The 72,089-nt window shown below is 31.4% G+C and overlaps 6 protein-coding genes across 9 annotated transcripts in view; 3 read left to right on the top strand and 3 right to left on the bottom strand.

Annotated features, from left to right (window-relative positions):
• LOC122608560 overlaps positions 1 to 7,144 on the top strand; it is a 7,731-nt gene extending 587 nt beyond the window's left edge. The window contains exons 2-6 of one of the 3 annotated variants that reach the window (XR_006325253.1): positions 4,318 to 4,411; positions 5,347 to 5,580; positions 5,676 to 5,754; positions 6,226 to 6,287; positions 6,892 to 7,144. Coding sequence is in view for 1 of the 3 variants with exons in the window: in XM_043781655.1 (XP_043637590.1) it covers positions 4,258 to 4,411; positions 5,402 to 5,580; positions 5,676 to 5,754; positions 6,226 to 6,242 (429 nt within the window). In the remaining 2 variants the exon portion in view is untranslated. Of the gene's footprint in view, positions 1 to 3,999; positions 4,412 to 5,346; positions 5,581 to 5,675; positions 5,755 to 6,225; positions 6,288 to 6,891 lie in introns of those variants that run through there. The other 2 variants (XR_006325252.1, XM_043781655.1) reach the window with 2 other exon arrangements.
• Positions 7,145 to 7,916: 772 nt separating this feature from the next.
• LOC122608632 (copper transporter 1-like) lies at positions 7,917 to 8,754 on the bottom strand. The gene has a single exon (XM_043781723.1). The coding sequence runs from the start codon at positions 8,379 to 8,381 to the stop codon at positions 7,959 to 7,961; it is 423 nt and encodes a 140-aa protein (XP_043637658.1). The 5' UTR covers positions 8,382 to 8,754; the 3' UTR covers positions 7,917 to 7,958.
• A 1,261-nt stretch (positions 8,755 to 10,015) lies between these two features.
• Positions 10,016 to 12,196, bottom strand: LOC122608019 (UDP-glycosyltransferase 76H1-like). The gene is made up of 2 exons (XM_043781102.1): positions 11,639 to 12,196; positions 10,016 to 10,931 (listed from the first exon to the last, which is right to left on the bottom strand). The coding sequence occupies exons 1-2, from the start codon at positions 12,114 to 12,116 to the stop codon at positions 10,063 to 10,065; spliced, it is 1,347 nt and encodes a 448-aa protein (XP_043637037.1). The 5' UTR covers positions 12,117 to 12,196; the 3' UTR covers positions 10,016 to 10,062.
• Positions 12,197 to 15,164: 2,968 nt separating this feature from the next.
• Positions 15,165 to 17,356, bottom strand: LOC122609228 (UDP-glucose iridoid glucosyltransferase-like). Its single transcript, XM_043782287.1, has 2 exons — positions 16,867 to 17,356; positions 15,165 to 16,212 (listed from the first exon to the last, which is right to left on the bottom strand). Exons 1-2 carry the CDS (start codon positions 17,354 to 17,356, stop codon positions 15,341 to 15,343), a joined length of 1,362 nt encoding a protein of 453 aa, XP_043638222.1. The 3' UTR covers positions 15,165 to 15,340.
• A 22,883-nt stretch (positions 17,357 to 40,239) lies between these two features.
• On the top strand, positions 40,240 to 45,161 carry LOC122609557. Its single transcript, XM_043782587.1, has 4 exons — positions 40,240 to 40,353; positions 42,195 to 42,266; positions 42,332 to 44,115; positions 44,693 to 45,161. Exons 3-4 carry the CDS (start codon positions 42,334 to 42,336, stop codon positions 44,936 to 44,938), a joined length of 2,028 nt encoding a protein of 675 aa, XP_043638522.1. The 5' UTR covers positions 40,240 to 40,353; positions 42,195 to 42,266; positions 42,332 to 42,333; the 3' UTR covers positions 44,939 to 45,161.
• Positions 45,162 to 67,051: 21,890 nt separating this feature from the next.
• On the top strand, positions 67,052 to 71,707 carry LOC122607544 (serine/threonine-protein kinase BSK5-like). 2 transcript variants are annotated; one of them, XM_043780537.1, is made up of 10 exons: positions 67,052 to 67,248; positions 67,513 to 67,742; positions 68,499 to 68,634; positions 68,707 to 68,840; positions 69,291 to 69,396; positions 69,622 to 69,707; positions 69,788 to 69,976; positions 70,395 to 70,559; positions 70,741 to 70,854; positions 71,299 to 71,707. In XM_043780537.1, exons 1-10 carry the CDS (start codon positions 67,170 to 67,172, stop codon positions 71,539 to 71,541), a joined length of 1,482 nt encoding a protein of 493 aa, XP_043636472.1. In that variant the 5' UTR covers positions 67,052 to 67,169; the 3' UTR covers positions 71,542 to 71,707. The 2 variants fall into 2 exon arrangements, with proteins under 2 accessions (XP_043636472.1, XP_043636473.1); XM_043780538.1 differs by lacking the exons at positions 67,052 to 67,248; positions 67,513 to 67,742 and adding an exon at positions 67,884 to 67,937.
• Positions 71,708 to 72,089: the final 382 nt, after the last annotated feature.

Genomic DNA, 72,089 nt, shown 5'->3' with positions numbered 1-72,089 from the left:
CCTCGGATTTAAAAATTTGTCAAAAGTATATCGAATGACATATCTAATGAAAGAACATTAAATTTTAAGAACACCTATGTAATTTTTATAATTTATCGATATACGGTTTTTGAGATAAAAGATTTTGAATGAATTAGAACAATAAAATGATTTTACGGAGGAGAAAGAAAAATAAGTGGTTGAGATTTGAGCAGACAGAAAAAAAAAGCGATTGAGATATCTTCTAAGGGTATTATGAATAAGTGATAGGGGTATTTTGGGGTTTTCACTTAGTTAAAGTTGAAAAAGTTGAGGGAAAAAATGTTTTATAATGTAGCCGAGATAGAGATTTATATATATTTAGTGTGTATCATGTACTTTCCGGTAGCTGGTTTCTACGCCAAGCAGAGGTGGTACCAAAAGGGGAGGGGCCATTGTCTCCCTTGATATTGAAATTTTACCATGAATTTTTAAAATGTTCGTAATAAATTTTTAAACTTTACCCCTATCTGGATTTGTTTTTCATAAGTTTTTGACTTTGCCCCTTCCTAAAAAAATTTTGGTACCACCTCCAACACAAATTTTTTTTTTTTAATTTGTTCGGGTTAAGTGGGGTTGACAAGTCTAACTAGGATGTATGCGGCCTAACTGCATGGCCATGTCACCTTTTTTGAACCTTTTTTACTTGCTCTTTTAAAATGTTACCCCATGAGATTTAAATCCAAGACCTCACGGTTGACCACTTGGCTATTTTGGTGATGGTTTTGATGAGTATCAATTAGTTTTGTTTATTTGTAAGGATTTTGCTACATTAACAGAAGTAGCATGTCGTACATAAAAATAAATTTTCTAAAATTAATTTTCTCGTAAGATAACATGTGCTTTAAATAATTTTTAATTGCGATGTACAACACTTTACCATAGATCCCTAAGGGCTATGAATAGAAAACTTAGGGGGTGTTTGGTTCGCAGAATTCGTTGGAATTCGAAGGAATTGGAATTTGAATTCCATTCCATATCCTGTTTGGTTGAGAGAATGGAATTCAGATTCCATTCCATGACTTGTTTGGTTCGTAAAGAATTGGAATTGGAATCCTTTGAATTCCACCATATGAAGGAATTCAAGATTCCTTGGCAAATTGGATGAAAAGTTTTGAATTCCAATGGAATTCACAATTTAACACTTTTAAAATTATTATTATGTTTTATTTAATAGATATTATATTTTTCTATTACTATTATTTATAATAATAATAATAAAATAATTATTATTATTAACTATTATTATTATTGTATTAAATTATAATAATAGTTATTATTATTATTTATATTATATAATAATATAAAAATATAATATTATTAATATATAATTGTATTATTATTATTATTATTTATTAATATTATAAAATTAATATATATTATTAATCAGCAATAAGTCAGTATTTTATATAAATTTACTTCTATTTTATAAAAGTTTATTTTTTGTTTATATAAAATAATTAATTAATAAATAGTTATTTATTTTATAAAAATATAATTATAATATTATAATAGTTTTTTTTATTATATATAAAAACTAATAATATTTTATATACATTTAAAAAAACTTAAAAATTTTATGAAAATATATTTATTAATTATTTTTATTATTATTATTTATATTATGAATTCCATTCCATTCTATTTGATTCCGGCCAACCAAACAAATGCAAATTATAATTCCTTCAAATTCCAATTCCATCAAATTTCAATCCATTCAGTTTTCAATTCTTTCAAATTCCAATTCCTTTGACAGATTCAAATTCCTTCAAAAACTTCAAAAACATTCTGTGAACCAAACGTCCCTTTATACTTTTAATGATAGTAATAGTTCTCATTCTTGTATAATGTACTAATAGTGCCCATCAAGGGCGTTTTGAAGCTCTTAGGGCTGCCCATCGCCGGGACTTATCCCTTAGAAGGACAAGTCCCTATTAGCACCACATCAGACAAGACCAAGACTAATCCCATAAAACATCCCCAATGCAAGGACTAGTCTAGGACCCACCATTTATACCACTAATCCCTTACACACTCCACACACACTTAACTATCGAATTCGTCCCTCCATAAACGAGAATTCGTCCCTGCATAGACGAGTGACAAGGATGACTCGTCCCTAGGATAAAGCTAGGTGTAGATTCTTTCCAAATAGCTAGCTCAAAGGACCAAGACTAATCCCATAAAAGATCCCCAATGCAAGGACTAGTCTAGGACCCACCATTTATACCACTAATCCCTTAAACACTCCACACACACTTAACTATCGAATTCGTCCCTGCATAGACGAGTGGCTAAGGATGACTCGTCCCTAGGATAAAGCTAGGTACAGAATTCATTCCAAATAGCTAGCTCGAAGGAGGAGGGGACGCCTAGACTTATAAGCCACCAACTAATCCCATACTTGGCCGATGTGGGATTGTAATATTATGTCATTATGTGCAAGAGTTTTGGAGTAAAGAATGTGTTTGTATCATAAATGTGTTAAAACTCAAAAACATTGATAAATGACCTATATATGGGTACATAAAATTATTGGTAGTTACAAATAGGTTTAAGGTGGTTAATCACTCCAAAATATAGGTACAAATAGGTAGTTAACATTATTGGTAGTTACAAATAGGTTAGAATGGTTCATTAGGTGGTACCACTTTTCAGTGGAACAGAACGTCAAGTGTATTAATATGACTGCTTCACTGACACGTTCTAAGTTTTTGATAACTGGTTCACATTGTTAGATACTCGCACATTTACAATTGATTATTGTAAAGACCATAACTCAACAAAAACCGTATGTTATATGTTTTTTTCTTTCTATTTGGATAATTTGGCTGTGTTTGTTGTCAGTTAGGGCTGAATTGTTTACCAGATGTTAATTCCATCCATGATTGCATGACCAATATTCTTGAAACTGTATATTGGTGGTATTTCTCTTTGGTCTTACTAAATACTAATAATTTGGCTGTGTTTGTGAACTGTTACAGTTCAATATGTGATTCTAGTAATGATGCTTAAAGCATGTATGATAGTAATCAGTTCAAATTTCCCATTTTCAATGGACAGTTACCAGTGCCTTTTGTAATTTCTTTCATTTTGATTCTATGTTTAAGAACTCAAACTGCTTCTATTGATTGTTATGCTGTAGAGGCATCTTAGTTATCAATTTGGACGACGAAGACGATGTATGTTAATTATCATCAATCTGTCGATTGTGGTTGACTTTTGCATACGCAACATTCGATAAAGCCAACTTAGCTATAATAATGTTGATATTTGAGTAATTCCTAATTAGCTCTTTATTGGAACATAATATGGATGAATTGCTGAATTTGATTCTTCCATGTAGAATGGTTCTGAAACTTTGCACCTTCATCGAGCTTGGTGTGTGAGCAGTGATTATCCATAAACGGAAGTTACACATAGTAAAACCAGTGTACTGTTTTAAATTTTGTTTTCCCAGGAAATTTGTTCAGGAAAATGTGGATCACCTTGCGCCCTCCAGTTACCTACATCCATGACTCATGGGTTAATCACCCTGTAGCATACAAAAACTGCCATGCCGCTATGGTTTGCAGTCTACTGCAATATAGGTTGGACTTTTTGTTGCGGCTATGGATACACTGATATGAGTATCTCATAGTTAGAATAGTTATTGAAGAATCTGAAAGTATATGCAAGTATATCTAAAACCACTACTAAAAAGGGAAAACGAATCTTTTTCACCTGTCGTATAACTAGGTTAAGATAAAAGCCTAAGTTATTAATCTTTTGCTTTTTTTCAGTATTCATAGAAGCCTAAATCTTATTAGTGACATTCATTTCTCTATTATGTTGTTTTGTTTCGCTTTGCTTTGACAATCGTGAACTCAAGTTGATTCTGGTTTTTGCAACTTGTAAACTTTCATTATCCTTTTTGGGTACGAGAAATGGACCAAAACTTAATATTATGCAATTCCCAGTCTCTCATCCTTGTCAATTTGTTATCAATAATTTGGCTAGCAATGATGCATAGTATGACGGATATATCTCATGTTGAGTTGGCTGCAAGTGTTTATACAAAGTGGTGATTTGCTGATGTCCTTTTAGTTTGATCTTTCTTGGTTTACTTCTTCCTTTTTTGTATTATGATTATTAGTAGTTGGTTTATGCATATTGCTAATTGGCGTGACTGGAACTCCTTATGGCATTCATCCCAACTTTTTTCATTATCTATTTATTATTGTCAACTTAGCAATCTTGATGCATAACTACACAAAAATTCTGAACTTCAATTTTTATTGCTCAACTGCATTCTTTCAGGTGGCAGGACACACCTGTTGTTTGAGATGCTCACAGCCTATACAATATGAGGCCCTTGATAGCCAGGTCTGGTCCACTGTTCATGGAACTTCAGGTATGAATCATATATTTTCCCCATTTTTCTTTTCGTGGATGCTCTTAATGTTACATGGTTCTCCATGGTTACATGAAAATTGCAAGCTTCATTAGACAATAGATACATAATTTGAGAAAGTCGTTAGCTCTTTGTCAACGTCAAAAATACATCCATGAGAAAACATTAAATTTTGTGTACTGAAATCAATTTTATCACTACTTTAAGAGGTGGAATAACGTTTGGGTAACGAGTAAAGATCAGTCCTTCTATGAGTTCTATATGAGGGTCACAACGGGTTGTGACAGGTTGGCCCAGTTTCTTTTGGATCTGTATATAACTAATCCTTGAAGTATGATTAAACAACTATTATTATATGAAAATAATAATGTAATGTGACTTTTTTATAATAAGACAGTAGTCGTGCAATGCAACGGTATGAGATAGTACTCTTTGTGTTTCTGTAATTCAAAATGAAACTAAAATATTAAATTTCAAAAAGTGGTAAATATATTCGGCTACTGCGTGTGGTGGCATCCGCCACTGATGGCAAATGGCTGTATTGGTGGTGGTGTAAGGCTGAGAGAGGGGGAGAGAGAGGGTAGTGTGACAGTATGTAAAATTGGGTGTGGAAAAGAGGTGATGTGATACTGTAAAAAAGGTGAGGACCTTATGCTTTAGAGTTTAGATAATAGTCTAGATAATTTAGGACATTATAAACATTTCAATACGTTTTTAACAACTGTTGACTTGTTTAATCCTTGGAAGTAATGTCTATCAAACAAAACCCGATTTTACCCTTTTGCATGTAACGGTCGAAATTGCGACCTAAGTAGGGAAGTGTAACTTGAAACTTTTCCAGAAGCAGACATGTTGCCAATTTCATAGGACATGTATATAGTTTATTACATGTGTCGTTGGTCATGATGTAGAGCTAATAGTTGTTTGTTTAGCAGTGTGATTAATATCTCTCCACCCTTTCTTGTTCTTCTGAATTCTAATCTCGAGCAGTAGAGAATGTTGCTAAAAACACTGCAATTGCAAATAGTGGTGTGATGAATACGGACAGAAGGTCCATCCTTCAGGAGAGAATAGAACCATGTCCACTAAGCTCATCAATCTACTATGGTGGACAAGAAGATATGTATATCCATGCTTCCAAGGATCTGACCTCAAAATTATATACTAAAGTTAGTGCAATATACATTTGATTACCTTTAATTAGCTAAGTCGACTTAACAGGTGCACTTTGACTAAATTACCCACATTTGTTCCTTTCCCTTAGTTTTCTGTGGAACAGGATTCTAAAGAGGGGGAGGAGTCCAACCATCTGCAGGGTGCTACTAGAGGAAACTGGTGGCAAGGTCAGTCACTCAGTTCTAAGACTCTTAGAATATCACCATTTGTTCACTATAGAGGTGGCCATATAGGCAGTTTGAGCAAATCTGAAAATGGGTCGGTTTGACCCAAAACACTTTCTATTCATAAGTGCTTGTATGATAGGCAGTTGGTGTATCAGATATGTTTATAGAAAGAATATCGTTACCATAATCTAGTGTTTTTGAGTAAAATCATTTAGGTGGATCTATGCATCTATTAAAAATACGCACACTTTCGATTATTTCCTACATGTCCAACCCGTTTCCTTTTTATCTAGCTTATTTGATTTTACTCGCTTGACTCTTCAGAGATGAGACATTGACTAAAGTGACTCTTTCATAAGTAAAAATTGGGTTGAAATTCCCACCTGAAGTTCACAAAAGATATGTAATTATAAATTAAATTGCTTTATTTGTGTTCAGAAGTTTACATCTTTAAACTCGTATGCACCACAGGATCTCTTTACTATTAAGATGTTGCGCTCTGCTTCCATGATGTCAACGTTGATTTTTCAAAGGTATTCTTTTTAACATTAGATATCTTCGTTAGAATAAATGATCTGTTTTTGCTCGAATAATGTTTAGATATGTATCTGGAGGAGTTTTTTTATATTTATGTTTGAAAAAGCTCTAACCAAACCTGACCGTTTTTCAAGTAGAAAGTCCTAGCCCCAAAATGCTCGAAGAACCTTCAAGAGACCCTTGCCAAACATACCATTATTCAGAAACTAACCTCTTAGATCCGTATCCACCTCAAAAGACACCCTATTACTTGAATTATTTTTTTTTACTTCCGTATTTTTCATTTTGTAGATTCTATTTCAAAAACTTGATGTGATATATGAGTCTTTGGTTGAGCATAATATCATACATACACTTCACAAAAATTCGATAGTAGGGTCAATAGTGGTGAAACAATTTGAATTGTTGGTCACCTGATGGCTAGTTCAGGGGTTCGGCTTTGTCATTGTTGTTCCATCTACCTTTGCTTCCTACTTCTAAGTTTATGACTTTCGAGTTTCTAGCAACTCACTTTTGCTGAAAGTTTTTCCATTTGTCTGAATAATTAGTATATAAAAAGGAAAAACTTTTTTGAATAATCTGGATGTGGTAATCATGCAGGAAAATCCATGGTGACTTGGTAGCAGTTTGAGGTCTGTCTTGGGTATATATAGAAGATGATACAGTAACTAGTTCATCTCCCTTTTTTTCTTTTTATAGTGGTGGCGAGAGCTTGGTTTTATCATAGTTCTCCCTTTTATAGTGCAACAACATATAGACACATGTTTCACTTTTTCGACAGAGAATGATTGTAGACATGTATCTTTGTTTCATGAACTGGGTTGTTATGTTGAAAAATAAGGTTCATTGCTAAGGTTTTGGAAAGGATGAACGGTTACTGGTAGGGGCTTGTAAAGGATGAACGGTTACGGGTAGGGTTGATCCTATCCAGCCTGGGTACAACATGGTATACAAGTGTGTATACCATATATGCAAATGCAAAATATATGTTAGCATACAAATTAAGTGATCCACATACGGGTATATCTATTGGCTTAAACATATAAAAATATATGCCCACCATACAAGAGACCCTTGTGTGTGAATACATGTACTTGTTATGACAACCTTAATTTCTGAGATCAATTTAATCTTCTATCTATACAGGCATACAACAATGAAGCGTCAAAAACTCTAATACTATAATTATTAACATAGAATGAACTACATAGTTTGAGATAAAATTTGTAACATCACTGAATGCAAATGATTTCATCTTGGCAGGTTTTGTTAAAAACTCAAGAACGATTGCTTAAAGTGACTCTTAACAAGTAAACGGAGAGGTCTATCTTTAGGCTATCCAAGGAAATTAAGTTGGGTCTTTTGGTTCTGATGTATGTGGGCACATGATAGATAAATCACTAACTTTAAAGGATCCATCACTAATTAACGCTACCACCTTTTGTCTCTCAAAAAATAAAAAAATTAGTTCAAAAGAGCATGGTTTTCTTCAAAATTATATCACATAGGCATACAAAAATACATGAGTATTGGCAACACCTTTGAACAAGTCAAACTTATTACATTTTCTACAATTACACATCTACTAAAATCAAGTTCTTTTATAATGACATGATTACACATTATTAAAAACAAGGTAAGTATAATTACAAAACCAAAATATAACATTAACAGGCAGTCGAAACCACATCTTGGTGCTCCGACGATCTCATAATCACTCGAAAGAAAAAGAACCCTAGAGCATGTCCCAACACAGCAGTCAAAAACACACCAAAATTAAACGACATCAATGCCAACATCACCATGAACCCGAGCCCCACACGTATAGTGTACACCAACGTTTGAGCCAAAGTCGACGCTACACCATTTGATTTCATCATAACGGCGTTGCAATGTGCAAGCCATTCCACAATGATAGCTAGAAAGAACACAAAAAAGAGTGCTAAAACATACATTCCAGTATTATCAACCCCGGGCCAACCTGTAAATAGGATCAACGCGTCTTTCCCCCAATAAAACGTCATGTGCATCATCATTTTCTTTCGTCGTGGCATTCCCATTGTCGTGTTTCCGCCATTCATCATCATCATTGGTGGTGGAGCCTTGATTATACTATATATATCACTTGTTGATTGTATACTTGTTTGTTATGAATGTTAATTAGTGTATGTTGTTGATGATTAAATAGTGATTAAGGTAAAATGTAGTACGATAATGTATGTAGAAAAGTGTTTGATAGTACGATGTTTGTATTTTATATGTAGTACAAAGGGATTGGATTTGGTCGTTTGGGCCGAAGTTATCTCAACAATATTCCTATATTAAGGCAAAATAAAGTTACAAAACATGTTCAATGCATGTGTGTTGTTAAAAAAAATGAAATATAAAAAATAGCACACAAATAAAATAATTATATATAATGTAACCATAAAAATAGTTACAAAACATGTTCGCTGAAAACCCGATTCCTTCCCAGGCTTTTCTCAAGGAAAAATAATGTAACCATAAATATTATATATAATATATAATCAAAGCTTAGGTAAAATAAAACAATTATATATTAAAGTAAAACAAATAAAATAATAGGTTTTTCTTCAGTGATAATCATCATGCATCATGAAAATCATCATACATTAATTGCTTTGTGAATCTTCTTGCATCAATTTAACCATAATCTAAGGATCAAGATCTTATCTTATTTGTTTTACTTTAATATTTGTTTTACAATTACCCAATCCTTAATTAAATCATATTATCGCCGTTCAAAAAAAATATATATATAATCGTGTTATCAAACTATAACAATCATAAGTTTGCGATTCGTATTGACTCGTTTGAAATTCACACCACGACTCGTAAAAGTCCGGAGAAAAATAAATCACTCAGCGAGATGTCTCGTTTGGACTCGACTCTTACTCGTGACTTGTAAGAGTCTATGCTTATAGTCCATTTTATATAAATTATATTTGTATAAGGCAGCAAGCATGAATATTGACCCAAAGTTTTTTGTCCCACATTGGTGTAGGTAGAAAACTACTTTTGTGTCTTGTCTATATAAATAGGAATTATTGTTAGAGGTTTATGTATTGTGTGAGAAACAGTGGCGGAACCAGGATTTGAAGTGACCCATAGCTAAAAATTTTTTTACCACTGGCCTTGTATTGTCGTAAAATACCGACAAAGGCTAGATTGTAATAATTTTTAGCAATTTTAAGATTTTTTGGGTTGTTTTTAAAAGATTTTTTTTTTTTTTTGCATTTTCCTAGTTTCCATTTCTCATTTAGATGCACAAATATGTATTTATAAGATTTATTGTTAGAAAAATCTTTTTAAAGTTTAGAGTTAGTTACATTGACAGGTTTCCCATATTACTTTGACCCGTAACACTCATAAAGATTACATCACTTTCGAAAACAAATTATACTACGTCGATTTAGCAGACCCATAGCTCGGGGCCCGGGCTACCCCTAATTACAATGTGGTTCCGCCTATGGTGAGAAATTCTTGAGAGGTGAGTTTCTTGTAAGAGTGAACTTTTGTGACGGTTTATAGATTGTTGATAGTGAGCGTCTCCATTCTTGTAATCCAACATTTGTAGTGATTTTTGTGGTAGTGGATTAGACTCATTGAGTCGAACCAAGTAAATATTGTGTCGTTTGCTTTTTTTTTTTTGTTTACTTTATTATTGGTTATTTGCGTGTTGATTTCTTCGTTTGAGGTGATCGATCCCAACAATATGATCATATATTGAAATAGCATGTTTCTCAACAGTCAACATGACAAAATAAAATTCACCAAATCGGCCAATGATTCACGAGAAATACCTCCAATTTCCACTGCTTGTTTAGCCATTTCCTTCATATCATTTACTCTAATTCTGATTTGCTCCCCTTCTTTATCAGCCATAAGTCTTCTAATCATACATTCTACCTCCCCTCTCTCGAAGACCTCCAACTCGAGTCCTATCTTCCACACGTAGCTCACGTAACGCACGTTAACCCATTGGTCCGCGGTAAATGGTTGACATATCATTGGAACCCCTTCTGACATACATTCCAATATCGAGTTCCAACCACAATGACTCCAAAATGCACCAACTGCAAAATGGGCCAACACTTCCTTTTGGGGAGCCCATTTTACAATCAAACCTCGTTCTTTAGTTTCTTCTAGAAATCCCTCTGGCAAAAACTCTAGCCATTCGTGTCCACTTACTGAACCGGGCCGAACAGCCCATAGAAACCGTTGGTTACTATTTGCTAGACCCCATGCCATCTCGGTTAGCACTTTAGCATCCAATGTGACTAAGCTTCCAAAGCTTATGTAAACCACGGATTTTGGAGCTTGTTTATCGAGCCAAGTGATGCAACTGATGTCCTCTTTGAGAAAATTGGTTTGTGGGCTTGGTGTTATTTTGTGCAGTGGCCCGACTGCAAAAACTGGAACCTGGTAGTGTTCTTTGACTTTGGCTAATGACTCATCTTCAAGGGATCTAATGGTGTTCCAGATAACAGCTGAAGGGTGTGCTTGTTTGCTGAATATTACACCGAGTTGTCTCCAATCTTCGATAGAAGATTGCGCAAAGGGTAGATCTTTGTATCTAAGAGGATGGTGATTTGGCACGATGTCCTGCATCACAAAATCTTTGCCACATAGGAACCTAACATAAGTTCATATACTAAAAATTCTTCCAATCAACTGAGATTGAAAAATCAATATGCATCTTAAATTGATGCCCTGTGAAGCCTTAATGTGTTTCTAAAACCAATTATGTACTCTTTTTTTTTTTTTTCTTTTTTAATGGCAAACTATTCCAACCATACTCTTAAATTACCCCGAATGTCTAGGATGGAACCTAGTACATTCAAAATACCCATACACCCCTTTCACCCACCCACAAATGTAAGGAGTGAAACTAAGATGGTAAATGAGCCACCAACCTCGTTGACGCATCCTTACTTTTATATGTAAAACCATGTAATATGTAGAAAACCGGTGATGATATTAGTTTTTGCTATACTAGATACTTACAAAATTGAAAAAGTGATTAAAATAAAATTAATATAACCCATTTTAATTTAGGTTCATTCAGAAAGATTCCATAATATCCTTCTCTTGGACTGTATTAACTTTTAAGTAAATCTAGCTTTGGTGTAAAATTTAGCTGTTAACAAATAAAATTCAGGAGGTGAATTTTTAATATGAAAAGTACAAAAAAATTTTATAGACCTTGGCATTTTCTATTTAAAAAAAGGGGAAAAAGTACAAGCATTCGAAGAGTCAAAAAGACACCCCATTTGTGTGGTGGTGACTAAGTAGTGTTTGTATATGGTTCCAATTAACTAATTACCTTGTTCAAGAAATCTGTTCTGTTGATGGAGCTGCTGCCGAACAAAGAAAGCAGGAAAGTAAGCAGCACTACAACTACGAAAAATGATAGCAGCAAGATTCAACTCGATAGCAACGCTTGCTGCAAAAAACATAAGGTTATCATAGATGACAACTATCCGTTTATTTCCTTCACTTATCAACCGAGTCAAGTGTTCCTTAAATGATGCTCTACACTCGGTATTAATAGTGTTGATGAAATTAGTGAAGCTACCAGAATGATCGATAGCTAATAATGTGTCGAAAAGTGGGAGAAAGGTGAAGTCTGGAGGATGGTTAGATGGGTTAGGAGGGTTTAGTTTTGAATGAGCTACGGCTATGGAAAAGCCTTTTGCATGAAGGGCTGTGGCTAACTGGAGTGTTGGAGTCATGTGACCATGAAATGGCGTTGCGGTTAGCACCACCAATATTGGCAGCCGTTTTCGGTCATGTTCTTCCATTTCGATCTCCCTAAGGTGTTAGTTCTAAAATTATTGTTTAGAATCTTGATTATGAGAAACAACAAGTTTTAAAGTTAAGAGGCCGTGTCTCATTTACCTGTCTTTTTTGAGATGCCTTTCGATATCCACAAGAATGCTAGTATATTAATGGGGATTTGGTTCGGACTAGTTATTAGTAATAAATTAATGCCCATATGCAAAGCACTCCTATAAAATGGTGTGTTTGAAAAAAATATTTATCAAAATGGTGTATTTTTAAAATTATTTATTAAAATGGTGTTTTTTATTTTATTTTTTACACCATTTTGGTAAATAGTTTTAATAATAAATTTGTCTTTACATTAAACTACCGAATACTATAACTTTTCCTTACAACCATATTCTTTGTGGATAGGCTCACTTTGAGGGTAGAGATCTTAAAAATCAATTTTAGAGGTAAAGTTGGAAACCATGACTTTTGGATTAAAATCTAGAGTCAAGATTAAAAAAAATATTTTTAAATCTTAATCTTATATTTTAATTCAAAGATGAAAATAATTCAACTTATGAAGTTATTTTCAATTTTAAAGGATATCAATTCATTTTTTATTCTAACGTATTTGAACATGACACATTAAATACACCTCGATTTGAATCTTGCCAGACGTAATTTCAGCTTCCAATATTAGTTAATCCCTGTTGTCAAGGGAGCCTATTTAAGTTGGATTTTTCCTTGGGTGTATATTCAATTAGGGTGGAGCAAACGACGCTTTAATTGTTTAAAGATAAATGACTTAATTTCATCCTTGAGTGGACTCTCGGCTTTTTTTATGGTAGAAAGTAATACACACCTGACCTCATAAATTTATTTAGACATTGATATGTATCTAATTAAATTTAGATGTGATCTTTTTGACAACTTGATAGACGAAAAGTTCCTGGTACATTTTAAGGTTTATAAAGGCCATGTATCAGCACCAAAATCATTCCTACACTTTCAAGCGATCTTACGTACGAGATTAATTTCTAAACCCGTGTGGCAATTCAAAACCTACCATACTATGAAAGAACTAAATTAAGCTGAAAAGGTAGGAAGATCGGTCAATGTACACTTGCAAGAAGTTTCATTGGAGAAATTATTATCTCATCTATGCTTGATGATGGATACAAAGGAAAATCATTTATACATGATTGTTGGCAGACTCAATACTTTTTCGTGGGCTTTTAATTCGTATAGTAAAAACGTCGTTCATTTCAGGTTGGGCCTATTATCAACCCATTTTCTTCTTTTCCAATGGTCCATAAAATAGTCTGACAACTATTAGAAGTTACAACAGTTCGCAATCGATATTAATATATCGATGCTCGTTATTTAGTTGAGCTTAACCCTTTAATTCTATTTTGTTTTGAACAGATAAAGTTGTGTTTGATGTGTTTTTAGGGAAATGATTAATCTTCCTAACCAAATAGTCTAATAATTCTCCTAACTATGAGATGATGACATGTGGAAAAATTAGGGGACAAGATTAGGAAAGAGAATTAGTGGATACCACATGTCACCTTCAATGTTTTAAGAGGATTATTAGGTTATTTGATTAGGAGGATTTATCATTTTTTCTATATTGTATTTGAATTGTTATCTTTGTAAATTGCAGTGTAAACCTGTATTGTGTTATTGTTTCCAATTGGCGATTTAAAATTTCTTCAGAACATTCATAATTCATTCATTCTTAAAACTTATAACCATGAATTTGAATTTGGAATTTTCGTTAAATCGCCATAAAAAATTTAGTGGGTTGTTTCAATCCATTATCATCCGGCTTTGATATCACTGGTGGTGGGTTGTCTACTTGTCTTCAACCCATTACCATATGGCTTTAATATCTCTTATTTGGAAAAATAATCAAGTAAATCGGAGCTTTCTTGAAGCTTTAAAGGTGGCGTTTGGAATGTGATCGTCTGATCGAAGTGCGTGAAATGGAGGTTGAGAGAATAAGAGATATATCACCAAGCCCATGCGTGGCTCGAGCTTCGCATAATGCCCAATTGGATATCAATGTGGTGTCTTAAATGCTAACTACTATTAAGTTGTTGTTTGAAAAAAAAAAAAAAATCATCAAGCCCATGCGTTTTGAGGGTAACTATATCCATGATGGCGCTTGGGTTTCAATGGACCCGGTGACTGGACCATCCAATTGACAACAATCACTATCAACAAGGTTAAGAATTCATCCATAATCAATGGAACATATGGTGTGTTCAATCATGATAGACAAAGCATTTGGATTTCATGCTCTTATACTAAACAAATGGTTAGCACTACTTTGGGTCATTTCTTGTATATTGACTTTTCTTCTATGTTGTGTCATATCAAACTTCCAAAGTGGATAATCTTTCTTTCTCCTGTATACTAGGAGCTTTTAATAACTTTTCAATTTTTGAAAACATTATAAAAGGGGGCCATATATAAGGAAGAACTCTAAATTTCACTAATTCAAGTATCAATCAATTTTAAGCATTTGATTGATCACTAATCTCTCCATTAATTACATGCTTATTACTTTCTTGGGTGCCTTGTTATCTTTACAAAAAGGGTGTCAATTTTTTCCATCTTAGGACCAATGTGTCAATGTCAAGGACCTAACTATCATGGGTTCAACTTCCGTATAGTACTCTAGAATGGTTGATTAGTGGTCCTTCATAGATCCCTTTCTAGTTTCCTTTCCATTTTAGATACTTACACAATCGAGGTACCATAACATTATTAATCATAACTATTTTGCTTATACATTTAAAAAGCTTTCGACAGAAAATGATTTATGCTAACAATATTCTGATCTAAAATCTAGCTAAAACTTTTATAAGCTGGTAAATCAATTTGTATACCATTTACTGCTATATTTGATGTGGATTTATGTGTTTATCTTTCTTTATGCATTGATTTATTGGAACAGACAGCTAACAAAATCCCCCCAAATTTTAAACAACACATAAATGATACCCCGTGTGCTTTTAAGCTAGCTTTATTATTGTAACTTGTCGATCCAGTAGAAATGATACCCCGAACTCAATCATTTGTCACCTCTCTGATCTATATGTTCAACATCTTTAATATAATTAGATAGAAAGCCTTGGCAGGCATAATACATCTTCGCATAATACATAACTAGATACAAATAATTAGCTAGCCGTCGCATAATATATAAATAGATACATATGACAAGGGTGATCCAAACTGCAATTTTCTAAAATCTTGCCAAGATGAATTCTACCAAGTTATTCAAGGAGTTGAATGAAGACCCTCCTTTGCACAAAGCATATTTGGCCTTTTCTTTCATGCTAATTGCTCTTTGCCTCATTTCTTTCCCTTCATCATCCACCAAAAGCCTTCTAATTGCATTCGCAATCACTTTTCGTTCCAAATTTTCCAATTCCAAGCCCACTTTCCATACATAACACAAATACCTAGAATTTACACATTGGTCCCCCATCCACGGCTGGCATATCATTGGAACCCCTTCAGAAATACTTTCCAAAGTCGAGTTCCAACCACAATGGCTCCAAAACACTCCAACCGCATAATGTGCCAAAACTTCTTTTTGTGGCGCCCATTTTAGCACGAGACCTCTGCCTTTTACTTGTTCCGTAAAACCTTCTGGCAAAAACTCAATCCATTCCGACCCATTAACTGAACCGGGCCTAACAACCCATAGAAATGGTTGTTTACTATTAGCTAGCCCCCAAGCTGTTTCAGCTAACTCACTTTCATTCATAGTGGCTAAACTCCCTAAACTTACATAAATAACCGACTTTGGAGCTTGTTTATCGAGCCATGAGATACAATCGGTGTCCTCTTTGAGAAAACTAGTAGACGGGCCTCTTGCCATTTCATTTAATGGGCCTATCGCAAAAATTGGAATCTTGTAGTGCTGCCGGAGTTTTGTAAGCACTGAATGCTCTAGAAAATCAATAGTGTTCCAAATAATAGCTGAAGGGGCTCTAATATGCTCTGCAAGTGCAAACATTTCCTTTGCAAGTTCTGTAGATGTCTTATTAAATGGTAAATCTTTGTATCTAAGCGGATAGAGCTCGGGCACTAGCTTTTGCAGCATGGAATCTAAGATGTAGACATTTCGGGTTAAGAAAATGTCAAAGCGAATTTATAAGAATAGCGCGTTCTGGGGTGTGAAGTGGGAGAGAAGGGGAAACTTTTTTTAACTATCTACTAAACTTCTAGGGGTTGATGGCATAAAGGATATAGTTATGTATGGTTCAATTAGTTAATTAAGCTCTATATAAGGTAATAATTTTGGATTTTTCTAACTTGTAACACATGTTGAAGTAAATTTATTTACCCAATCTGGTTAAATTTAGATCTCATTGTCTCTTTAAACATGTGCCTAGTTCCCACAAGTTAAATAAAATTCAATAATCTCTTGTTTTTGGTTGTCAGTTTGTCGCATAAAATCTTGAAAATCCCAAAATTTTAATTCAAGGTAAAATATCCGTACTAATTACCATGTCTAGTTGTAATGTTGATTTGGCGAATGCCGTGTGGGTTGCTGACTTGGTGCTTGTAACAAAAAATAAAAATGATCATTATACATAGTAAAAATCAGTATGGATTCCCTAAAGCTTAACATTTCTGAAAGTTTTAAGATTTTATAGATAGAAACAAGACCAAAGTTGTTTTTTTTTTCTTTTTTTCTTTTTTTTTGTGTGTGTAATTAACTATGTATTTCTAAGCAAAAGTGCAAAATCATAAACTAACCTTGCACGGGAAGTTGGCCTTGTGCATGAAGTTTAGGAAGGGCAAGGAAAGCCGGCATATATGATGCGCTAGAACTGCGAAAAACTATGCTAGGAAGATTCAAATTGCTAGCAACTTCTTCTACAAAGTACATGATATTATCATGTATGATTGTGATCCTTTGATTCATTTCATCGTTTGCTTCTTTCCCTTCTTTAATCTTTCGAGTCAAGTGGTCTTGTAGCTGCATTTTGCAGTTATTATTAAGTACTTCACAAAACTTTGTGAAGTTGGCCGAAGCATCGATGGCTAAAAAGTTGTCGAAAAGAGGAAGAAACGTGAACTCGGGGTGGTTTGAAGGGTCAGGAGAATTCAATTTGGTGTGAACTATGGTTATGGAAAAGCCTTTGGAATGAAGAACACTGCCTAGTTGAAGCATGGGAGTCATATGACCTTGAAATGGACTTGCTACTAGCACCAAAGGTTTGCCTCTTGTTCTCCCATCCCCCATATTGCTTGATGATTAAATTTTACCCACTTTGTTGGTTTATATATAAAGAAAGAAAATAGTTAAATACTCTCTTCGTTTTAGATTAAATTTCATGCTACTATTTTTAACTAAACCCCTAAAGGTTGTTGTAAAGCATATATATATTTTTTATTTATATATTGTGAATCTAACCCTTGGATTTCCTAACAACAAGGTATAATATTTAATGCATCGAATTAATATTTAATAAAGTTATATGATATCAAGATAACCAATCATCGATAGATGAATTGATATATGGTGTAGCCTGAGACTAAAAAATCTAGGGTTGAGTAAAATGTTTCCTGGAATAAAGACAAAGGTTTTTCCAATATGAGTTTCCTCTGAAATTGGAGTTGAGTATATGAAAAGACATTTCGCTGAACCCAAATTTACCATTAATACATATATATATATATATGAAAATGATTACTCAACCTAACTTATATGTCTAAAAATCAACCTAAAACCTTAAAATATTAACATGTGGATTTCACTAAATCTCTTTCCTAATCTTGTCCCCTGATTTTTTCACATATCATCATCTTATTATTAGGCATATCTTTAGGCACATCAAATATGTTGATTTATCATTATCCATATATATATATGATATCAAGGTAATTATGAATTTAAGATTTATTAAGATTTATATTTTTTATATTAAAATCATACTTCTGAATTTTATAATCAATATAAAATCAATTAATGCACCTAAATTAAAGTTCTTGTATAGGTCTTTATTTGAAAAAAACACATAAATTTGATATGAAGCAAAAGAACAGATAAATATAAATATATATATATATATATATGTTAGGGGTAAAATAAAACAACCATTAACATAAAACAAATAAGACAAAAGGTAAGCTTGACAGTGTCTTCTATTAATTAATTATGTTTTTAATAATTAAAGGGTAAAGTTGTAAACTTCTCTTTCGTATTACTCCGTAATTCCGTATTATAGTCTGACTACCACAATCAATCTTCACCCTAATTTACCGGCCTCCCACCCCTATTTCTCTTTCTCTTCTCGTGTTTTCAATTCTCTCACGAATTAAGAAGTAACCATCTTCTACTTATGAGCATGAAAAATAGAAAGAAAAAAAAAACATGGAAAATTATTTTTAGGTAGTTATTGAATGAAAACAGGTATATCGTTATTCTATTTATTTCAACTCCATTTATATATGAAGAAGTTTTGAAATTCAACATGTTTTCATAGATTCCATTTTTTTGACAGCGAGTATATGGCTAAGTGTTTTGGGAAAAATCAAAAGATTGAAAGAAATTAAGCAACTTGGGTCGTTGATGTTGTGCATCAGTATTAACATTTAATTAAAGGGATAAAACATGTACATTAGTGTTTAATACATATTATATATGTTTATCTATCATTTCTACAATTTTAAGGTGTTATTCATATAATACTTGTGCATCCCTTTTTACATAATACTCATGCATCAATTTCATTACTCGTGCATCAATTTCATTACTGAAACAATGTGGATCAATGTATACCATGATTTTTGTAAAGTTTGTAAATAAAAAAGATAAGTCTTTATATTTTTTGTGCATCATAATGATTTGTCGTGAATGTTTTTAAAAAAAATATGCATCAATGATATGTGAATGAACTGTTGTGAAAACTATATTGATATCAAGACGATGCATTGTGATTCTCTACGTTAATTATGATGCACAGACTATTAAAATGGTGCATCATGTTTTGTTTAACTGAATAATTATCAATAAATTATATAAATGCATCACAAACTAAAATAAAAATTAATATACATTTAAAAAAATGGTGTTAGATACGAATAACGAATTAAGTTAAGGAACCTAGAAACATGGAAATTAGTTATGGATATTCCATGCCATTGAACTTCCAAAAAATAACAAAAATGCCATCATCAAATTTATTTGTTGATCTAATTTGGATGGAGGGTCTTACGGCTCACATGTTATTTTATGTTTTAGGTTAATACTTATATAACCTATATATATATATAGTCAACAACATAAAAGTAAAGATTAATGTCCTAATCAAGTTGACAATAAAGATTTATGTCCAAATCAAGTGAATGGTATAAGGTCATTGATTAAACTAGCTAGTGGAAAAATGAATGGCGGCAATAATCTTGCAACCTGCCATTACTAAAAAAGAATAATATTTAAATTTGCTAACGTTGAAAAAAATATAAATGAAATAGCATGTTAATCGGTGATACCTATCTAGAAAAATGTTGTGACATGTGATACTTACATGGCTACATGGTAGTTATGGAATTAGTTACAAGAATATTTATTTCAAAAGTGGGTTGGTATTGGACCTTCCACTTCTATCCTCATATATTACCCTCAACCAATTTTTTTTATTTCATTTCACTAGCTAATTAACATGTGTTTAACCCGGACTTATTAATAAAAGTTTTGTAACAACATGTTTTTGTCACTGAAATTGTGACAAAATTGATTGGTAAATTCTTAAATTTCTATGTTATAATTAACTAAAATATTTTATAGTTTTGATAAGCAAAATGTATACAGCTCCCTTAAAAATTTTATATCAAATATACTTAGTGTGCGTAAACAATAAAATAAATATATTATTCATAACCTCAAAATATTATACTTTATGTTTCAACAAAAAAATATTTTTTTTAATTTGCACAATAATTTAAAAACTGTTATGACAAAATTATGTAGATGATGAAAATTTAACATGTATAAGTTATTAGAGTTTTTAAAAAGAAATAATACAAACTTTTTTTAAAAAAATGACATCATAAATAACAAAAATAAAAGTGAAATAAATCATAAATTAAATAATCACATTTTAATTTACATGAGACTTAGGGTAGAAAAGAAATAAATTACAAATCATAATTTAATAAGAAATGATTTAAGCTTTAAATAAAGATGTTGTCATAAATCAAAATAATAAAAAAGAAATAATTAATATAAAAAATTCTAATAATGACAAGTGTATATTGTTTAGAAAATAATGATATCATAAAAATTTTGTTTTATTTATATAAGAGAAGAGAAGTTTTATCTTTTCAATAACATATTTATTATTTTATTTACAACTCATTTTTCATCCATTAATATCTCATATCATATTATATCTCACTTGGAATATATAAAACTCACTAGAAAACAAATTATACCTCAAAAAAAAAAAAAAAACCCTTAATTACCTTTGCCACGCCATGAAAAATAATGTTGGTGACGGCATTCCCTCGTGACAAACTCACATACCACTCATGGTCCATTGGATGGCCCTTAGGTCTATACTTATAATTTTCTTTATTAACTTACATTTTCTAAAAGAGATGACTATATATGCATATGCTTTAGTCGATGCATACGTACATATATTTGTATCCATTTCCATGTATATCTATACTAACATATATCCGTATAATGTAATGGATCAAATACTTCATATTTATTTTAACTTTAATTATTTGTTAGGTTAAAGTTGTCAATGAAGGTATATAACGAATTATAAGGTTGAAAGTAATGATAGTTGACAATTACGTATTTGTGATTAATAGTATAATGAGTGTTTAAAAGTTGAGTGATTGATATTAGTATATTACTGTATAAGTTTTTGGGAATTGACACATCTACAAGTTATCTTGAACGACTATACTGTAAAATAACTAAAGTTGTATTTATTGTATGTAATCAATCATCTTTAAATTAAGTCTAGTGTATGTAAAAAGACATACGTGATAACCATATATAATTGCTGCTTGTTAGTTTTTATTGGTCGGATACAATTTCTTACAATAAACATAATTTAAAGATGATTACATACAATGAACACAACTTTAGTTATTTCACAATATAAACATTCATACAAAGTTTGTTACATTTCAGGATAATTATCCCGTTTAGTTATTGAAAACAGTTGGAAATTTTTTATAAATAGTTTTGTTTTCTTTTGTCAGGTTGAATTCTTATCATTGGCGGGTTATGTTCGTAATTATGTTTGGTTACTAAAATAATACTACTGTTGTAGAAAAAAAGGTTTTGCATATCTGTATAGAGAAAAAATTTTTGTGTATATGTAACTTATATTCAGCTACTATTGTAGAAAAGAAATTTTGTTTTGGTTGATTGTATGTAAGTAACTTGCTAAACTGAACAAATCGTGTAGATAATCTGCTAAATGCTGATGTGGTGGTCTCTTATTGGGCCACATATCAGGTGTTTGATGGTGTCACGCCGATTTCTTACACAATTCGTTCAGTTTTGAGACAAACTTAAATACAATGAACCAAAACAAAATTTCTTTCCTACAACAGTAGCTGAAAACAAATTACATACACAGATTCTTTTCCCAAAAACTTAATTTATCCAAAAAATTACAATTGTAAAGACTATTGGCCAAGATTTCGAAGGATACAACTCTTGATGTTTTAATCATATATAATAGGATTTAAATTTATCGAGAGAAGCTCCTACATCAAATTTTGTTAAATTATACTTGAACAACAGCCTCATCATAAACTGTGTCAAGAACCAAAATTTAATTTTTTTGGCAATTTTCATTCAAAGTTTAGCATCACAAAATGTGTTGAAACCAAAATTTTTTCTTTTTTTTTTTCCATGCAAAGTTTTATATATTCTTACTAAACTCTTCCCACCCCTTTACCAATTTAAATCCTTATCTACATGAAATCCTCTTTCAAAATGAAGAAAGGACATCGAGAGTTGATGTGAAAAAGATGTTTCATGGTACAAATCATTCTATATACTAGGAGAGTGTCCTTTCGAATCATTTCCACATAAAGTGACAATATTTGAGCCTACAATAATACATCATCCTACATTTTGTAGATTTGATCTACCAAAATCCCGTGTTCCTTGATCAAATCAAAACCCCAGCGGCCAGCTATGTCACCACACTCCACATACACAAATTTTCACGTTGCTTTACACCCAAATGTTCTTCACAAAAAAGCAAACAAGCAACTAGTCTATGAGTTGTCATCCCAAACAAGATTCTTCGGGACAAAAGATTTGTCCTCAAGACAAGGAAAAAAGAATAATTAAGACCAAAAATTAAAAAAAATGAGAAAACATGTTTCTTAAAATTAAGCATGAGATTTCAGGAGAGGGTTCTCTGTCTCTCTAGATGACTAATTAGACAATGGAGATAGACAATGCTAGATGAATACACGATTTAAGCCTTTCGGGAGCTTTTTTGGGCATCACAAGTGCACAACAACAACATCAATATCCAATCAGGTCAATAACGAGATATCACGGAGATGATGAGATTTAGATAGTCATACCATGGACAGAAAACTAAACTAGCTAGCTAGCTAGACTCATAAGGATATGACCTCTTTGGTGATTTTTTGCATGAGCTTGTTTCGAAAGGGAACAAAATTGAATGTAATACAAACATCAAAGTTCTACAAATGGATGCAAGAATTAAGTTTATCAAAACCAAAATTTAAGCTTCAAGTCTCTAAATCAATCGATAATGCTTCATGTTTCCATTAACATTATAGCCCCATTTCAAGCTTAGGAATATAAACTTTGCTCTATTTGCGTTACAATTAAAGTGGGTCACAACTTTAGAGACATAAGTTTAAAACGAACCGCACTTCTTATTTCTTTGACGGAAAATATGTCGACCGAGGTGGGTCAGAGAGAGTGCACAACGTGTCATCAAGCCGGACTCATTTTAAGGCGGATGTATGTATACTTAAGGCGGTTATTGGATCCCCGTAAGGGTAAAGTCTACCTATAATATAACTAAAAGAGTACGTTTGGGGTACACTTGACACTCATAATCCCCTCCTTTATTCTACTTTTATTAATCCTTTATTTTTTTATATTTATTTAATAAAAAATGGCCGACATTTAATAAAAAAAATCTTATAAGTCAACACATGTTAACCATTATGTACGACTCTGTGTAGTGAACAACTAAAAAAAATCAAAACATTCGAGATGGTCTTTTTTGATGAATTGTTATGTATTTTTCAATTTATATACTCTACACTTTTTGTTTTCCTTTTTATTTAACTAAAGTTGAAAAAATAAAGTAAACTGGAATCAATCTTTATATGAAATTAATTTTCATATGTTTCTTCTTTATCTTTCATGTTCATTTAATTGTGATATTAGTTATACATTTTTTGTTTCTCTTTTTTTTTTTTTAACTAAAGTTGGAAAAAAAAAGGTAAACTAGAATCAATATTTATATGAAGTTAATTTTCATATGTTTCTTCTTTAATTTTCGTGTTCATTAAGTTGTGATATTGGTCATACACTTTTTGTTTCACAATTATAAGATTTATATAGCCCTAGCAATCCATACCCAAACCTATTTAATTGGGTCTCATTGGGTAATTTATTTTGTTTATTGGGTATTATTGGGCTTTAAGAAAAGGATAAAAGCGGGTCTTGTTTTCAACTCCTAAAACTTACTAATATATTTATGCGGGTCTAACGGGTCTTCAAGGTGAACTAGTTACGTCATCCGGGCTTCACCCTGAGAGACATAACGTTGTTTTCAAAAACCTTATACACGCGGAAGATACACTCGTTTGTTTATTTTGTTTAAATGCATGTCTGAAAATGTATGATCGTGTACAAATGTAAAATATAGTAAACATTTACATGATCAATTCTATAAATAGTTGAAAGAAAAGAATTGTTAATCATATAGCTAATTATATTTGTTTAATTGGGAAAAAAATGTGGCAAAATAGAAAAAAATAAAAATGAAGATGCATTAAAACTATACTATTATATGTGAAATACGAAAAGAAATAGAAAATATCGTACAAATCATTATAGAAATTGTATAAAATAAAAAGACAAATAAACGCGAATAAAGGGTAGAAAGTGAGAGAAGAAATAGAAGAGACATAGAAAAAAATATATTAAAATAATGTAGAAGGCAGGAAAACCGATTCACGGTTTTTAAATCTATATAGAGGTGATCACTCATATTCGTGATACACACTGCTGCTCCAATGCAAAGCCGCCACTTCACCTAACCCACCCTCCCTCAATTTCGATGAGTGAAGCTCAAGTTTAATGGATTTTCTATAAATTAATTAACGTGAGCTATAATGTAACTCTATAATTAATAATTTTTTTTCCAACTAATTATTCTTTGCAATTAATTATTCTTTTCAATTTCGATCAGATTCACTAAAAGAATATTACTACTACTGTTATTTTATTTTTGTTATTTAAAAACATCACTTTATTTAGTATTAGCATTATTTATTTAGTTATTTCTTTTTCTTATTATTACTGTCAATGGCGGAACTAGGATTTTCAGTCTGGGGTCGTCGAATAATTTTAATGATATTAATGTGTGTAAAATTAAACTACAAAATTAAATTACATCAGTCTGGGATGCCAATTACCTTTAAACTAAATAATTTCATAAATATAGTACTAAAAATATAGAGTTTTATAAATATTGTGGGGTTGTCATGACCACTCGTGGTTATCACATAGCTCCGCCACTGATTACTGTATTACTTTAAACAAATGATTATTATTCTTATTTTTATTTAGCTTTGCTATGTTTCCTATTTTTAACTTTGAAAGAAATTTTTAATTTTCAAGCTTTGTCAATTTAATTTTAAATGAAGAAGAAGAAAAAATAATTGCGGGTCGACCCGCGCCCAACCCGCTTTTACCCGTACCCGCTTTCTTGAAAAGACCTGTTTTGACCCGCACCTGTTTTGACCCGTTGCCCAAACCTGCCCAACCCGCCAATTTTGTCATGTATAAGTTTATATATCTTGAGACTACCCGTCCAATAGACGAATCTGAACACTAGTAACAAAGAACATTTTAAAAACTATGTGCGTTGATCCCCTTCTATAAAAACTTAATGAACCTCCTTGGACTTTAAAGTTGAAAAAAAAAAATAAAAAAATTCCAATATCACTTAAATAAGCCCAAAGCCCAAGTTTATTATGATTTCTACCCAATATAACTTACAGCTTATTTTTGTTCCATAGTTCAAATCGTTTTACATTTAAATCCCACTTTTTATTCGTAGGCATTTTTTTAAAACGTAATTATTTGTGACAAATCAACTGGTTTGTAAGGCTGATTAGTCAAATTCGAAGTGATCGACATGGTCGCTCGATAGTATTGTAACCAATTTGACTATGGCTAGTAAGAGCTGCTCTTTAAATAGAATAACGCCATCATCTTCTTTCATTTTCACTTTTGTATGTTAAGGGGAAGTCATGTTTTTGGCGTTTATGGGTGTGTAGTAAAGAGATCCGCATGTCTTGTAAATTTGTTTTGTTTTAATTTAGAAGTTAATAATGAGATCATTAAACATAACTACAAGCACATGATAATTGGTTAAAAGTATGATTATAAAATTAAGATTAAGATACTATGACCAAATAAGTCATTATTTAATTTAACTTGATCATAGTTTTTCTTTAATATATAACCATGATTAAAAAGTTTAGCTAAGTGGAAACAATCTCTTTAATAATTTTTTAATCTTAACCCTTGATTATAATTCAATGGTCAAAAAAATCTTCAACTTTATCCATAAAGTTCGTTTCAATTTTAGAGGATCTCAATCCCATAAGTTCATTTTAATTTTAGAGGATCTCAATCCCATTTAGAGTACTTTAAGATACTAACTTTTTAAAAAGTACTTAATCCATTTAAAATAAACTTTTATTTAATCAATTTACAACTAGTCTTAATTTTTTCGAAAAGCAAAACAATTAAAAATATATGCCGTTCAACGACGGGCTTCAAATGACGGAGACCCGATTTGAAATTCTAGCAGCAGTGTTCTCTTATGGGCTTATGGCCCATATTAGGACTTCAATTTTCATTTAAAAACTGGCCCATTTTGAAGGGTTTTTTTCTTTCGAAGAGATTGGTCAATAGAAAAAGGAGTATAATAACGAGTAAGTGAATAACAGATTTGCATACAACAATAGAAGCATATTGCAAATCGGACTACTTTTTCCGGGTGGGTATGTGTTGAAAAAAACATTGATGTGAAATGCGGAATTGCTTACAAATTGTTTACTAATTAAACGTCTGTCCTTGTTCTTTCTCTAGTTCTTCTTTCCGCATGTCTTGTGAGGGTATAGTGCAGCTTCATTCAAACCGAGTTGTAAAGATTCTTGCGGTGTTGCTTGCTCGCAATTCCCAATAGCAAAGTGTTTTCATGAGAGTCTTTTCAACTAGACAAAGAAAGTGTCCTTAGTCATTGAAAAAGTGGTACCAAATCTCACTAAGGGGTTTTTTTTTATAGAAAGATAGGATTTAAACCAAATTGGTGATTTGGTTTTGGATTATGGTCGGGTGATATCACTAGTAACATTCCTATGGTCTGTCAGTGATCCAAAATAAATGATAACTAAGAAAACTAGACAAATTGTGTTGTGTGAGTTATTTGTGGCTGTAAATCGTAGCCATAACTGGTAAGGCTTATTCTTTTTGCTCTGATTCGCCATTGAACAATTATAATTATTATACCCTTGTGTGATTTTGAGCTCAACAAAGTTTTAATGTACGTTCACAGGTGTAACACCCAACCAGTGGTGGAAACGTGAGATACACCTGAAACGAGCTTGCAAATGGATATTACACAGAGAAACTATATAATGTCAAATTAACAAAACAAGTTGTCATACTTGAGTCAAAATACAAGATACAAATCCCATGAAAGGTAAAACAAACTGAGGCATCGTGCCCGAGTCTAAGATCTAGAATGCAATCAAATGATCCTTAGGTCCATCTATAGGCATCAACTCATAGCTTGCAAGCGATTTTTCATATACCTGAAAAGATACTCAAAAACGTCAATACTAGGTTGGTGAGTTCATAAGATCACATAACATCTTCAGGCGTTCAACGATTTACAACAACAGTTCATACAATATACATACATATATGGGTATGTAAATAATAACGTTCATAATTCGATCATATCATGATCCTAAATTCATAATTCGAACATAACAAGATCATATATGAAAGGACCCGACTTGATAAATCGAAAATACAAGATTTTTTTTTTTTTATAACCCACTGCGCCACAGTGGGTCGAGAACTCCCCACTGCGCCGCAGTGGGAATCCTCGGAACAAAATGGGAAAAGGTCCCACTGTGCCGCAGTGGGTTTGACACTCTCCCACTACGCCGCGGTGAGAGAATCTGAAAACAAGGACGAGGAAAACAACTGCGCCGCAGTGGGTAAAACCACCCCCACTGCGCCGCAGTGGGCTACCTGATCAGCAACCCAATTCCATTTTTGACACTTGAACCATCTTGCAATCCTTACCATGACACAAAGAACTTCAAAGCTACATTCTGAAAGTTTCTAACAACATTATAAACACATTTTGACTTTCACACAACCATATTTAGTTTCCAAACCCATGAACACCACCAAACGGGTCATTTACCCAAATTGACACAATTTTTGACCAAATTTCAACTTCACAACTTCACAAGAAATATGACCATTACACCAAAATGTACCAAGAGCCAAAGGAGAGGGACAACTAGGTATCTACACCAAAAGATCATCATCCATCGAAGGATGACCTATATACCTTCAAGAACTTCCAAAATTTACTTCAAGCTCTAATTCAACTTTCTTCAAATCAACCACACTAGTTCCTTCTTCCAGAACTACCTATAAAAGGATAAACAACTAAAATATAAGCAAAGGCTTAGTGAATATGCTTGCATACATTTACGAATACAAAAGAAGGCAAGTGCAAAGACTTTCACATGTAACCTATGACACCGTCGTGTCACATTTACATGCTCACTTTGCACACTATCAAATACATATATGGATCCATATAAGCTAAACAACATAATCATGATCATCTATCGGGGTTCTTAGGCTACCGGAGGTTCTTAGGCCTCAATCGATCAACTATCGGGGTTCTTAGGCCCCGGAGGTTCTTAGGCCTCATAAACTATGCCCCACATGGGCTAAACGCCAAATCAATTACCATGCTTGGAACATTCACATCTCATGGTAATTGACCCAACGTATACACAAAGGTATGCAAGTATACTCACCTCCTCCGCAATAAAGACAACAAAGCTAAACAATAATGCTCAACAAGCTCAACCTATGATCATATCATAAAATGCATAAGCTTTCACTCTCAATTTGACTAGCTTAACCTAGTCATACTCAATTACTAGCCTTTTCTAAACCCAAAACTCAGCCCATTTGTCATTGAGTTACTTTCATTCATACAATAACACTAGGTAGCTCATTCTACCATTTTCATCATTATTTCAATAACTAGAAAAACTCATCTTTTCTCATAAACCCAAAATATCAGGTGAACTTATCAATTTCATAATCAAACACATTATATACCTCAATGACAACTAGGTTAACTAAGGAATTGGGGGAAAATTAACCACAATCCAATTTCTAGCAAAACCCCAAATTTGGGTTCCTTCATGAACCCTAATTTCAAAAGAAAAGATAAAGCTAAATTGGGGAAATTTCTTACCTCAACAAAAAAGACAATTACTTAGGGTTTTCAGTACATAATTTCTTCCCCTTTTTCATCTTAAATTTCGGCCACCTCCACCACAATTCCACAAACCCTTACTTTTTAATCTTGTTTGATAAGAGTTGTTAATGATGATTATTATTTTGATTTCTACCTTGGGCTTGGAAGATTAAACTTTGATTTAGTGAAAGCAAGAAGAATGCATGAAGTGAAGAAGAAGAAGAAGAAGAAGAATGAGTGAAGTGGGAGGTGACTCAAAAGAAAAAGAGGGCTGGCACTCTTTGGAGATGCCACGTCCCATATGATTTTCTTGGTATTAAAATACCCACTATCCGCTAAAGTTCCAACTAAATTAACCCCATATCCAAAAATAAAATACTAGGAAATTAATTTAATGTTAAAACTATAAAAAGGGGTTAATTTCTTTTACCTTAAAATCTTGGGATGTTACAATATATCCTTGATTTGATCATAACATGATCATATAACCTCGATTCGATCATAAAACAAACATATAACCTCGATTCGATCATAAAACGAATATATAACCTCAATTCGATCATAAACGATCATATAACCTCGGTTCGATCATAAAACGAACATATAACCTCGATTGATAATAACATGATCATATAACCTCAATTCGATCATAAAACAAACATATAACCTCGATTTAATCATATACCTTCATATATTCATAATTCGATCATAACAGCACATTCACGTTTAACAACAAATATGCATCCACATAACAACATGTTCACATTTAACAAGTACACTTTCCATTTTAACTAATTCACCAAATGGACCTAGGTTTTCGGTATGCCTTTTAGGTATTGGCAGGGTTTGTATACAGGTGATACCATCGGCTTTTCCTCCACCCGACTAACACCCATTAAGCATACCGAAAACCTACCAATCTCTAATCATATAAACACATCAAATATCATATACCACATCGAAATATCATTTTAGAATAGGCTACAACGATCTTATACGTTCAACCACATCCACATCGTTATCAATCACGTTACATGTCTACCTATGACATGTTCTAATACAAAAATGTATGCACATAAAATTTACATAAGCTAAATCTATGACATAATACATAAGCTCAAAATAATAATAAAGCAACTGTTAAATAAATAAAAGAATATAAATAGGTTAAAATCATTTCACAAACCAGGATGTTTATTATGCGTTTATTATGATTAACTTTATAGATTTTAAAGAACAAAATCTTCTAATTTGAACATTATATCAAATGTTAGACATAGTTTGAACATCTACATCATTATATAGTTTATAAAAAAAAAAACCATCATTATATAGTTCAAAAGAAAAAGATAAATGTATCTTTTATTACTTTACTAACGATAATATATACGAGTATAATACATTATAACTTAAAAATATTTTTTTAATTAACATGCAATGTTAAAAAAACCTCCTCAATAATGACCGTATATACATTTGTGAGAATATAACATTGTTCGTCATGAAACGAAGTCTGTCTTCTTTCAATAGATGAAAAAAAAAATGTGTAAACCAGCTGCATTGCATTTTTAGAAAAATAATAATAATTAATTGGGGAAATGAACTTTCAAATATTTGAAGGCCACTACAATCATCTTTTGTCAACATAATACGACACTTAATTTTGTAAACAGTTATAAAAAGAAAATCATGTTGGAATCCACGAAATGACATTTTCTTGTCATTTCCACCTTTTGAAATGTAAGACATTTGTTCTATAGTTAATTTGCTACATTTTGTGTGAGAAGTTTATACGGTGTGAAGTACAAAAATATTATTGCTAGTCCAAGTAAAGGAAAAATGAAGAAAATTTGTTAAAAATAAAGTTGAAATTTGAAAATGGCAACATCCCATCTCATTGTTACTTTGTTAGTTTCGTAGTTTGTCACATACGTCTACATTTTCAAATTAACCATTATAAAGAACATGTTTGAGTATTAAAAAGTTCACCACACATTATATCTGAATCAGTTTTTTATAAACCGTCACTTTGTATAAACTCATATCTCCAATCATATATACCCTCCAAGTTTATAACTAGGCCTCACTAACAATTAATCTTTTCATATATCCTCCTTAGTTTTTACTTAGTTTTAATAGATTTGATAGTAGCTAGTGAGGTTCACACTTTTAATCTCTCCTTGATTTATACATATGAATTTGGTATCTATATATAGACCTTCCATAAACTTGATAAAACAATTGAGAGGTTTATGAACAACTTAACTACACATGGGCATGTAGATCTCCTATGCACATAAAATGGAGATGCATTGACAAGTGATACAGGTGATTGATTACGTTTACAACAAGTCTCTAACATCTTAGGCTATATGTGTGACCAACACAATTTCTAATGTAACCCATTTACAGCCATACTTTTATTTATAAAAAAGAAAGTTTTTATTTTGTTTTGTATGGTTTAAAGAATACAATATTTTCCTCATAAAAAAAAATATATTTAACCGCAGTTTGGATCACTGACGGACCACTAAAGTATTATGGTGTCACTAGGATACCACTCAATCATATTTTTACTAGGCAATAATGTCAATACACCAATTCGGGGAGGAACTCAATATATATATATATATATATATATATGAAAACCCCCTCAATAATGCCAAGAAAAATGCTAGCACAACAAATCAAGAGTTAAAGCTCATATTCAAGGTTTAGCAAACTCTAAGGATGAAAATTTATGCATTTCATTCATGTTAAAAGTTTTTTGCTTAAGTGGCAATGAATCAGTTTCAAGTTTTCAACTTATTAGTTCGGTAGATTTATTGTGTCAATGAGATGGAGATGATGATGTTCTTCTCAGTTTAATTTCATTGAGCTTCTTGATTCTTACGAGTATTTTGTTAGTATAGATTTATTTAGTATTTAGTATATGTGGAGATATATGCAATTCCCATTTTATTAACATTTAGTATATTCTAATTCAATTTTTTATTTCTGATATAAAAGCCAATGAACTGGACAAAAGATCCATGAATTTAAGAAAACACTAGGCAATTATTTTAAGTTTTGGAAACATTAATTAAAATACATAAACAATTTGCCGTCACTATGGAGAGCAAATTTGTTCTTTTGACCAAATGGAAACTAAAAGGCCAAAATGTCACAAAAACAACAAAAGAGGACCCCAATTTTAGGGGTGTGGGTTTCGATATGTGATAAAAATAAATATACTTTTTCAAAAAATTTAACTAAAAAAAGAAGAAAAGGAAAAAAATGAAGCATGTTAGTGTTACTGCAACTTTATGTATACTCCCTTCGTCTAAAAAGGTGGTATTTTTTTATTTTTTTTTTGAATTTTTCTTTTTTAATATTTACATTAAATTTTTTTGTTATATTATATATATATATATATATATTTGATATTTGATAAAAGTTTTATGCTATCACAATTGTTTTTTATTTATATAATAGATATGTTCAATTTGGTTAACTAGATATTTTATTACCCTAACTTACTACGAGTATAACTTAATATTATACATTGAACTTGATCAACAACGCGGACATATATTTTAGTCCGCAAAGTTTCAGATACAAACATGATAGAGTAACTAATAAACATTAATTTGAGATTTTTACCATCCATACTAAACAACTAATGATTACTTTCAAAACAAATAACGTCAATCTCAACAAATACAACAAGCATTAATGCAACTATATGACATAATATCTCAAAATATACAATAAAAATAATAATATGGCTAAAAAAAATCTCAAAACAATTATACAAAGACTTTGTCTATGTTCAAAAGGGAGTTAAATCAATCATTTATATAATGTAATATAATGCAGGTAAATATGGACTTAAATTTTAAAAAATCACATAGTAAGATACTAGTGATCAATTACAAAATAAAATCCAGAGATACAAAAATTTACACATACTAGATTTATCTTGGGACTTTTAACTTTTAACTTTTAACTTTAAAGGTACCAAGACTATGGAACTGTTTGGCAAGGACTTTTTAGGGGCTTTTAAGAGCTTAAAAGCCCTTAGCTTTTAAAAATAAACTCATTTGAAAATTATAGTTCTGTTTGACAATATATAAGAAATCAAAAGCTCCAGCCCCGAAAAACTCCTAAAAGCCCCAAAAGGTCTTTAAAATAAAAGCTTGTAGGAAGAAAGTTGAAAAAAAAAGCCCTAACCCCTAGCCTCAACGTCAAGCTCCAGCCCCAAGCCCTTAACTACAGCTCCAACTCCAAGTTTTTGTATCAAACATACCCTATAATTTTTTTAAAAATTATTGAGTTATTTATTAAGGGCTGCTCATTTGCTTACGAAAATGGTTTATATAGGCACAATGAAATTTAATTTATATGACTTTTATGCCTATAATATATTTTACTTAATTATACTCTCATTACTAAAAGGGATTACAGTTATGTTTCTAGCAGTATATATGTAGGTGCTTCCAAAGCAAAAATTTTAAAACAATATTATATTTTCAATCCTAGATATACACATATAATTTTTCATTTGCCTTTAGAAGCACCTAAGTTATATGAGACTATACGTATATTGATTATTCCCTTTACTATAATTTACACAAACCTCCCTTTCACTTATTAAGTGTTTTTTTATTACAATTGTATATACGAAATATTACTGTATATTACTCAGCGGTAGGAATGAATATACGACCCGAAAACTCGAGACCCAGTTCAGGCCCGTCTAAACCCGCCCCGCCTGATAGGGTAATGTCGTAATGAGCTGGGTTACGGTTGATTTAATGTAAATGTATGAAAATTATATGGTAAAAATATGAAAACCTAAACATTTGATTTGGTAAAATTACAAATAAAAAAGAGGAAAGGAAAAGTGATATGGAATGCTTAAAAACGTGTACTATTAGAATTTAGAAGTTATATTTGAGAATTTGTATTATAAAAATCGTTTTAGTATATACCAGATTATTAACCCGCGTAATACGCTAGCGAACATATATAACTAATAACATGCTATTCTTTCATAATATCAAGTATTGATACATTTTGGGAAAAAAAATATTGAAAATGACGTTGTTATCATTATTTTAAAAATTATTGTATCCACCATCTACAATTAATTATGTATTATTCATTAAAATATCTTAACATGTTAACGATATAACACAAACTGCATAACAAATAATTGTTATGTGATATCACAAATTCAGTAATAACGTTTTTATTTTTTTTATTTGCCACAAAGCTAAATGTATGTTTTATATTAGTTTAGTTACATAAATTTATATTTTGATAAGAAACGTGTGAATTGATTATGAAAAGTCTGACATACGTTATCTTAATTGTATGTGTAATTAGTTACAGTGGTTAACCTTTAAAAAAAAGCACTATAATTATGAAAGTCTATAAAAAATTTAATATCAAAATAAATTAGTATTATTTTAACTGAAAGTTCATTATTGGAGGCCATATATATTAGCTTGGCCTAAATTAATATTATTTGTTTGTTAAATCTTTACATAATCTTTTATATAAATAAAAACATTGTGATTACATCATTATTAATAATTATTATTATTAAAGAAAATCCTACTTTACATGTTTAGACATTTACTTATTAATCATTATTTTTTAATTAATTTATGAGATTATATTTAATCAAACTTTGATTTTTCATTCCTCCATTAGAAAGTATTTTTTCTTTTAAAGATTTTAAATACTAATAATTATTCATATACTTATATTTAAGAAAATAATTAATCCTCCTAACTAAATAACCTAAAGATCATTCTAAGCATAAGATGAAGACAAGTGGCAAAATCACAAGACAAAATTAAGAAAAAGATATAACATTAAAAATCATTCTAATCATAATAGGATATTTTTAAAGGATCAATCATTTTCATTTATTTACAGTCGGATTAAATGACATATACAAACATTTTTTGGTATATCAAAATAATTTTTTTTTTATTTGCCCGCATGGGTTACTAATCTAGTGACAACATAATAAAACTTATTTATTTAGTGTAATAGTAAAACTTTTTAAAAAAGAACATAATATCTCCATTACTATACAAAATCACTGATCAGATTACTAAATTTAAATTACAATATATATATAAGGATAAGTTATCTATTCAAAAGACAAGGACAAATATGTGCAAGCATTTCTCATCTCTCTCTCTCTCTTTCTTACTTTTTTATTTTTTATAAATATATTTTTAATATCCATTAAAAACATTAAACAAAATTTTTATGTTTTTTCTATTGGATACTTATTGAAAATGGACCAATATACTACGGATATAGTACGGGTGTTGCCCTTAGCCGAACAGGCGTAGGCTATTAAAGGGAGTTTCAACCTTATTGGGAGTAGCAATCAATATTATATACAAAAAGGTTGGAAGCTAAACTTATTTAAAAATGGTTTGGATTTGATAAATGACGATCCAAATATGGTCGTAGTGGTGGTATACGGTACTCCTCCACTATGGTGGTGGTGGCGGGGAAGAAGGCCGTGAGTGGTGGTGATTACAGAGGTGGTACAACGATGGTGCTAGTGGTGGTGGGGTGGGGGGGGGGGGTATTTTCACTTCCTCCTAAATTATCTTTTCCGTTTATGTAAATATATGTGTTATTTTCGTGTCCTCTCAAATTATCTTCTTCGTTTATGTAAATATATGTGTATATGTGTTTTTCTATTGGAGTGCCTAACAAACAAAAAGTAACATATCTAATAACTTATATAGTATCTATCATTCTCAAGACCATCTACCATTGAAATATTTCAAAAATAGTTATATTTTTTCCTTGCGTCAAAACAATGACAAACTTTGACACATAACATAAAAGTGATAAAGAACAATTATAGGTTAAAATTTTATAAAACTCCATAATTCTAAATAGCAATTTAATTATTCACTTATTGAGTGTGGAGAAAATAATCTTTAGTATTATTCATAATCCATAAAAATAATTACCGAACAATATAAATGATAAAGATAGGAAGAAATGATAAATTTGGGTTATCTCTTATATAAATAAAACAAGATTGTTTCTTGAAATTTTTTACTTATGTGGCATGCCAGCATTTTTTCCTAAACTATTTTTAAAAATATATGATGTCATAATAGATTTTCTTTTCTTTCAAAAACTATTTTTTATATTAGGCAATATGTCATTCTTTTTTCGTATTATTTTTTTAACCTTAATTGTTTATAATTAACAAGGTTTTTTACCCGCACGATGTGCGGTTGTTGATTTAAATTTTCTAAACTTTTTGATATTAATATTTTTTTTTCAAAGTGAGTTTCGATTCAAACATGTTGGAGGCATATATAACCAGATTTTTTTGGACCTCCAACCCTTAGCTCATGAAAAATATCTTTGAGATGAGAACCTCAATTTTCAAACCTGAGACCTTAGGTAACTCACCTTAGGGGCCCACATAGTGAATTTAAAAAATATCTCTAGTTAATCAAATTTGTATAGTTAGCATATATTGTTATGTAATATTTTGTTTAATTTTCTAAGGATACATGAAATAAAAAATAAAATATTAATTGTGTAATTAACATTTAGTGATATAGAATATTTTTTAAGAATATGTTACGTTACAAAATTCTCAAAGTTTATAAACAACCTAATTTATAAAAGTCAACTATTAGTTGACAATAAACTTATAAATCAATATGGTATGTAGTTTCGATCGGATTTCAATAGACACGGTAAAAAGCCAAAATAAAGATATAAATCAACATGGTTGTTTTCGATCGCTTCATCTTTTGACTGACATAGTGAAAAGCCAAAGACATGTCGAGCTGCAAATGAAGAGATGGCAATGAAGCATTATTTAGTCTTGGATATTAGATGACAATGCTTAAATAGTTAATTATATATGTTATTTGATTTAAAAAAAATTATTTAATGAACTTCATATTTAAAGTTTTTTTAATCTAATTAAATATCTAACACATAGATTAAAACCTTTAATAACAAATAATATGAATAAATTAGATATTATATTTCATGCACTATTGATAGATATAAATTTAAGTTAAGTTAAGGTGTAATGAAAGTTTTGATTTTGGACGGAGGAGACTAAAAGAGAAAACGAAAGATATATATATTTATGTTTAGGGTTAGTATGGAATTGTATTGTTTATCTTTTTCAATATAATTAAGTCATAAAATTTTGATCCATATCTATAAGTTTTCATATCGATTGTAAGATTTACATATTTGGTTAATTTTGATATTAGATTTATATTGGATTTTATATTATTATTTTAAAAATATATTGTGGGAAAAAAATGTGGAAATGCCATGCAGGAAAAATCCTACGTGTCAATGTTTAAAAATTGTTTTGAGTTAAGGTGGATGCCTTTAAAATGTCAGAATAACTACTGTTTTATAATGTGTATAGATATGAAAAATAATATCTAACTCTTTAATTTTAGTTTCATATCTACCATTGATTTATGATAGTTACTTTTTAATTTTTCATCACCCTAATCGGTTTTATGTATTAATGGTCATCTTTACAAGTATGTTATTATCTCCGTATCAAATTATAATGTATTGAAAACAAATTATATACATATTTCTATATATTTTTTTGTTTTAAAATTTTAATTAAGCGTCCCGGGTTGAACCCGAGTTGATTAGCTAGTAATATATAAAAATGATAAGTAAAATTTATGTTTAACTTTTTATATCATGCTTATGTTGAAAAAATAACTGGTGTTTAAATTTTCTTTCAATTAATGACATTGTCATATTATAATAATTTACCTTTAAAAATGTTTATAATTACTGATTTGTTACATCTAATATTCTAGCAGCTTGTTGTATTCATGTGCAAAGGTAAAATCTAATGTATTTAGGTGGTCATAGTAATGTCTCTCGTCATTTACTATATATTTAGTACTCGTAATAGTTAATAATTATAATAATATATGATTAATTAGTAAATCTAAAAATGGAAGTTGATGTCATAAAAACCATCTAAAGGTAACAATTAAAAGTGGCTAGTCATTCAATGGTTATAACTTTTTTAAAAATTTATTTAAGACCTTCTTTTATAATTATTGAAAGATGGAAGATTAGGTGATATCCGTATGCGGCATCAAAATGAAATTGAACAATCGATTTTATTTTAAAGGTTAAGAATGATCTAATTTACATTTAAAGTTAGATTTTTTTGAAAGATCTTTATCCAAAATTTTATCATCCTATTAATTAGTAAAAGTAAATTATATTATGTTCCTAGAAAAATCAATATTCTATTAATTAATAACTATACTATGTATAGAATAAAAAGAGAGTTTTTTTCCCAAATTAGTATAATGGATAAACTTATTTATCAAATTAGTATAGTTTTAAAAATATTTACTAAAATAGTATAATTTTCATATCTAATATTTCAAACAAACAAGAACAAAAAAAATGGCAACAGAAAAAGCATTTCTTGGATCAATAGATAAAGAAATAACAAACACAAGATTTATAATTTATGATCAAAATGCTAATCAATTGGATCTCATCAACTTGAGTTCATTCATATTTGCCACAAACATGATATGTCAAAAATCATCAATCTTAGAAATCTTTTCTTAATGTTTAGTTGGACAGGGCATTTACCCCAACTTTGGCTGTACGGAGTATATGATAAGATAAAAAAAATTAAAAAAAAAAAAAAAAAAAAAAAAAAAAAAAAAAAAAGATATTTATGATAAAGATTAGATTTTTTATGGTTGATTGTGTTATTCTTTTACAAAATGTTTTCATCTTAATGATGTTTGAAGTAATTCTGGAAAGAGACTCATGTTAATGTATAAATCCATTTCAATGTTATTGTAGGATTTGTAGCAGTTTTTAAAGAAAAGAATAACCAGTGTAAAAACATTTACTTTTTAGTGCTTATTGTGGTAAATTTGAAAAAGGTTCATGCCCCATTTTTTTAAAAGTTAGCTGGGATAAAACTTCAAAAAGATCATGTCTATGTAAAACCATGTTACCTTCTCATGTTTATTGATGTAACTTTCAGAAAAGATTCAACCCAATATAAGATCTGATGCAATGAAAAGAAAAGGAAGTTTAGCAATCGACAGGTTCTAAAAAATATATTAATTTGGTAAATATTTTTAAAACTATACTAATTTGATAAATAAAATTTTCTATTACACTAGTTTGAAAATAAAACTCATAAAAAGGTTAGTAAATATGCAATTTTATGAAATGGAAAGATTGTTTGGCAAACAATATATCGTTAATTTAAAGAAATTAAATTAAACACCATAATTTTCATGTTTATACATAGTGAAAAACAAGTCTACACCTATTTAATGAATATGTATCAAATATGAATACACAAAATAACAAGTCTACACCTATTTAATGAATATGTATCAAATATGAATACATAAAATAAAAAACATGATCTTTTTTAATTTTGATGTATCAATGTGTCATTAAACAGTTAAATAATAATAATTAATTATACACTATGACTTTTAATATATTAGATTAATGCTGGCATAACAGGTCACACGAAATCTGTTAAGACACGAACCTGTTAAGGTTAAACACGAACTGCTAACTAATCATGTCATTTTTTTCAAACACGACACGAAAATTAACAGGTGCACCTGTTAAGACCTGTTAAGGAACCCGTTAACATTAATATTATAGAATTTTTGACTAATATTGAAAAAAAAACCTTAAGGATACAAAAATTCTTACAAATTCAACTATTATATAGCGACAATAATCCTTACATTACAAAAGTTCATAAACATCTTACCTTATAAAAATCATATATCAAATCATAATATTAATTCTTGGTATTTTATATATATGTATAATCTTAACATGTCCTAACAGGTCCGGATCTATTAAGACAAGAATCTTAACAGGTCTTAACAGGTACGGACCTGTTAAGACACGAAACCTGTTAAGAACAGGTTGTTTCGTGTCGTGTTAACAAGTTTTGTGTCAAAATTGTCAGCCTTATATTGGATGTATTAGATTGATCAAGTGACATCGAAACAGAATTTTAGTATATCGGATTAAAAATGATCTTAGGTTATCATTCTCCGACTTTTAAACCTTCGTACAAACTCTCTTTTAACTCTAAACCCAAACTTTTAAACAAAGATTTGATTTAGAGAGAAGTCTTGAGGCTCAAATCCACATGTACTGTCATATGCCCCCACCTGCAGGCTTCATCATTATGTAAAAATAAAAAAAAAACAATATACATATACATTTTTATATCTATATTTGCCCCCACCACCACCTTATTATGTCATCACCACCCGCGAATACCTCCCCTCTTTCTCTTTCTCTCACTCAAAGTCACACCCAATTCAATTCATTCTCTTTCAATTTCTGGGCAACAAAGAAGAACACCATTTCTATCATAAAGGTCCAATCTTTTTTCTTTTATTTATTTATTTACAAAGTTTTTACTTAAATTACTTTGCTTTATGTTACAATCTTTATTAGTTTATTTTCTTTATTAGTTTATATATATATACCCACCGACATAATTTCTAATTTTTGACAAACCCATTAAATTTTATGCATTTATTTGATGAAAGAAATGACCTTTTGTTAATATTTAATTTTTAATTAATTTTTTTGTTTATGTGTGTGTGGCATTCTTGAAGTTATTGGTTTTGCTATGAAAAAACTAAATAAATAAATAAATAAATGAAAGATTAGATAAAGAGATTATTTATTATTTAGTGTTATTTAGTTTAAATAGTGGAAATAAGTAGAAGTGGTCGACTTTTTAAAATATATATATATATATATATATTACACCGTTTTTGTGTTTAATTAATGAAGACATCTAATCCAAAAGTATATACTTTTGAATATGAATATGGCAAGATAGAGTATATTTTTTTGTTGTATAGTTGAGTGACATTATTAGAAATTTGTAAATGTTTATTGCATTCAAAGTAAGCAGAAAATCTTGATACTTAAAAATAAGCCTTTTTTGGTTCTAAAATAAGCCAAAATGCAGTGATATCCCAAATACTAAAAAATACATTTTTTTAGCTTTCAAGATATGCAATTTGATGTTTAGAGGTCAAAATATCCAGCTCAATCTGTAAAAAACAAAAAACACCCCGTTACAGAAGTTCAAGCAATAAGCACTTATTTTTACGTAATCCGAAACGCCCTTTAATCCCTTTAGTCAGTAAGAATAAGAATTATATCAAAATCAATACTACCCAATTCCATGATTAGTTAGTAAGAAATACCAGTTATAAAAGGGGTGTAGTGTAATACACTAATACTGTAATTCTGTCAATGATTTATTACTTTGAAAACAGGGTAGGCAAAAAAGATAAGTATCATTTAAACACAATATACTAAAAGAATGATAATAATGAGACAATGTGGCTTAATGACCTTTTTCACTTTTTCCACTTTAATTTCTATTATTTTTCTTCAAATGTCATAATCAGTGTTGCTATTATTCATTATCTTGGTGAGGGAATATTGTTTATAGATTTCTTGTGATACTTAACCATTCTATTACCTTTTTTTTGCAACTAGTATTAATGATTTATAAGGACCACACAGTTCTTCTTTCAGCTTCTCCTTGTCATTTTCAATATGTTACAAGTTGTCTATATTCACCAGGCATACAAGTTTGTGATTCAAGAACACCTAATGGCTGATGGGCTAGTTTGGTGAACCTACCTTAGTTGTACACTTGTAAAGTTGTAGTACTAAATTTGTATATAACAAGAAACCAATAATTGTACAGTCAAAAATGTGTTTTAACATTAATGTTTGGATATTAACATCTAAATTTTGTCACTTTTCTGATTTTGAAAAGTTTTTTAAATTGATGGTTTGTTTTTGGAATATTGTTAGGAGCCATTGTGATGATATTTGTACACATCCATTCTATCAAATATTCTCGAGTGTCTATTTTGTATTTCTTTAATTTTCTCATTTACAGAAAGGCTTAGTTGGCACTTTGTAGGAACATTCTCTTACGAACTTAACCATGACCAAGGCATATGGATTTTCTGGCAAGAAGCTATATGATTAGCTTTATAATCTAGGAGATTGCTAATAGATAACAGATGACATGCTTGATTTGATTGTGGTTGTCGAATATTGAATATAGGCATCTTTGGAGATAGTTTAACCCTCAAAGTACGATTGTTTGAAGTTTTGGAGGAAATGTATATATTCTATCAGTGTTTTTGATCTAATTGTTTGATGATTTGCAATTTACAGTGCATATCACGGTGCTCATGCTCATTGTATAATTTGGAGGTCATAGATTGGCTTAAACATGAAATCAACGAGGTAGGAGCAAATTTGAAGCATAAAACTGCTATCTTCTTTATCCTGATGTTGTAAAAATCTACTAGATATGGCATCATCATCATCATCTTCAAACCACAGCCGAAAACCAAGTGTTGGAAGCAAACAAGCAGAGAAGGAAGAGATTGTTAGATATATGTCGAATTTGCCAAGTTATTTAGAAAGGGGAAAGCCGGTTCAAGATAGAGCTTTGAGTTTTGGTGTAATGGATTGGGGGCGTTTAGAACAATGGCAATATTATCATCAAAAACTGGGTGCTGGCAAAAACGACATATTTTCCCCATCTACTAGCAATTCGTCATTATTATCTTCTACTGATTTATCATCTCACCGTTCTAGCAGAGGTCAAAAATCATCTCATGACCCTATAAAATCTCATCATGTTACTCTACAGTCTCATTTAAACATATCTCCTAAAGATATCTCCAGTAAAGATTCACCGGTTAATCTCTCTAGCCAGAAGAAAACTACCACGCGGTCAAGACATAAGTCAAAATTTGTTAAAGAGAATGATACTTGTCCTCAAGGTTCTCGTGAATCTAAATCATCTGATGATACAAAAAGTATTGAGTCAGCAACGTTATCATCTTCTTCAAAGGGGAAGATGAAAATCGAAGACGAGTTGATAAATAAACATGGGAATTTTCAAGATCCGTCATATGGAATCTATGATGGTACACTCTTCGAAAGGCACAAAGCTCTACTCCTCAATGATGAAAAGCGTGAAGACTTTCATTCAGATCTGAAAAACGACATACCAGTATCGTTTCTATCTGAATATAAAGTTGTCAGCAGAAAAAACTCAAAGAATGTTGCAAATCTTGAAAGAATTTCTAACACTCCATGTCAAATTGAGACCCCGGAAGAGAAAGAGCTTAATATATCTTCAACGAATTCAGACTTCAAAAAAGGTGGCATTACAGCTAGCAAACACCGCTTTAGTTTTAGCACGAGTTCAAAGTCTGTGTCTCATAACTCTACTAAAAAAGCAATTGAATCGCCTCTGGTTTCTCAAAACTCAACAAAGTATGATTCTTCTGTCTCACAAAGGACTAACTTGAGCCCTCTAAAGAGGTTATTGGACCCACTCTTCTCATCAAAGGCAACTTACCTTGAGACGTCCCGTGAAGATTCAAAAATCAAAGCAAAAGTGAAGATGGACTTAGGAAGTTGCAAGGAAGTCAGAGTTGATAATTCATGTCAAAACAAGTCATCAACAAAGCAAGCTCTTTTTCAAATGGCTGTTAGAAATGGCCGTCCTTTGTTTACATTTGCAGTAGATAACAACAATGACATACTTGCAGCCACAGTAAGATCATTGAGTGGGAAAGATGACACCAACAGCTGGCTTTATACATTTTTCACCATCCAGGAAGTGAGGAAAAAGAAGGGTGGTTGGTTGTCTCATGGCCGAAAAGGTGATAATCATGGGTATCTACCTAATGTAGTAGCCCAAATGACGGTTTCAAATAGATCAAGTTCTAACTCTACAAGTAGGGAGTTTGTCTTGTCTTCTATGGACCCGGGTCAAACGGACCCTGAAATCGTGGATGCTGAGCTGGAAAATGAGCTGGCAGCCATTGTTGTCCAGTTTCTTAGGAAGGGGGAGGAGGAAGAGAATCAAGATTGTTTTAGTACGACTGTTATTCTTCCTGGTGGTCATAGTGTACCAAGAAAAGGAGAACCTTCACCACTAATTGAACGTTGGAGATCTGGCGGGGTTTGTGACTGTGGTGGTTGGGATGTTGGCTGCAGATTAAGAATCCTTGCTAACAAGGCGGAATTTGATAGAAGATCAAGATCACCTGAAAATTTTGAGCTTTTCTTTCAGGTATGTTTTATGCCTGATCTATCTATTGTGTCCATCACTCCATCCCATCAAGCTCTTTGTCCTTTTCTTGTGTTTGTTGTTTATTTAACCAATTACAGGCTAAAAGCTTATTACTGTTTTCAATAATATGATTTAGTTCACAACGTGTTGACTTTCAATGTTTGTGGGAATTAGAGGTGGCAAGTGGGAATGTGGACATGTTGGGTTTGGGTATGGGTCAAAATAGTTAAGTTTTGTCCTGGTCGAACCGGGTCCAAATTAACTTTTTTAGAGTAAATATTTTGGGTCTCAAATTTGTATTATTTCATAATAATCTAGTACTCTAATATATTGAATTAGGAGGTTTATAAATTAGAAATATGCTTTGCACAACTTTCGACCTGTTGAACCCATATATGACCTCCTTCCTTATTAGCAAACTTTTATTTCTTCCTGTTTGACCCTTTGGAGACAAACCATAACCCGAATTAGCCCATATATAAGTTAATGAGTTGAAGTTTTCGCCTTTAAGGCTTTATATGCTAATATGTAGATTCCTATTACTTCCTCTGATTTCCTTTTCTACTTTTGACCACAGGGAGATGTCGTAAACGAGAGACCCTTCTTTAGTCTTTCTCCATTGAAGGACGAAATATACTCGGTTGAATACAATACATCGCTAACGCTATTACATGCATTCTCGATCTGTATATCAGTCATTGAATGCAGACAATCGTCTCAGCATACAGAACTGAGAACGTACGTTGCCAAAGTAGTAGATGGTGATGAGTCTCCAGTGGCATACGTTTCACTTCCACCTGTTTCCCCTGTTGGAAGGGTTTAGGATTCATCGTAAACCTCATTCTGATGAATGATGATCTAGTTAAAATATAGAAAGGTATTTTCAATAGGTATGATATTAAAGCCTTAGAAGATGCTGTATCTAGTTGTGTATCACTTAAATGAATATCATGTGATCTAATGATGTGTTTGTATCATTTAGATATATATCATTATATAATTGTTAATGGAAATAAATGAGAAATGTATATTACAGTTTCATCTAATCTGTTTTCTTCCAGTTTTAAGCTGGTTTTCGGTAGTTGAGGCTTGTTCCTGTACTGGGTTCCACTGGTTTTGGGTAGTTGAGGCTTATATGCATGAAATGATTGAGATTAGAGATTATAGATCAAAGCGAGTATACTTCCGGTCTCAGACCAGAGCTTTATACTACGAAGCTATACAGCACTTGATCGCTTATTCGGGCAATTTCGACATCGACTCTTCCCCAGAAGTTATCTTTTAAGAGAATAATGGTAAAAGATGTCTTTTTTTCCTTTTTATTTTTACTTTTTACTTTTTTGTGTACCCGTTATCAGTCTCTAACATCCTTAACCTGAAAGATGGTAAATCGTAAAACAGGGAGCTTTAACCTTGCTTTTATGTTGCATAGTTTTTGAGGTCAGTAATAAAATGTGGTGGTTCTTGACACTCAACAAAAAATTTAACTAGTTGTTTCTTAAAACGAAAGCAAGTACCCGCGCGTTGTGGCGGTAAAATGATGAGGGTGATAGGTCATATAGTGTGATAGGTCATAAGAAGTGATATGTCATAGAGTGTCATAGTCAAATGCCTTAGCCGTACAAGCTCCGTCCTTGGATTTAAAAATTCGTTGAAAGTATATCGAATGACATCTCTAATGAAAGAGCATGAAATTTTAAGAACACCCATATAATTTTTATAATTTATCGATGTACGGTTATTGAGATAAAAGATTTTGAAAGAATTAAAGAAATAAATTGATTTATGGAGGAGAGAGAAAGTTGTATGCATTGATGTATGGTATATCATTCATTATTGTTGAAATTAAATGTTCCGAAAGTTGAAAAATGAATTTGCTTTATAACATAAGTATAGATTATTTCAAAGGTAACTGAAAAAATAAATGTTTAAAGGACTTGCATGGATTTCTTCAAAAAGTAAATCGTGGGCCTAGTGAAGTTTGGGCTTAAAGTGATAAGCTCTAAGTGTGTTATTTTAGGATTGGAATTAAATAGACTTAATTATTAAGAACTTGATGTATTAAGTTAAATTTTATGTTTTTTCTTTGTACTTAACTAGAGGAAGTATCTGCACATTGTGGCGGTGAGATGGTGGGGTGATAGGTCATAGGAAGTGACAGATCATAGAGTGTGATAGGTCATAGGGTGTGATAGTCAAATGTCATAGCCGTACGAGTTCTACCCTTAGATTTAAAAATCCGTCGAAAGTATATCGAATGACATCTCTAATGAAAAAACATGAAATTTTAAGAACACCCATATAATTATTATGATTTATCGATGTACGGTTTCTGAGATAAAAGATTTTGAATGAATTGGAGGAATAAACGATTTATAGATGAGAGAAAAAAAAAATATTGGTTGATATTTAAGGAGAGAGAAATGGTAGTATATTTATTTTAGGTAAATATAAAATATATATATATATATATATATATAAGGGACATTTTGGGTAAGTAAATGTTGAAACTTAAATTTAGACATGGGTTTTTTGCTTTAAAATATAGTATAGATAAACAAAAAACCCGTCAATTACTTATTTTTTACTTAATATATTCAGCCATTATTTATACATTCAGCCACTTAATAAATTCAGCACTTAATGATTAAAAAAAAACGAACCCGAAGTTCGGGCTTAAGATCTCCACAAACTTTATCTTCTTAGTTTTGCCAAATTATTGTATTGAGTAGAGCAAATTATATAATAGCAAAAGATTACAAGCAATTTTGCTAAAACAAAAAGATTATAAGCAATTTTGGTACACTTAGAGACTTGACCTATTCGACTCATTTTATTTGTAGGTATCAAATTTTCCACTATCGATGTCAATTGGTTTAAAGTGGCGTATCCAGTATCAAACATCATTGGGTTCACAATATATTTACATTTTTCTCTTTTGAGCCTAGTGTATTTGAAAAAAAATTCATTTTTATGACACAATTCATATGATGTAACTTGTTTATGTGGTTTACATGCATCATTGGGTTAGTCAGCTTTAAGTTACAATATTTACATAAGACTATTCAGTTTAAGCGATATCTTGATAAAACACCTATGACCTTGAGTGTCATCTTGTCACCAGTCATTGTTCATCCCATAAAGATGACTTCAGACAAATATCTGGCCATTGTGGAGTACTGCAGGGTAGGTTCGCAACCGTGAATCCTCCGAAACCATATGTGTTGCAGGTGTGCATAGTGATTGATCCAAGATCAATTGATACAATTCAAGCTATATGAAAACCATTTATATTGTTAACTAAAAAGTTCTGATGCCGCCCGTTGAGCGGAGTCGGTGTTTGAAGCATGTTGTAGTACTTACCAGGAAGTTTTTAGATGTAAGAAAGTTGGTTAATGGTGGAAATATGTGTCTAATTGCAAAAAAGGATTTATGAAAACAAAACAATAGTTAAAAAACAAATAAATCAAAAAGGTTTGAAAAAAATGTAATGAATTTGTAAAGTAAAAAATGTCAGAAAGCAAAAAAAAAGAAAATTCAAGAAAATGAAATAAATTAATACACCAAATCATCAAATGTAAAAGGTCAAGGTTATATATATAAAATTTAAAGGGTTGAAAATGTAATATTTAAAAAGATTGGAAAAAATTTAGAGAGTGGTGGTAGGGGACTCAAACCCACGCCCTTTACATAAAAGGTGGAGCCCAAGTGCAGCTGAACTAAATTAGTTTTTGTTTATTATTGCATTTACCAAATATATATATCTAATGTTTGTTGTCAGAGAAAACCGAAAAAGCTTGTTCATTAGCCTCGACGTTAATGATATTCTAATATATACACTTATTAAGAGAATGGGAACCAGGTGACTATGACAACTTGGGCCAATCTATTCGAGTCATCATATTGCCAGTGGCCGGATTTTGAGTTTGGTGTTACCAAACCATTTTCATAATACTACTATCAAGCTTATTTAAAAGCATGAGATTTTAAGTTGATATTTTATGGGTTTGTCAATTACTTTAAAAGTTAATAAATACATAGAAATAGTACTAGAAATCTCAAATTTTATAAATATTGTGAGGTTACCATGACTATCATTGACCACCATATAGCTTCGCCACTATTATGTGTACATATTGCATGAAAATATATTTGAGTCCCTCTGAAAAGTTCACGTTGCTTAATTCTTACGTCTAAAATAAAATAAAAAACAAAATGATAGTAATCTGATTGGATCCACACGTTAGCACATCAAATAAATTTCAGTTACTATGCCAATTATTTCTTGGTAATGGTAATTACTTTATTGTATCTCCTTTTCCTTATATCTTTGTCACATGGAATATGCTATATAACATTTTGTAACTTGTAGCTGATATTATAACTATAAAATGATATATAACTCAAGATATGAAATTACTTAAGTGGGTATTTAGATAATTTAAATTTTCATATTCCCAAGTTAATTTATATAACTTATTAAAAGTTAATATGTGTTAAATAAAGCTTGTAAACTTGCTATTTCAAATATATAAACTCAAACAAACTCTTGTAAGCTACATGTCATACATACCCGACATTTATATATTTAATTAATTACTTATTATTATCCTTTTGGTTGTAAAAGAAAAGATTAAGAATTAAGACTAAAGATTAAAGATGATCAGAAAATGAACTGTAGAATTATTATATTCACTAGCTAGTAGGTCATAGGATATAAGTTTTTTCCAGATTATATGCATGAGATGATTATTATTTTATTTGGGCTTTTTAGAATTAAAAATTATAGGTTGGATCACTGTATTCAAATTCATAATCAATAAATAATTTATTGGTATTTTAAAAGCAACTCGTAATCTAAAAGCAATCTTTGAAGTAGTCATCAAGGACAAAAGAGAGATATGTACAATCGTCCATTAGTTTTGTGTCACATACCTAGTCAATTTATATACAAACAAGAACATAAACCAATATTTGTTATTCACGAAAAGCATTTTGGGTTCAAGTTGTTTTTTATTCAATTATACACACCAAAAAAAGAACATATGTTCCAAATTCCTCAACTTGTAAAAGACATGTAATTGTGTAACCAAAATAACATTAGATATTTCTTAAAAACCTGCCAGAACCACATACACGTTTGACGTTTTTGTGTGTGGATTGGATAGCTTGTTCAAGGGACAAATTAAACTACTCTATAAATAAATAGGGGTAAGTTCGCTTACCTCACGTAGTGCAACTTTTATTTCAAAATGAGTTTTAGTAAATTAGACTATCTCTATTTCTATACTCCTTCGTAATAAGAATTTTATTAATGACAATAACTAATTTGGTGCATTAAAATTTATAGTTAGAAAATTTAGGGGCGATTTTTAATAAATAATGTACAAGTTTTTAAACATTTAATATGGTATTTGTGACAGCCTTAAGTCATTATCATTTTCCTTATAACAATTATTCCACCTCTAATTTTTGAAAAGTATTACACAATAATTACATGTAAAAGTATGAAGTTCCCCTTTATAAACACCCTTTACAGAAAGTATAACTAGATATTAACAAATAATTTGTCCTTAATGAATTAATTCACAACTTTAAACCTTTAACTTGATAATTTACACTCTAAGTTCTTATCTTCATTTTCACTATCACCTTTATATCTATTTATGCCAGTCAACACCAATAGTCTATGTAATCACCACCCCTCACCGAAACAACTAGATTGACGCCATTGCCGCCGCATACCACGAGTACCATGCTTATATTCTTTTCCTTTTATACGTACTACACGGAGTAGCCCATTCCTTCACCATTTTTTCGTCAGGAACGCCCCACCTCGGCCCCGGGGGGAGTTCCGCTCCCTTAAAAAGCTAGCCCAGTTTGATTTCGAACGCGTCCCGGCTTTTGTTTATTTGTGAGATCTTGACAGTTAATGCATTGGTTTTAGTTTTTTTTTAAATTACCCTATATATATATATATAACAACACTACCTATATACATCTTCTTCTCTTATATCTATTACATAAAATCCCCTTATAGTATTCACCGTATGGATTTGGATGAATCATCTGAATATTCTAATAGGTCGACCAATTACGAAGATCGTGTTGAGCGTGTGATTCTGAGATTCGTTGAACTAGTTTGACGGCGTGCTGCTGAGCAACCAGCACCAACGATTCATCGAGTGGTATCAGTTGATCACAATCGTATTGAATCATACGAGCGTTTGATTCATGACTACTTTGCAGATGAACCGAGATGCAACGCGAGACATTTCAGAAGACGGTTTCATATGACAAAGTCTTTATTTCAACGGATTGTCAGTGATTTGAAGGCTAGGTACACATATTTTCAGACCAGATATGACCGTGCTGAGAGAAGAGGTATCGCCGGGATACAAAGGTGTATATCTGTAATTTGTCAACTGGCATACGACTTGAATAGTGATTTTCTTGACGAGTATTTGTAGATGTCTGAGCGAATATCGAGGGAAGCATGCCTACAATTTTGTATTGGAATTTATATATTTACAATACTTATATATAGTTAAATATTAAAGTACATATATATATATATACACACTTATGTATAGTTAAATATTTAAAGTATGTATATATACTTAACATTTTATCATATATAGCTATACGGGAAACTTACGGAGCAACATACCTACGGAGACGAACTCTAACTGATTGGCAGTCTATATACGATGTCCATGAACAAGTTCATGGTTTTCCCGGTATGATTGGTAGTATTTATGCATTGGTCGTGGGAGATGTGTCCAACGGCATGGGGAGGTACTCACACAAGCAGGCATGTAAGTAGACCGTTGTTGATACTCCAAGCTGTTACTACCTACGATCGATGGATTTGGAATGCGTACTTTGGAAATTGCGGGTCGCACAACGATATCAATGTGTTCGAATCATTGCCGATTCTTGAAGAAATTGTAAATGGATTGGCACCCACAGATAAATGTTTAATTATAAATGTTTAATCATAAATATATAATTATACAATCTCAAATTTTAAATGCAACACCATTTTAGGCAAACGGAAACTATTACGATAAGGGCTACTATTTGGGCGATGACATCTATACGAAATATGCAACATTTGTCAAGACTTTTTCTGACCCGATTGATGAAAAGAGAAAGCATTTTAAGAAAAATCAAGAGGCGGCACGGAAGGGTATTAAGCGGGTTTTCGGTGTGCTTAAAAAACGATGGAAGGTTCTTAAACATCCGACACTATATTGGGCAAAGAAGTTAACTAGGATGTTTGTTATGCTTGTATCATTTTACATAGCATGATTCTGGAGAACGAAGACAAAGCCGTATGCCAAGACTACAATGACCAAGAATCGAGTATACATTCCGAATTATTGGAGGTAACAAACTCCAATGGAAGCTCGAAGCCAAATTCTACGTGCCGTAAAAAATCATGAAACCCACAATATGCTAACGGCGGATTTGGTTGACCATTTATGGTCGACCACGTCACATGACTTTGAGCCTCCAGCCGATCCGCTCGCAGTTGTCAGGCAATTTGTTAGCACAGATGAAAATGAATAATTTTATTTACCTTTTTTGAAAGGTGTGGATCATTTGTTCGTAATAGGGGATCTAACTTACGTTGTCTTAACTGGGTCCGTGCTAGCCCCCTCACTCTCAATACCTAGTAAGAAGACAAACCCCCAACTAAACAGCCCGAAGTACACTAATTTTCTTTACCTATTATGAATGTTTTTTTAGTGTGGTGTGTCTTTTATTGAATAAAATGTATTATGTTTTATTTTGTTTATATATATAATCATAATAATAAATATAATAATTTAAAAAGGAAAAAGGAATGTTCCTCTGAATAATTGGATACCACAAGTCAACATTTGATAAGTTTGAGAATTTTTCATGATGCTCCATTCCTCATAGTCTTAATGATAAGCCTTTTTCATTAATTTGTTTATCATTTTTTAATTTAACCTATCTTTAACTTTCCGGATCACCATAATTTTTGGTTTGAAAACTTCTTTTGAAATTACCTGAAAGACATTTATGTTAAATGTTAATCTTTTGGTCTATATTGGATAACGCGACATGTGTAAATGTAGTGACATGGAGTTCATTTACTTAAGTTATGTATTTTAATCGTCATTACAATACAATGTTAATAACGAATATATCAACCACAAATGTTGCGTTCATATCCGGATTAATGGGTGGTAATTTCATATAACTTACTAGATTAACACTACACAATTAACAAATATAACAAAATGAGTCGATGTGTTGAATCGTAACTCAACACACGTTAATTACGACACTAGTAACATATTAAAACACTAAATTAAACCCATGTGTTGCATGAGATTAATTTTTGATGTAAAATTTTATAAAAATAAATAATATATCTTTCAAATTTAAAGTATAAGACTCCAATATTGTTATAACAATATATTCAGATGTAAATATATTTATTAAAGATAGTTATATCACAAATTAATATATTTTAATACTAATCAATGGACTTGTTTTTTAATAACAAATAAAATTAAGGAATACACAATATAAATTATAATTTAAAATGAACCGTCAAGTTTAATTATATTTACTAGATTTTAGACTCGTGTCCAACACTGGACACAAGACTTACGATATTATTAATATTAGACATTATTATATGTAACTCATAAAAGCTTAGAAGTTTAAAGTTAAAGATATAAGTAGATACTAAGTGTTCAATTCAAATGCCAAAAATGTTAAGCTGATAGAAGGAAAATAAATGTAATAAAAGAACATTGGAAGCACATACCGTGCTTCATCATTTGAAAGACTTCTTTATAGACGAAATTTGTTATAGTATTTTTTGTCTTCTCATCTTTGTCATATATTAACACCTTAAAGCCCTTCTCAACTTAACTCGAGATACACCAATATACAATTGTTCATGTGTGAAACCAGGCTTTGTAGATGGAAACCAACTTTAATAACATTGTAATATATATGATATAACATATTATTGAATATATATTAGTTAATATTTTAATTGGATAACTATTAGCTATTATTTTATCGCATATATATTAGCTATTATTATTTATTTATTGTATTAAAATTATTGGGTAAAAAAAATAAATTTGTGATGAAAAACAAAAAAAAGTGTAAATTTGTTATTATTTTATTGGATAAATATTAGCCATTATTGTATCGGATATATATTATCTATTATTATTACTTATTTATTATATAGAAGTTATTGGGTAAAAAGTGTAAATTTGTGATGGAAAACAAAAAAGAGTAAATTAAAGTCAAAATTGAAAACAAAATTCAACATTAAGAAATCGAGAGCTGTGATTGGTCGATAAGTTATTAGAGCAACTATGTTTTAGTATAATAAAAAAAGATATAAGATCTTCCGTATATTATATTTATATTTTATTTGAAATTATGTTTACATGAAATCTTCATATATCGATTTTGAATCAAGGATATATCTATCTTTGTATTTTATACTTATATCACTTTTTTAAATGTATAATCTTCATCTAGATTTTGCTTTTATCTCGTATCCAACAACTTAAGAAACAATCTCGATTAGGAACAAAATTTAAATATTAAATATTTACTAATTTAATCTATTAATGATGCACATAATAAAAAAATACCAAATATTTAGGAAAATTACAACTAAGAAAATATCATATTTGTCATTTAAATAATAGTGCCACATAGAAATTTTTATATCCTTTCTTAGTTATATAGAGAGAATATTCATGAAATTTGAGGGTTTGAACTTGCTCAATAGGTCAACGCTTATTGACCCGTTTATGACTTTAATACATTTTTTTTTTGAACATTCGATGTGTTATTAATAATCAAGATACTAGCAAGGTGCTAGTTGAAGTACAAATAAGTCCGGGTTACATCAAAAAATAGAGACAGAGTTAAAAATTAAAATTAGACCACTTTGACATTCAATTCGGATTCATTTAACATGATAAAATCTATCTATCCTATTTATATAATGTTGTGTTTATTTAGTTACATCGGTGTTTGATTATGGTGGCTATATATTTGATTAGGACTCATGAACTATTTGGAATTTGGAATGTGTTTACACTTGCATATATTTAATGGATCATTAGTTAAAAAAAATCTTTTGTTGAAAGTTATATAGAGAATAATCTAAAATATTTTTAATAATTAAATTACGTTATCAATTTTTAAGTTATTTTTTTACAATATTTGCATTAACTTCTTTCAATCAATTACTATTACATCAATCATCTACATCACTTGACGCCGTCTTTACCACCAACAGACGCCCCACCACCACATCATCCCCGCCATAACTACTGTCGCATTGCGCGAGTACCATCATATAGGTTGTTTATATGCGTATGCTAGCTTTTACCGGTATTTATCCATACATGCATAGACTGATAGACGATATTTAAATAACATTAATTATGGTAGTTAGAATTTTATATGCTAAGTGTAGATCTATATTTAGTATATTAACAAACTTTTTTCTTTTAGTATATATAAACAATGTTTGTTAAGAAAAATGAAGAGTGCAAACAGGCCTTATAACGATAAATCCACACAATATTCTCTTAAAGTTAAAAGTATACCTGAAATTCTGAAAATGCAAATTTTATTTTAATTGGTGAGTCAAGAATCACCAACAAAATAACACGTTGTGGTATTCATTTGCGTATCAAACAAGATTTTACACCACTGATTAATGGTAGTGACACCAAACGGCGCCGAAGCAAGAACCATGTGATGGTCAATGATTGTCATTTCTACCACATTATTATCATTTTCTTCACTCGTGACCCACCATTCAAATTTACTTAGTGTTGGTAACCCATCTCCCACTTCCTTTTTACCATTTACTTTTAACCAATCATATCATGTCATTTCAACTTCACCATTCATCCAAATTTTGTTGGTATCCGACCACTCACTTCACCACTCACTACTATTTAATAAAAAGTAAACTTAAAAACAAAAAGAAAGTCAAATCTTATGTAGTGATTGGAAGAAAATGGATTATGGAGTGCGTAGTCTGACCACTCATTTTGACGCCACCACTCGTGGTGAGGAGTTGCCGGCAGTGTTCCAACGTGGTGCCACGCCCACCACTCGTCTATAATCCATCCAATGTCAGCCCTAAAAATAATTTTGGATGATAAAAAACGAAAATGTTTCTATGTATAATTGTATAATATATATAGATGGGTAAAGCTCATATTCGTTTTATGTATGCTATTTTTTAATTTAGCAAGTTAAAAAATATTAGGAGTCAGATGAAAATAATTAGTCTAACTACGGTACAAAAAGTTAATGGTTCAATTTTGAGGGGGTTAGCAATGTGTTGTTTGAAGGCACCAGTTCTTTCAAACCGCACGATAACACCATCACCGACCCACATGGGTTAGCATGGCCGGAGGATTACTAGTTTGAAACCCATGTTAACTAGCATATAATCGGAACGTCGTTGCTCACACATATATGTGTAACTAACTATGTTAAAATGTCTATGTTATATAAAAATTTTGTAAAATATTTATGTCATGTAATGAATTTTCAAATTCCGATTATTAGATGTACCTGACTAATAAAAAACTTACACGTGACACCTTATATGGTTGCCACATCTACTCGGGTACATCCAATAACCAGAATTTGAAAGTTCATTACATTACATAGACATTTTACGAGATTTTTACATAACATAGATAGTTGCATCCATAAGTAATAATCCCTAAAAAATATATCATTTGTCTAAGATAGTTCAAGTCCAAGGCTTCATTGAAACAAGTTTTACGAAGTATAAAATGGTGGCTCAATAGTATTATGGAACTAAGCGATCGCTTTATGCTCCAAAAAATTTTAGGGTTTTAATATTTGTACACTAGACTTAATATTTGGACTTTAGGTTAAATACCGTTGTATAATTTGAATTGAAGTAACACCTTTATTGGTTTTGCAGCATCAATTGCGTCTTTTTATTATTAGTTGTTCAATAACATAAGTCAAACTATCTTTTTTTGTTTATTTTAAATTTATATGCTAATGAACTAAGCCCCTAAAGTTAGTTCTCGTTTAAGGCCTCAAAAACTTTAAGCCGACACTGGAAGCATGTATTAAGCATATAGCTTTTAATATTGAGTAAATTACACTTTCGTCCCTGAAGTTAGCACGTTTTTCACCTTTGATCCCTAAAGTGAAAAAATTACAATTTTGACCTTAAACTTAGCCAATTTTTTCAATCGTGGTCCTTTGGCTAGACGGAGTTAAATTTTAGCCGTTAACGTTACACCAGGGGGACTAAAAGTGAAAAACCCTCCATAAGACATTACCTTTAAACCCTCCATAAGACATTATCCATTCTTATCATACACTACCTATGCTAACCGACCTGTAGGACCTTGTTTCTATACAACCTTATATACAACCTTTTTCCTATACTACGCTATCATATCATATTCTACATTCACACATGGGTTTCAAAATTGAACAAAGTTAACCTAAGTCATTGTAAGTTCGAATGAACTTATTAATGAGATGGGCTTTATTCATGGACCTGTTTAATGCAGAAGATAAAGTGAAGAATGAGAGATAACTGAAACCGAAGACGGACAATTATGGGCTATTTTTCAGAGTTTTCGCAGATAAAAGGGAGGGATAAAACTTTAATGTTTCTATCATATTTTTGAGCAAAACTCTGAAATACTCGAGTTTAGTTGGTGATCAAAGTGTTATTCTGTTCGGATTAACAATTGACAGTATTTACACTTTCAAAATGCTCAAGTATTGAAGATCTAGTGTTTTTTTGATTTGATTGATATTATTCAACAGATGATATATCGATCTGAAACAAGTTCGTGCTCATGTTATCACGTAGAGGTTTGTCCCCCGTGCTTGCATCATCACGAAGATGTCTATTTTCTTGTTATAAGTTTGTGCCTATGTTATCACGTAGAGGTTTGTCCTCCGTGCTTGCATCATCACGAAGATGTCTATTTTCTTGTTATAAGTTCGTGCTTACGTTATCACGTAGAGGTTTGTCCCCCGTGCTTGCATCATTACAAGCTTATATTTTCATTTATGGAAGATAACAAGAAACGGATCGAATAAAGAGGTTCCAAGCTGTGTACATACACTTTCATATCCATTGAAGCACACGAGACAGGGTCTATGGTATTACATTTTATGATTCAGGTTGTAGGGTTTCTTATCTTTGTGAGAGTTGATTGATTTGATGCTGATTGTTGGAAATTCAATTTCTCTATTATATGTCGGTTAAGCAAGACGTGATTAATTTCTCGGACAATGATCCAAGGGTGGAAGATTGCATATGTTTGAGATGTGTTGGGTTAGTTAGTTGTCATAAAGATACAAGGATTTTGCAGTTTGAAGATCAGAGTGCAGTGTCAGAAGATCGAGTCTCAACATAGAAGACCCGATATCATTAGTTAAGGGGGAGTCTGTTGATGCAGTTTTTCTATAACTAATGTATATCAGAAGTTCAACAGAATTGATTGCACCAGAAAAAGGAGAGTCTGTTGGTGCAGTTTCCTTGCACATATTATTGTCTGCTGCAATGCAATTCGTGAAATGGGCTATAGGAGTTTCACCTATACTATATTGTCATAAACTATTCACGGAACGGGGTAGAGATATATACCCCGTCCCACCTAGATGTATACTCATTTGGTGTTTGTAATCTTGCCGATTAATGAATAATGAGTTTTACATCTATGTTTCAATCTCCTGTTCGTATGTATTTCTTTATGTTTATGTGTGAATGATTACAGCCTCAAGAACGGATTCAGGTGGATTCCGCACACCTGGATTCGTACAAATCTCGATGTTCTAGGGTCAGCGAGACCTAATAAACAACCCTTTAAAATTATATATTATGAGCTCTATCATCTACTGCTGGTGCTCAATTATTTTCATATCTATATTTTTATTTCTATCTGGCTGGCTGGTTTAATGTTGAATGTACATTACTGGCGATGATGATGCTTATCTGCAATATCTTATAAGTTTTTTTCTGAGCAAAAATCGGATAACGGGTGAATTCAGGTCGTACCTTTGTTGACTGACTGTAAAGTTTCGGTTGTAAACAAAAATCCACTCGTACGTATGAAATTTGATATCGTATCATTTGAGTAAATGATTCGTTTATGGTTTGGATTTTGATTGAAAGTCGTGTTTTTATTAGGTATTATCGGAAAATAAATGTCTAGTCGGAAAATTCCACCGGAAAAGATAATCAGAGAAGATGACCGGAAAAATAAAAGAATGGAAGAATAGATTTATTTGTATCATTTTCATTTTTCGTCCCTCAATGGCTAGCTAGAAATAGAGTTGGTCATTGGGTGTAAATAATAAGTTTGTGAGTCCGTCAGAGAAGATAACCGGAGGCCGGATGCTTGTTGGAGAAGATGAATGGAAGAATGAATTACATTTTCCGTCCCTAAAGTTGACACGTTTTTCACTTTTAGTCCCTCGGGTGTAACGTTAACGGCCAAAATTTAACTCCGTCTGGCCAAAGGACCACGATTGAAAAAATTGGCCAAGTTTAAGGTCAAAATTATAGTTTTTTCACTTTAGAGATCAAAAGTAAAAAATGTGTCAACTTGAAAGACGAAAAATGTAATATACTCTTTAATATTTGATTGTTTAGGGGAAGACATCTTTCTCTTCGAATGTACCATCACTAATTTCTTTTCGAAATCCTAATCAGTATACTTTTTCTTTTCACCAAAAGAAGTCCATGTATGTGAAAAAAAAAAAACAAAAAAACAACCTATTAATCAATTACAGAGTATTAATTAATTAAATGCATTCCGAGGGGTTTAAATAGGGATCTATGTATAGTGAGGGTTCCGTAATACGAGTCTCGTCACGACAAAATAGTCCGCGCCTCCTGATATACTTACATAAATCCACACTTGTAAAAAACAAATTTAATGCATCCATTTCTTTTAAATAACATTTTTTTTTTTGATCGAAGACAATAAAACTGATACAGAAAGAGTAATAAACCTGATACGTCGACATCTCGATAAATATCAATCCTTAATCAGATACTTGCTAGGTCAAGCCATATTTATTTATTTGTTTTTTGGATATGGGAACAACAGTCATTGTTTAAGCTACTTAATACATACTGTACGTTGGTAATGCTGACTCATTTTCGATTGAAACTCTTGACTCTTGTCGTGTTCCATGCCATGTCTGCGGCCACACCCACAGTTTACGCTTCGTCTGTTTTGTAAATTATTGTAGTTGTGTTTTAACAAGAAATAAAGGTTGATTTCAATTGCCAAAGTATTTCATTTTTGAACATAGTCATTGAAATTCTTTTATATATTGACTTAATTACCCAACAAATTCAACAGATCTAATATGTTTATATACACATAGGGTTTTTTACCCGCACGATATACGGTTACTTAAAATAAATATTTAACAAAGTTTTAACTAATATTATTTATTTTGTAGATATAAGAATAAAGATAAAACAATGTTATGTAATACGAAGTAATATTTAATCACATACATAAAATTATCAATAATAATACTTCTTGTAATAAATAGTTGTAATATTATTAATATTTAATTTTGAATTGTAAAAATTGTAATTGTGATTATATATACATAAGATTTGCTAGTTTTGATATCTTTTCTATTTTGAATTTTCTATAATTTATGCATTACATAGGATAAATTTTATGATATTTTTAACATAGCTTTAAATTTGAAGAGTGGTTAACTAATGAAACTTGAACACACAAAAAATATTTAATTTATTTTAAGTTTGCCATAAGATAAATTTATGTGAGGTAAGTTAATTTGCCTAATATTGAAAACCTATTTTTTAAAGATCTTATTATATCTTTTCCTAAAAATAATTGCCTTGAAGTATATGATTTTTTGGTATAATTTAATTTTGTAATATATAGTTTATACTTGATTGTCAAAAAATTATGAAGATGACACATAGGATAAATCCTATGTGGCAAATTTCTAGCATACCTTTGGATTTGAAGAGTGTTTTAGAATGCTCGGTTAACTACTCTTTTAATATATATATAGATAGATAGATATATAGATATATGTTTATATACAGCCGTTCAAAAAAGAAATGCTTATATACACATCGACATCGTATTTAAATATTAACTTCAAACATCAATTATTGCTTAAAAGTTAAAAAATGATCGTAAATTCGCAACCTTTATAAATTTGTTCAAACTTTGAGATATCCTTATCCCATGCAAAGGTTGGAGGGTCTTTTCTACAATTTAGGTAGAAATTGGAAGCAACCTCTCTACTTAGATAGAGGTAAGGTCTGCCTACATCTTAACCTTCCCCATACACCGTCAAGGTATTGGGGCTCAAAACCCGCGGGAAACAGCACTGAGCAGTTATTTACTTACTTACTAGTAGATACCAAATCTGAACAATTTTAAAACTTTGACAGTAATAAAAAAAATTAAAATGATATACCTTTGTAATTAAATAATGTTGAAAGTTTGTTATAATAAAAATATGCATATGTCTAGTAGTTCCTGGTTTGTTACTTAATATCCATTTGTGTTTTTTAAGTTTTTTTTATAATTTTGGAATGACTTGTCTTTTTTGGTAAAAATAGATAGAAGTCAAAGGGTTGACATCTTCTCAAATTAGAAGTAACTTGAGGGATAAAATTGGATGATCTCGACCATTAATTTAAAATCAATTGTCAAGATTCAAAAACTTGACCATTAATTTTGATTCAACGATCATTAACTTTCTAACTTTACCCCTCAAGTTACTTCTAACTCGGAGGAAATCCTTACTCTGAAGTTAATTGGTTAGGAACTTAGGACTAGTACAGATATATGCAACCTATCCGGGGGAGTTCGAATTTGAGACCTCTTGTGACGACATCAAGACGTCTGAACACTAGGCCACATTGGTGGTGATTACTTGTCTTGAGTTATTAAATTTTAACCTCAACTGTATGTGGTTTTTACATAATACACTATAATATTAAATTAAATAATGTTTGAAAGTTTGTTATATGACTATGATGATAAAAAAAATCCATATTATTACCTGGTACAAATTGAAACATACGTTTACACTTAAGGGCTTTTAGTTTTCAGAATTTATAAAAATTCGATGGAATGAAATTTAGAAATTTTTATGTTAACTTATTAACATGACAAGGAATAAAAATTCAAATTTCATTACACCAAATTTTCATATATTCTAAGAACCAAACGGCCCGTTACATCTTTAACTTTTTGAAGAAATTGCTTATGTAGTTCCGGTTCTGTCCATAATCTTAGAGCATATTGGACGATTCCCAACTAGCCATTTGATATTGTCGACATGTTTGTCATTTTGACTACAGCCACACTTTCAAAGAGAATGAATTTAAAACAAAAGGGGCACCAATACAGAATGTGGGAGATCAAATCCAGAGAGTTCACGTTGTCATTTTGGTCTTTATTCTTTAAAATTTCCAGAAGAAGATGTTGTGGTTAATGCCTATAATGATGGCAAAAATGAGGGTCCCTGTTTCTTTTTAAAAGTTTGTGTATAAAGATCATTTAAATAAAGTTGAATCATCCTTATTTACATTAATTGTGTTGAATCAGTAGTTGGAACACTTGCATCAAAAGATGGGGGTTAAAGGTTTAATCCATATTAGCAAGGCTAAAGGTTTTTTTTCAACCTTTGTTAGAACCTGCATCTCTACTTTTAATAGGGTAAGACTGTCCACATCACAATCTCTTTCATACACCGTCAAATACAGTATTGAAACCCAAAATCCGTAAAAGACGCTATTTGAGAGTTACTTTTCTATCCTTATTGACATTAATGATTTAATGTTTACATTTGTTCTACGTTTAGTGTTTAATTAGTAGTGTGAAGTTTAACTTAGTAGATAGCAAGGGCTTAATTGTTTATCATATGATCCTCCTAACTGCTAACCATGGACGTATCACATGGGGCATATATGCCGATGTCTCTTAAAATTTAGATTTTATTATATATTTTTATAATTTTCATGGATTTTTATAATTATTCTATTGGTTTTTATCATTTTGATGTATTTTATATTTATTTTTTTAAAATTTTTGTATGGTACCGTTTCTGTTCCCAACACGTAAGAATTTTTGTGTGGCAATTTATGATAAATTTTAAAATTAAAGATTTAAAAATGTAGAGATATACCGATTGATAAATGAAAGATTATACAAACAAAACTCCAATTAGAAGATAGGGTGGACGGAGTGGATAGGCACCCAACCGGTACGAGTTTGTTACTAGATGGAACACCTCCACGTGGTACCGGTACCGATTGGGCGGTGGGCGAAATCGAGAGTGTGGTCACTGGGTGCGAGTCTCGCAAAATATGACCGTTAGGCATAAATAAATAAAGAAACCGTGGGGGCCACATAACGGTCCAAAATCTTTTCTTCTTTCCTTCTTTTTTCTTTCTTCTTCTCCATTTGTGCCTTCTCCTTCTTTTTTCTTATTCTTTCTTTTTCAATTCTATCACACTACACACATATGGCAAACATTCCGTGTGTTATGCTTATGTAATGTCTTTAATAATTTTGGTAATATTATGTAATGTAATGTTCTTTAATGATTTTAGTAGTATAAGGTGGTTTTAGTAATATTTGTTTTAAATTATTTTTAAATTAAAGTTTTAATTTATTTAGATGGCAAAAAATAAATAGTAAATAAATTAAATATAAAAAGGTAGAGAGAGGTGGGGAGGGGCGATGAAGCAATCCGTGTTATTAGGGAGCGGACAGAGAGAGAAAAAAAACGGAGATAGGGAGGGAGGGGTTGTGAATCACTCCCCACACTTAATGAAAGAATCGGGTACAAAGTTATGTAACTTATATGCCAATTTGCTAAGAGTGTATTCTTGAGTTTTTTTTAATAGAAAAGAAAGGGGAAGATTGGATAGGGGAAGAAAGGATAGAATATTAGATTTATAAAAGCCATTCTTGAGTTTGAAAGGAAAGTGCAAGAAAAATAATCGGAACAATCGCCGGAACCTGCAACCATTGCTGGAAACTTGCAACCACCGCCGGAAACCACCCTTTCTACCTGCAACCACCCCTTCCACGCAACCACCATCGGAAACCTGCAACCACCACCTGCAACAACCACCGGAAACCTGCAACCACCCCCTGCAACGCAACCACCACCGGAAACCTGCAACCACCACCTGCAACCACCACTTCCACGAGTTTCCTTCCAAATCAGGCCAAAATGGCCAGAAAACTTTTGGGGGAAAAAACCTTGATTTTTCTTTCCCTTCACTTTCTGTTCTTTTAGAAAAAAAACTCAATAATACAAAAAAGTAATTTTTCTTATTTTTCCCTTTGGAAAAAAAACCTCAAGAATGCAGCCTAATTAAAATTCTCAATTGGACGCCAGCACAAAACGAGATTTGCATGAAACAGGTTAGATGGGTCCCTCGAAAATGTTTTTATAACAAAATGGACCTCTTTATTATCATGACATTTTACTTTCTCCATCTTTTTGAATCTCATCTTAAAAAGATGACTACCTTTTCGGCTTTTCCCAATTGTAATGGGTTTAATTAGTAGTAGTTACATTTACATATGTTAAACTAGTGTATTGCCAAGTCATGATCATTGTATACATGTTTGCAGATGGCTTATTGTTCTCACGACGGATTAATGATTATATATCCCCGAACTAATATTTATACCTATACGATGTACAGCTTTTGATATTTAGAAGAAAACTAGCGAGTTTATAAACCCGTGTTGCGGGTTTCAACTATTGTGTTTACGTGCGAAATTACGTTCAAATGTTTGCGATGTAAATAAAAAAACCAAACAGGCTGACAGACAACTAAAAACATAAAAAAGAATATAAATGTATATGTCTACGTATGTTATATAAAATATAAGTAAATATGATAAATCCGCTTAAAAGTTTGCATATTAAACATATATCTTTTATTAAAAGCATACTGCAGGCAACTGTGCAAGAAAATAAAAAAGGACCGTAACATGGTAAAATCCGAAAGGTAATACGGTGTGAGATGTAAAAAATGTAATGTATATAATAACCCTGTTTAAAATCTTGTCATATTACATCAAAAATTTATCTTTTAACAAAAATTGAAAAACAAAGCAAATAAAACAAGGGAAAATGATCCGTACTGCAGACTTTACCTAAGCTTAGGTACTGTCATATTAAAAAAAGTTACATATTAAACCTTTAAATTTAATAAACATACATAACCCCCCTGAATTTTACATAAACTCCCCCTGAATTTTACATAATCCCCCATGCTTTACCTAAGATAGGTACTGCATGCTTTACCTAACATTTCCCCATAAAACAATTATAAAAAATATATGGATAAGCCAATTCAAAAATAAAATATATACAAAATCTAAAAATACTTTAAATAAAAACAATATGATAACTCCGTTAAAAAGTTTCTCGTATTAAATATATACATAAAGAAAAAAAAAAGCTAGAAGGCAACTGTTTTAATTATTTCATTCACCTGGATAGAGGTATATAACCCTTAACACGTTTTTTAAGAGTTTATTGCAGTCGCATTCCGTTTGATATATTAATTATGGAAAATGATAAATACTCCTAATCAATCCTCTTAAAAATCCTTTTAATATATTCACTTGTTAACACATGGAATCCACTAATTCTCTTTTCTAATCTCACCCCTGATTTTTCACATGTCACAATCCTATTAATTAGAAGAATTTTTAGGTTAATAATTTACGAGGATTGATCATTACCCATTAATTATTTATACCTATACGTGACAAATTTTGTAGAATTTAGATATAGACTAGTTGTTGACCCCGCGTGTTGCCGCGGGGTACATTTTTGGCGAGCGGCTGAGTGAGTTGAGTGAGAAAGTGAGGGCCCAAAGGAAGCGGGGGGTATACAATAAAGTTTTGGCAAATTTATGTCAAATATTCGAACCCAAACTTTAAAAATTACAACTAATCATCTAGCAACAACATTAAAAATATTGTAAAGAAATAATAAGTCGTATAAGAACACAAATAATAACTATATTAATATTTTAAATGTTTCATGAATGTAAGACGTAAGTATGATAAAAATTATTATATATTAAAAACGTTATATATGTGTATAAAAACGGAAGAAAATAATCAAAAACCAAATCTTTACAAGTAAAACCATAACTGTGTACAAATTGTATGATGAAAACATGAGAACCCAAAAGTTTAATGTTAATAAAAATGAAAACAAAATTTTTGATGTGGGATACAAGTTAAAATACGAAAATATCACCGCGTCACATTTTTTATTTACATCTATACAATATCTTGATGATGTTTTAAATCAAAATTAAACAAAGTTGTGTTAAAAATGATATATTTATAGGTTACATTTATACGAAATTTTAATATTGTTGTAAATCAAATACATGTTGGTTTTGAGAAAAATATAATAATAATAACAATAATAATAATAATAATAATAATAATAATAAGTCAAAACTATAATGCATGAGTTCATTATTTATTATGTTTATATTTGTAATTGATTATGTATGTTGTTATGAATCATGGGTGGAATTCATTTGAAAATAAGAAAATTGGTGAAAAATAAAAAAATTAATCTCAACAATTTATTTTTAAGATCCAGATCTACTTTTCCTCTCTTTCATCCATTTTTCTAATCCTGTTTTCTAGAAATCCGGCGACATCTACGACGACGATGGCGACATATCCAATGAGAATCAGTTTCGTTTTCCGGTGGATACGATAATCTGTTCTAAAGTGGTTGTCATATGAGAATGGTATGGATTTAATGGGCGATGATCCAAGAGATGGTAACGGTTGGATGCAATACGGGCTCCGTCCTTGCCGTTGTCGGCGCCGTGGATAGAAGAGAAGAGAGAGACAAATGTGGATCGAAGATGATGGTGGTGGTGGCCGGAGATGAAGAGATGATGGATGAGATCGAGTATTTAATCTTAGCTTTTAGATTTAATAAAATGAGTAGTTAGGATTTGCTTTCTAGTTTTCAATAAAAAAAAAAAATAGTTTGTAAATATACATTTCAGTATTTCACTCTGAATTATATATAAAATACAGAAGAATTAATAAATACAATATATAAGCGAATATGTTAATTTGTTATTTAAGAATTTTCACATGAAATGATCAAGCATTCAAGTTTCAAAGAGGACGAAGATTTTCTCAAATTGTTTATAATTTGAGGGGTTAAGTTAAACACATCTTGACTATTGAATTAAAATCAACGTTCATGATTTAAAATTTTAAATTTTAACCCTCAATTTTAAACTAATGATTTAGATGTTTCTCAAGATCGAACTTGGAGAGAATCCTTTTCCTTTCAAGCATCAAAAGAAGAAAGTGCATTTGATCTATGACAATCTGACATATGACACACATGATACATACATACATATATACTAGATTACTAGGTAGAATAATGATGAGGCAGAGATAACACTACCAGGCAAAAGTCAACCTGACTAAGGTATTAGTGACGACGTCGCCGCTAATACTCTGACACTGACAGGGGCCCCGCTAATTTCTTGTTCAGATTTACCATTACAGATATGGGGGCTGTAGTATTAGCGGCGACGTCGCCGCTAATACCCTCTGTGGTGGGGTTACACGTTTTTCCTTGGTAAGGTTACAATCCCGGAATAAAAACATGAGAGAAACACTCAAACACCATACATGCATACAACACACACAATACATGAAAAAAAAAAAAAACAAAAAAAGTCGATATCTTCTCCCCCTTTTTCCTCATAAAATTTCATAATTTAATACTCATTATTTCTATTCTTATAATTTCTTATTCTTCAAAAAATTCACAAAATCCCCTTTACAACTTTCAAACTTTCTTACTCAAAAACATTATAAAGCTTGCATCTTTTCAACCTTCATCACCTCAAAACAAGCCCATTTCTTTCTCTCTTTCAAGAAACCCCATTAATGGCAGCTCGTTGTTTTTACTTTTCATTTTGTGGGTGGTCTAGCCTTAAATCCAATGATACACATCCTTCTGATCTCGGTATGTAATAAAGTTTGATTCTTTTTTAAGGTTTAAAAGTTTGATTCTTTTTTAAGGTTTAAGGCCTAATATTTTAACAAAATTTTCACTTTAATTGTATAGTAGTGTATACCCAAATTTTTTTTTATTTTACATGCATGATGTTTTGAAAAATGTCTCTAACTGTGGTCTTCAACTACTTTTTTGATCATGGTGTTATGAGATATATATATATATATAATATTTTTTGTATGTGTATATAATGTATTTGATGAAATGTTGCAGAGAAAAATGGTGGTGAAAATGATAAGTTAAAGTTGCCAGTTTTTAAAGAGTATAAGTTGGATCAACTAAAAAGTGCAACAGATGGATTTTCTGTGGAGAATATTGTATCTGAACATGGTGAAAAAGCTCCAAATGTTGTGTATAAAGGAAAGCTTGAAGATGATGGTGATAGATTGATTGCTGTTAAACGGTTTAATAAGTCAGCTTGGCCTGATACTAAACAGTTTCTGGTTTGTTACTTAATATCCATTTTTATGTTTTATTGAATTTTATATAACTTTAGAGAGACTTGTCTTTTTTGGGTAAAAATAGATGAACTTAGGACTAGTCTAGATATATGCAGCCTATCTCGGGAGGTTCGAACATGAGACCTCTTGTGACGACATCAAGACGTCTGAACACAAGGCCACATTGATGGTGAATTGGTGATTACTTGTCTCAAGTTGTTACATTTTTGCCATAGTTGTTATGGGTTATAGAAAGTTTAGTTTTTAAGTTTTCGGCTTGTAGTCCAATTGGTTTCGGAGATGTGTGACGTAGGTTTGATCCCGTTTGAGCCAAGGAGGAACATGATTTATCAGCTTTTTTTTTTTTTTTTTTTTGTTAAGATAGGATCAATTAGTTTGAATATCATCTTAGTCACTTAGTAGGCCAGGTAAGCGTGGATTACCTGTCATATGAGGGGCCTGGGATTGGGTTGCCAGATTGTCAGAAATCAACAATATTGGTCAATGGTATAACTTGGTCAATAGAGGTCTTAGGTTCAGATCTAGTAAAGATACTAACATCATGGTGGTCCCTTTTATGGTTTTTTTGCTGATCTGGGTGATTAGTTTGGCTACCCAGGACTTTTAATATGCAAAACTGAAATCTTTTTGTGTATGTTGAATGTGTATGCATGGCAGAAAACCATGGAATCCTATACTATGTTATCTTTTGATCTTGTTGATATGAAAAGTGAAATAGTTTGTTTATTTGGTTTTTAGGATGAAGCAAAAGCTGTTGGGCAACTTAGGAGCCAAAGATTAGTAAATTTGTTGGGATGCTGCTATGAAGGAAATGAGCGATTGCTAGTGGCAGAGTTCATGCCTCATGAGACTTTATCAAAGCATCTATTTCATTGTGAGTTATTTGTGGATTATCATTTTAATTCTAATTAGGTAAACTTATAATGTAAAACTTAATCGCTTTTAGGGGAAAGCCAACCATTAGAGTGGGCTATGCGCTTACGGGTAGCTCTGTATTTGGCGCAAGCATTAGACTACTGCAGCATTAAAGGACGGTCTCTATATCATGACCTTAATGCTTACAGAGTCTTGTTTGATCAGGTAACTAAGGCTATAGTTTTTTAAATCATATATCATGGAGGTATGGTGTGGCAGGTGCAAAATGGGCGGGTCAAGTGGGTTAGATAATGGGTCAAATCCGGGTTGGGTGGAAATAATTTGCTTTTAATGACGGATCGTAAGAGTTTGGGTTGGGTGACCGTGACCCACATACATTTCATTGTTCTTTATCTTAAGATATAGTTAACACATTATATATGATAAATTTATAGGAATTGGGTGGTTTAAGTTGCATATAGAATGACTTTAAACCCATCTAACCTGTTCAATCTTTATTTGTTATTTTGTAATAATTGTTGTGGCTATACCCATTTGACTGGTTAGGGGTAATCCATAACACAATCAAACCCATTTATAAGTAATCGGGTTGACATTGCCACATGTGTTTTCCGCGTTCCTGCATTTTCGTGTTCTTATTATTGTAGCTGGCAGGATTGCAATCCAAGGCTCTCGTGCTTTGGACTAATGAAGAATAGTCGAGATGGTAAAAGCTATAGCACTAACCTAGCTTTCACCCCACCAGAATATATGAGAACAGGTATAACAAATGGAAACTGATATTCGTACCACAAAATTTAATTAATCTACCATTTTTATGCATTACTTACTTGTACAGTTTGCTATAATATATGTACAATGTGGTAGATGTATCAAATGTTGTGGTACGATTATCACTGCCCATAACAAATGGTCATAAAAGAGTAAACAATGTAACAGCAGTTTGTTGGTAAACTAAATTTATGTTGATTTTTTTGTATGGAAGGCAGAGTAATAGCAGAAAGTGTAATATACAGTTTCGGAACCATCCTGCTTGATCTTTTGAGTGGAAAACATATTCCCCCAAGCCACGTAAGTTCTTTCATGTTTTGAGTATTTATCAACTTGCATTACTATTTCAATGTTGATCGTCTAACATTTTATGTTTGCAGGCACTTGATTTGATAAAAGGGAAAAATTTTCAAATGCTTACGGATTCATGTTTAGAGGGTCATTTTTCTAATGATGATGGAACGGAGTTGGTAAGGATAGCATCACGTTGTTTGCAGTATGAACCTCGAGAGAGGCCTAATGCCAAGTCTGTAGTGGCTGCCCTTACCATTCTTCAGAAGCAAACAGACGTGAGTTCTCTTGTTCCTCCTATTGAATTGTAACAAAAAAGGATTTCTACTGCATTATTGACAAATAATATTCCACAGGAGATCGAAAAAGGGAAGGATGTATGGGTTGGGTGTTGATTTGGTACAGGTTGAGGTTGACCAAATGCTTTTGGTCACCATTTTGAAACTTTAGAGGGTTGCCCCATTAACCCCATTTTCTCCTTTGAACCTATTTTTTTTTTTTGTTTTACCCTTTGACTTGTTGGAGATGGACATAACCCATATAGATCCGATATAAGTAAACGAGTTGAAATACCTACCTCTACTTGTTTATCCAACGTGCACAATCGTTATAAATCAGAATATTTCTCTTTAAATGTTGGCCCCTGAACCTTATTATAATCCATTATTCTTGTTCTGATTTGGTAATGTTTAACAGGTTTCATCCCGTGTCTTGTTGGGAATTAGTAAGGAATCTGCACCGACAACACAAATATCAAACCTGTCACCACTTGGAGACGCTTGCGCGAGAATGGATTTAACTGCCATACACGAGATACTAGAGAAGATCGGATATAGTGGTGATGAGGGGGTTACAGATGAGGTATTCTCTTGGACACAAACTTACGTACAAATATATAATGGTTCAAACTTTTCGTTCGCTATCTATGTGGACGGATCGTTAAAAATCTCATACTAATCTTGTTATTCTTCTGTCAGTGTGGGATGGATCATGACATGTCATCCCAACAAGGCCTTAATTAAGTTATGTTTTTTTTGTGTAGCTCTCGTTCCAAATGTGGACAAGTCAACTGCAGGATACGTTAAACGGTAAGAAGCGTGGGGATAATGCTTTTCGAGCCAAGGATTTCAGTACTGCTATCCAATGTTACACAAATGTAAGTGATCTAACCTCCACTATAAAAGACAGTATCTTTGTGGTTTCTAGATGTGGCAATTTTCATCCATGTACTTGTAAGTTATATATGAATGAGTTAGATGGGTCACCAAGGGTTATGTTTTATCTCCGGGTCAAAACATATGAAATAAAAAGAATAGTATAAACGTGTAGTGTAAAAAGGAAATAAGTCCAGTTGGCCAAACAGGTTGAAAGTCACCTAAGGTATAAGTATAAACCATTAAACCTTCTAATAATCTTATTCCAGAAGTTAGATTGTTATTATAATACGAGTATAAATTTGAAATGATATTTGACACACTAATTTAATTACTAAGAAAACTAAATATTTTGGAAAAATATGCTTTGACCCACTATCCAACTTGTCCTTTTTGGTTCCTCTCGTGGTTTGATACATATAAACCTAAAAATATATGTTATGCAGTTCATCGAGACTGGAACCATGGTATCACCAACCATGTATGTAAGACGTTGTTTGAGTTATTTGATGAATAACAAGGCGCAAGAAGCGTTAGGAGATGCGATGCAAGCCCAGGTCATAAACCCAGATTGGTCAACTGCACTTTATCTACAAGCAGCTGCTTTATATAGTCTAGGAATGGACAATGATGCCCGAGAAACACTAAAAGACGCGGTTGCGTTGGATGCTGAAATAAAAGAAAAATGAATGGGTAGATTTTGTGTTGTCTTTCTTTTCTGTTACTAGGAAATGTGGATGTAGTTGTGCATATTTTGCATTGTTCCCGCCAAAGGTAACTTATTATTTTCAATGAACTGAATGTTTGTGATGTTTGTTTATCAAATTAAATGAGTTAATAATATTCTTTTTGTCACTTTGTTTGCAACCTTTTAACATTAAGTGATACAGATGACAATGCGTTAGTTTTAAAAAGCTTCGAATTCACCGCTTTTTGGGTCAACTCTTTTAATCTTTTGATGGGTTATATCCATCAGGACCAGACGTGTTCAATTGGACCCGTATAAGAAATAAGAAACTTTACTAAGAAACAAATTGTTGGTCTTTAGAATTCTAAAGCAAAAGATAGCTTAATTTGAAGAAGTCTTTCATGACAAAAAAGCAGATAGACACCATTATTCATTGTTTACCAAATCAATTTATGTACAAAAAGGAAAAATCCAAGATTTGGTAGGAAAAAAAAAAGTTGTTTTTAACTTGACATCAATTTACACACTGTTTGCTGGTGATTTAGTCGC

This window comes from Erigeron canadensis, chromosome 7 (genome assembly GCF_010389155.1).
Source record: "Erigeron canadensis isolate Cc75 chromosome 7, C_canadensis_v1, whole genome shotgun sequence".
In the NCBI taxonomy this organism is placed as follows: Eukaryota; Viridiplantae; Streptophyta; class Magnoliopsida; order Asterales; family Asteraceae; genus Erigeron; species Erigeron canadensis.
The sequence above is the reverse complement of the archived record's forward strand: the minus strand, read 5'-3'. Positions and strand labels throughout refer to the sequence as shown.

Coding starts and splice junctions, on each gene's coding strand:
- LOC122608632 (XM_043781723.1), bottom strand. CDS start 8,381: ATGATGATGATGAATGGCGGAAACACGACAATGGGAATGCCACGACGA.
- LOC122608019 (XM_043781102.1), bottom strand. CDS start 12,116: ATGGAAGAACATGACCGAAAACGGCTGCCAATATTGGTGGTGCTAACC. Junction 10,932..11,638: donor GAACAGATTTCTTGAACAAG/GTAATTAGTTAA, acceptor TATGTGGCAAAG/ATTTTGTGATGCAGGACATC.
- LOC122609228 (XM_043782287.1), bottom strand. CDS start 17,356: ATGGGGGATGGGAGAACAAGAGGCAAACCTTTGGTGCTAGTAGCAAGT. Junction 16,213..16,866: donor AGGCCAACTTCCCGTGCAAG/GTTAGTTTATGA, acceptor TCTACATCTTAG/ATTCCATGCTGCAAAAGCTA.
- LOC122609557 (XM_043782587.1), top strand. CDS start 42,334: ATGGCATCATCATCATCATCTTCAAACCACAGCCGAAAACCAAGTGTT. Junction 44,116..44,692: donor ATTTTGAGCTTTTCTTTCAG/GTATGTTTTATG, acceptor TTTTGACCACAG/GGAGATGTCGTAAACGAGAG.
- LOC122607544 (XM_043780537.1), top strand. CDS start 67,170: ATGGCAGCTCGTTGTTTTTACTTTTCATTTTGTGGGTGGTCTAGCCTT. Junction 67,249..67,512: donor TACACATCCTTCTGATCTCG/GTATGTAATAAA, acceptor GAAATGTTGCAG/AGAAAAATGGTGGTGAAAAT. Junction 69,397..69,621: donor ACCAGAATATATGAGAACAG/GTATAACAAATG, acceptor TTTGTATGGAAG/GCAGAGTAATAGCAGAAAGT.